Consider the following 72,089-nt stretch of genomic DNA (forward strand, 5'->3'; position numbering starts at 1 on the left):
TAGATGTTTTACTTGCAATAAATTTGATCATATGGAAAATCAATGCAGAAGTATGATGAATAATGGAATGAACAATGGTCCTACCTTTACCGGTCAATGTTTCATATGCAATAATTTTGGTCACAAGTCAAACATGTGCAGAGCGGTAATGAACAATTTTCAGAACAAGAGATCTTATGCTTGTGGGATGTTTGGACATATCTCTAACCAATGCAAGATGAGACCAAATAAGATGAATTTTAGACCTATGCAGAGAAATTTTGTTTGTCGTGCATGCACAAAATAGGTCACATTGCAAAATTCTGCAAAAGCAAGAATAATGATCTGGTAAACAAAGGCAAATTAGATGAGAGAGGCAAAGCAAAGGTAGAAAAGATATGGAACAAGCATGAGAAGATGTGGGTCAGAAAAGATGAATCCAAGGCAAACAGTGGATCTGCACCTGAATCCGATGCAGAATCTTCATTCGGTAACTAAGGCATTTGGCCTTAGGGGGTGGCCTCTTTATGCACATTCTTGTTGAACCCCTGTAAAGAGATCTATGATCGATAAAGGTTGATTGCAAATGCTCGGAGATGATTAACCAAAATTCTTCATGTCAATCTTAGAATCCGGTGGAATGGATTATACTGACAAGGACATCTAATTGAACTTTATAGTTACATTTATTTCAACTTAAAGTTAGGGTTTGCAAATTTAAAAAGGGCGAAATGTGAATCATTTCTCACATTGCAGAGCGAGGCGAACTAGTTTTCAAGGCGATTAGAAGGCTTGAGGTGATTCGACAAGAAGTTCTTGTGCATCCGATAGAAGAAAAAGGTATTTATCAAAGCGTGTTTATCCTTTGAAACCTAAATTTCTTGAAATGGTGTCTTTTTTTGTTGATACACCTTTGGTAGTAGAAGTTTATGAGCGAGAAATGCCACAATTCAAAAGAAATCCATTTAATTTTGTTGAGGACGATCCCAGTGGTGTTTTTTTTGTCTGTGTCATACGGAGTTTTGCATGTTGATGATGTGAGGGCATGCATTCACTACACAATTGAGGAAACCGGAAATAAGGATATATTAACCCTGTATATTGAGTGCATAATGGATGAAGTTGGAAAACCCAAACCGGAATATGCACAATTACAAAGGAAGGGTTTCACGCAATTTGTTCATTTTTCGACATTCGATGAAGATGAATGGGTAAGATACATTTTGAGTCATGTCCATGATGAATTCATATGGTTGGACAGACCCTACAAGATAACCAAGCAGGTCATTCATGCAATCAAATGTCTACATCAAACCGGTGGAAAACCTAATTTGAGGAAGGTAACAAATCCAACCATCACAAAACTAACTGGTGCTCAATTTGACAGCAAATCAATGACGATTGATGATATCTTAGAGAATGACATCATATTTGTATCAATGATCATTGGATACAAAGTTTATTAGTCTAGCAGATTGAATTTGGTCTCCGGTACTGTGATATATGCAGCCAATCAGATGGTGAAAGAGGATATGCAATATGATTTGTGCACAGTTCTTCTTGAAGAGCTCCTGAGCATTTCTCAAGAAGACGTTGATAGACTCATGGAGCTAGCCAATAAGAAAGAACTTTGAAGCAAAAACAGAGTAAACGGGCTTATGGTTGGCAGGGTTGAGGAAGTAAGAAAAGAAACTGAAGAAATATGAAAAATATTCTTAAAGAACAATTTTTTTCCAATCAATTATGATGAACCTCAAAAGGAAGATAATTCTCATCTAGAAGACCAGGCCCATATTACCCTTGATGCAAAAGACAGTCAAAATCCTTTCGTTGGCCACTCGGAGATGGTGGAAGCAAAAACTAAAGAGGCCAAGAGACACCTAAAGATGATATTGCACCAAGTGGTGACAAAGGCTGATGGTTGATGCAGTAATCCAGGCTCAAGCTAGTCAGGACTTGGTTAAATCAGAGACTGAGGACAAGAAGTTGATTGGGATATCTGTAGGTGTTTTAAAAAAGGGGGTACCGGAACTGCAATTATATCCAAATTCCAACCCCTCCGGCAAGCTGCTACAGTTAATCAATAATATTAGTACCAATTTTGAATCATTGGAATAGGAAACCACCATGAAAGTATTGGACAGATTCAAGGAGGTGCATATGCAAACTTTCTGGAAGATGATTGAAGATGAAAAAGTTAGATTGAACAAAAGACTGCAAACTATCTCTGAGGCATTGAGTGAAGGAGGAAAGATATACAAGTCATGCCTTATACTGCCAAAATTCACCCAGATATAGATAAGCAGATCAATGTTTGCCAGGAAAAGCTTGATAATTTATCTGAATCATTTGATTCCAATGTAGCCCTTTCCAACAGCATAGAAGGTCGGGTGATGGCTCTAACCGATCAAATCTAAAGCCTAAACGCATAAAAGGACAGGATACTAAGGCGGGTTGGTGAGCTTTGAAACCTTATTGCTCCCTAGATGGACACAATGCTAAGCAACAAAGTTGATTGCTTGAAGACAATGGCACAACCAGTTCCATCAGCATTGAAAGATGTGGAGATATATGCTTATGTTTTCAGTGATTTCATCACAGTTTTGAACAACTTGAAGAATGGGTGGGATACCCACTTAGGATTTTTGAAGACCATTTTTGCAGATATCTTCAAGTTTGTATAGAATATCCAGTATGTACCCTTGTATATAAGTTTTTTGAGCATCACCCCAACTTTGGCATTGTTGTCAAAGGGGGCGAGTAAAGTAAAAAATGTACAGAGAAGGATACAATTTTTTGGGTTGATACAGGCTTTTGAGCTTTTGGTCTAGGGGGAGCCTTAGAAATTTTGATCCGGTATACCGATTTCAACACTTAGTCATTTTTCACGAGTGTTTCCATCAATACCAAAGGGGGAGATTGTTGGCAATTGACACTCATCTGGTGGACTCTAGTGCATGGATAATCGATTAGGGTTGTCACTGATTGCAACTCTCCTTGGAAATCCTATCTGGTAGTTATGGATTTTGGTAACCGGTAGAGGAAATGGTTCGGTAATCTATCACCAGTATTTCAGGATAAGAAGAGCACTTTTGGTCTAGAATCTTTGCGGTGATTGTGTTCGTTAGATTCGTGCATGGGATGATAGGGCCGACATGTAGAAATCGTTTAGACATCATTTGATTGATCTGCATATGTTTTAGTGATCCGGTCTAAGCCGACACCTGGTTACACGTTACATTGTATATTATGCTTCGCTGACTTGATGAATGTTTTATATTATGATTGCGGATATATATGACCGATGTAGAAGATCTTTTTAGGTGATGATATGAACGAGTGGTGATCGAGAAACCTATTTGGTGTAGTTTCGTATCCGCATTCTTGATCTGGTAGCTGACTGAGAAGCAAAACAAGGCAAAGTTATAGAGGTGTTATAATCAGACTTTTTGCACTTAACCAAAACTTATTCAGGCATTGTTTGATGCTATTTTGGAATTCAATCATTGTAGTTATCATTGTAAATGATCTGTAAGTCAGTGAGACTTCTATATTATAATTGAACCTTTGGTTCTAGACAGTGTGCCTTGCAAGTGTGTTCCCCTTATGTAATATTTATGTACTCCTAATCACAGTATATGAATATTGTGGGTTCCAATCCCACCGTGTTTCTGCATTTTACTTTCTTGGATTTGCTTATGGTGGTCTAGGAAAAAGTTTAAAAAATTATTTACCAGTTGAACACCACCCCCCCCTCAATGTTCCTTGATTTCAACATTTTCAACATTTTCCTCAAAAGTAAAAAATTTACATTTCAATTCTATCTCACTGTTGATTCCAAAAATAGGGTTTGATCTAAGGCAAAACCCTATTCCCAACCATTTTCTCGTCTCTACTGTGTGCAAGAACAGATGCGAAGATGCAATTTTCAAGATTGACATTATTCACATAGACAAACAGAGTCCCCTTTGGATGGCAAAAAGTATGGAGGACCAGAGCAACGACCATTTGGTCTCGACAATCCAAGACGACCTTTTGGCAATAGATCCGAACACTCACATATTGCTCATATTCAGGTTTGTGGCTCTGTTTGACAATTGTAGCTCACTATTTATGCATAATTGCTTCAATTTCAGCACATTTACCCTAATTTCATCATTTTCACAATTCAACTTAAAAAGAGGGAATCAAATCGTCGCCAGTGAATCTAATCAGAATTCTTAGACCTATCCTTGTTGGATTCACCCCCCTTTAATGTAATCATCCCCAAGCAAAATATTAGTGGTTTTACTAGATAATTGGGTGAAACCCTAATATTTTCACCATCACAACCTTTTTTATGAAGTTTTGTTTGTCTTCACAAGGAATTAGAGTTTCATGTAGATAGTCTTCATAAAACATAGAACATGAATGTCATTTCCAATTGAATCTTGACTTTACTTCTGCTCTAATGTTTGAAAGAAGACTGAGTGCTTGCTCACTTGAATGCAAATCTCAATTTGCTTGATGATGAATTTGAATTATGAATGTGTTATATCAAAATGAGAGGGGTAGACCTCCTTTTATACATGCTAGTCAAAAAAAAAACGATACTAGCTAACGCAGGATCTAGGTTCCCACTCAAATCATGTTACGATTGTGAGGCCATGGTCCTGGAAATCAAGGTCCCAGGATCTTGCGGAGGAAATTGCAAGTGATGAAAATATTGAGTTTTATGCATGATGTGAGGAGAATTAAGGCTTCAATCAAGCCTTAGGGGATGGACGCCAAAGTGAGGGCCCAAGTGAGGATAAAATTCTAAGGGAATACAATTTAGGATGCTAAAAATGCATTTATGGAAAAGAAACTAACTACCCTAACTACTAGTCAATCCACTCCCAACAGCTAGGAGGATGGTTTTTATTGAAAGCATAGAATAAGGAAAGGACATTGTGTTTGAACATGAGAATTTTGACAACTTATCCTATATTTATTCTACCATCGAACATGAGAATTTTGAGGCAAGCAAATGTTGTAAGGGAGTCAAGTAGCATAACAACTTCCTACACTAACCTTGAGAGGAGAGTAATGCAAAAACTTTTACAGATCATCACAACAGTTACAGAAAACAGAAATAGATATAATAACATTCAAACCATAACACAATGATCTACGTGGGGAAAACCCTTTCGGGAGAAAAACCCCACACTCCAAAAGTCGTGCAATATATTATTCAGCAATCAAAACAGATTACAATATACTTGCAGAGAAAGCTCTTCAGGGAGTACAACTAATTAGAGATTCAGAGGTAACTCAATAGCCATAAGACTCTTACACCCAACCTCTATCTCGCGCACCTTATATATAGGAGATACAATACAAGAAACCCTCAAACGGTATTACAAAACTAATACAGTCAAGGTAGGGAGATCCAATTAAAGACATCCCATCCTTGCAACCTAACACAAACACCATGCAAGATGTACCGATAACTGGTAACACAACACCAGATAAAGCAGAAAGAACACCCGGTAACAAAACAGAATACTCAACCAGTATACAGTATAAACGACTCATAACAATTTGAAGAATTACATGTCACATGGCGGATCGCATTCCAAGATACAAACAATGATTACAACACAAATATAAGATCCGTAGATCATCTACACATCAAATTGGCCTTCGGTTACAGTATGCCAATTCAACCCTAATCCGGACCTCAACCCTTTTGTCTTCAATCCTATCGGACCAAAATCTCGTCGGTTCTACATCTTCACTCGATCTCGAACTTATGTCTTCTATCTTCTATCTCTTGTCCTCTCAAATGATTCACAAAACTTTTATTTATACTGTCCGCAAATAATAACTTGATCAAGTCGGCCCAAAGACAATCGGTTTATAATGAAACATGTAAATAATAACATGTCGGCTCAAATCACTAAGAACATCTCCAAAGTGCATAAAACATCACGCGGTCTTCCGGGAACATCAGACAATGCACAACAAACAAATTCAACGATCCGCAAGTCACAAAAATCAACCACTACCCAATCCAACTTCGCTCAACACTCTGCAAGACTAACCGATAAGAACATATCAACTGGGCCAATACCAGAATCGATATCTCACTGGAATCAAATCCAAATGCACAGAATCTCAAACACGATAAAGACAACGAACTCAAGGGAATAAATTCAAATCCACAATGCTAAACTCTCAAACACAAAGAAATGTCACGATCTCCAAGCAATTTCACTACTAACTGCTCAAACCGGTAATAACTACATCGGTGCTCCTGCATCAAAAACCATGGGCTAAAATCACCCAATAAGGTGTAGCCAACATTATCTCCCTTCTAGATGCCCTATGACGTGTCCCTCCCTTTTTACATCTCATTTATGTGTCCGATGTAATTTATATTTCCTCTTTCAGGAGTACAAACTTCTGGAGGCCATAACTTGAGAATCGTGTATCCTATTGACGAACTGTTTGAAGTGCCGGAAAGCTCAAGAAGTGCTCTATTGTCTCGTAAACTGCTACATCATTTACGCCCACTTTTCAGAGAATTTTGAGGCCTCTAAAGTCCTCAAAATTAAATTTAAACCTTTCATTGGACCCCTTCAAAATAGAAAATTTAATATCTTCAAAACTAGCTATGATCTTGCGACATAACTTTACCAGACTACTGATCCAACCAACCAGAAGCTTCAGGGACAATTTCGCACCATTTTGTGATCAAATGAAAACTTACTATAAATAGTAACCTCATGTAAATGCAAGGTTGAGACACCATTTTCCTAACAGATGTCTCCTACCAAAACTAGAAGTCATCCATGTTTTTAGCAACTGATTGACTCCTTTAAGAACCTGCTCCATAAAGTCTTGGTGTGATGGCACAAGCTCCTTTCTTTGGACTTGGACTTCTTCAAGAACCTACTTTATGTATGCTTGATGTGTTGGCATGAGCTCCTTCCTCTGGACTTGGACTTCTTCACTCTCAAATAAATATCTCCTATGTACAACAAAAAATTCCATCGTGTGTCATAGGGAATGGCATAGTTATGCAGGTACAATTCACAGATTAAATTTTTAACTTTAGGAGTGGATGATGTATAGGTGCAGAAGAAATCATGAGTCACAATAGAAGGATTTAAACCAGACAATTTCCTTGACAATTGAAAGGAAAAACACAACTCCATTAAATGTAATGCATAAACTTTAGAAGGAGGTTTGCACTAAAGAATATGTGGGACTAAAGTCACTGCATTCTCCACTTTGTTCTTCGACCCACATATTTCTACATCCTTCTTCTTGATTTCTTTTTGCAGTTGTTCCTTTTCTTTATGTAATGCTTCTTCATTCTCTTGCATGATCTTCTAGAGGTTCATTGCAATTCAAGGCCATGAAAATGAGGGAGGTCTGTGCAGGAATACCTTCATTTTTCTTTCCTTTGGTTGATCATGTGTTGTTTGCTCAACTACTATGGCAAGGTTTTCCAACCCACCAATATCTTGTCCCAAATCAATTTCTTCATCTACCTAATTCCCTTATTCTTGATTAACCTCTTCCCATGGATCTTCCCTTATCAATAAATAGTTGTTGTGTTTTGATAAATCTTCCATTCTCTCTAGTGAACTTAATTATCTTATCATCTGCATTTTGTTCTGAGGATGAAGAGAGTGATTCCACTCCAAGAGGCAATTGTGTACCAACCTTTCTTATTCACTAGGGGAAGTATGCTCAGATTCATCATCAACTAGGATAAAAGGTTTCCTTGGAAACAAGTTCGTCCTTTTTGGGGAGCATTCTTCAAACCCTATGGCTTTGTCTCCTAGGGGTTTTAATAGTAGATTGAGTTACTTTAGGCAATTTTCTTACCCTACTCAGTGGCCACAGGTTGCTCTACTTCGTTAGACATTCTTTTCCCAGGCTTAAGGCTTTCAGACTCGGGTTTCTAAATTTTGGACTTCTTTTGAATAGTTTCTTTACCCTTTCCTGCAACTACCCTCTTCCGGCTTCTAGTAACCGGAGGTGTGGACAACATAGGGTTTTCATCAAAATCAGAGCTAGAACTATCAATGTCACCATGAACATTCTCAGCAGAGCTTGACTTAGTTTCAGTAGGTTTTGGACTAGGGGATAAGTTAACAGGTGCTCTGGAAGACAAAGCATCTAGGGTAAAATGAGCAATCCATGTTGCTCCCCTAGCCTTATGTGTCAAAGGTCAACCCCTAGGTTCTATATTTCTGGATTTATACTTGATTTTTAAAGATTCATCCCATGACATTGTTGGAAATATTTCTTGCAACATTTTTTCAACCAACAATTGAATCAAACATTGATGAGGGAGACAATTGTCACTACTTTTTGGGTCTCCTTGGCCATCTTCTTCAATAGGTTGTATAGGAAGTTGGGAACAGTCATTTGTCTTACATGTTAGAGATGACTAATTAGCTTAAAATGCATTGAGTATAGAAAAAAATTGGCACCCCTCACAAGCCAGATACTTTATAATGTAGATAGCAATAGTAGCCCATTTTGGTATTAGAAACATTCTTCTAATCCCTTGATTACTTATACTTAGTGGAGGATCATCAAGTCTCATTAATTTAGCCCTAGTTGATCTGGCATCTCAGGTTTTAGGGTAGGTTTCATCGGGTGCAATTAATCCTATAAGCTCTACAATTCTTTCCTCAATAACCAAAACATTTAACCCTTTAACCATTGCTTCTCCATCCTTAAAAGTGCGACCAAATTCCAAAGCAATTTCATTGCTGAAATCCTGCAACTTTAGAAAGTAGTCAAGTCATCCACTGTTTCTAAATTCTAGCTCACATTTACTGTCTACAAGGATCAATTGATGGTTCACTAGTTCATAGTGCGTAGGAGGGCCACCCATGGTCAAATTTTAACTCTTCTCAAAACTCCATTTTTTGTTCACTTCATCTCTACCTAATATGCTCAAACCCTTTCCCTCTTTATGTTGCTCTACACTTTCTATTTTCGATTGAAAATTTTGTTGATGTCTTGCAGCCCTTTCTCTTTACACGTTCAAAGGTAATCATGACAGATATTGTCATCTAAAGGGATATCATTAAGAGAAGATAGTGGTTGCAAGTTATAAATTCAAAAAAAAATAGGAGGGCAGTACGGGAAATACAATGGAGAGAGAAAAATCTATTTGCTAACATGTACCATGTCATAACAAAAAGAAAAAGAAACATCATAAAAAACAATATCCACGTTGCACATTTAAAACAAGGTTTTCTCAAACAAGGAGTTGACACCTGGACACTGGTTTAAGAACTAGGTAAACAACCCCTCACCCCAACTGAAATTGAAGTGTGTGTCCACACATGCGAAAAGGTGAAGGATGGCGGGATAGGCTATCACTTTTGAAAATGTTATGTGAAAGATATATTAATAGTGCAAATTTGAAATAAATGCATTATGAAGTAATAAATAAACAAACAAGATAGTTGTACACGTACCTGAAGATGTGGAATCATAGAAATAACATATGCCATGTGTGAATGAAGAATGTCTAGTCATGATGTGACTGGAGACTTAGAAAGAGTACTGTGTGAAGTGATGGTGACAATAATTGTAGAGAGAGAGAGAGAGAGAGAGATGATATGGATGAGGTGGCATTATTTATGAGGAAATGGTCTTCACATTGAAGTGAAAACTTTATTATGAAAAAGTAGATTTACTTTTAGAAAGTTGGGGACAAGACATGAAGTCCATCCTCTTTGGCTATAGGAAGATTGGAGTTTTCATACTCTACAAACTACTATACAATTCTTGCTTGGTGAGTGGTTTGTGGTACAAGTGGAGGCGATTCCCATTCACTAGAACCTGAAAGGTATTGGATCAATGCTTGTCACCCAAACTGCAACATTGGGAAAGACACTTGTAATTTCATATGGACCCAACCATTGAGTTTATAGTTTGTGTTGGTTATCCTTGAATCTAGAATCATATAATAATGTCCAGTCACGAGGTTTAAATTGCTTGTCCTTGATATATTTGTCATGCCACTTAGTTCACTAGTGTTGGATTAACTCTATGTTTTGGAGGGTTGATTTCCTCATCTCATCTAGAGAATTAAGGTGCATGACGCATTTTGTTTGTTCTTCTAAGATATCCATACCAAGATCCAAGGTTGTTTTAAGAGTCTTATGTTCAAATTCAATAGGCGTCATTGTTGTTTTGCGATACAAGATCTCAAATGGTGTAAAATAGGTTGTAGTTTTCTAGGCTGTCCTATATGCCAACACAACTTCAAGCAACCAAGAGGCCCAATCTTTTTATGAATTGCCACAGTCTTTGTCAAGATTGCCTCTATTTCTCTATTTGTTACTTTTGATTGACAATTATCTTGGGGATGATAGGGTGTAGACTTTGTGTGCCTAATGTTATACTAATTCACTAATGTAGTGATTAAGGTTGAGGTAAATTAAGAACCTTCAGCTGTCACTATCTCTCTAGGAACCTTATACCTTGTAAAGATTTCTTCATATAGGAATTCAACGACTTTGTTGTCCCTAGTAAGCTTCATGGCTTTGACTTCAACTCATTTACTGAGATAATTAGTGCAGACAAGTATGTATAATTTACCATTGGATGGTGGGTCAATAGGACCTATAAAGTTCGTGCTCCACTTATCAAATGGAGTAACAACTACTTGAGGATTCAAGGGCATCTCATCAAATCTAGTTTTTCTTCCCATCTATTGGCACCTATCACATTTCTTGGTGTATCTTATTGCATCTTTGTGGATGGTAGGCCAACAATATCCTATGTTTAGGATCTTCATAGTTGTCCTTTTAGTAGCAAAATGGCCTCCACAAGGCTCATCATGATAGGCATGCAAGATGTCAAATGCCTCATCCTCTCGTACGCACCTCCTCATCACATGATTTGGTCCTATATAAAATAAGCATTCTGCAATCCATGAGAATTGAAAGGTCTTCTCAATGAGCACCCTTCTTTCCTTTGGGGAAAGATGTGGCGGTACCTTTTTTACAACTAGATAATTAGCTATGTTTGCACACCATGGTGTTTGAACACTAATAGAAAATAGATGTTCACGAAAAGAATCATCAATTACAGGTTCCTCAGTAGTTGATATTAATCTAGACAAGATATCTACTACAACATTTGCTTTGCCTAGTTTGTCAATGATTGTAATATCAAACTCTTGTATGAGAAGGAACCATCTTGCAAGTCTCCTTATGAAAAGTGGTTTGTTCATGAGATATCTTATGGCAGTGTGATTAATAAGAACAAATATTTGATAGCCTGTTATATAGTGTCTAAATTTGTTAAAAGGCATAGATGACAGCCAAAATTTCCTTTTCTGTCACAGTGTAGTTCAATTCTGCTCCTTGCAAGTTTTTGCTAACAAAATAGATTGCATGCTCAATAGCACCTTCCTTTTGGCCTAAGACAGCTCCTAGTGTGAAATCAAAGGCATTTGTATGTACATGAAAGGGAATAGCCCAATTGGGTCTCCCTCAAGGACAGGAGTCTATGTTAATATTGTCTTCAAATCACAAAAAAAAAATTGCACATGATGATCTCCATTAGAACTCAACATCTTTAGTCAACAAGTTGTACAATGGACTAGCTATTTTACTAAAGTCTTGAATGAAGCGCCTATAATAACCTGCATGGCCCAAGAAACTTCCAACATCTTTTTGCTTGACAAGAGTAAGGAGACTAATGATCACTTCCACTGTTGTAGGATCCACTTGAATTCCATTATGAAAGACATAGTGCCCAAGGACTATGTACCTTCCTGCATCATCATAAAACTGTTAGACAGCTCAGATAACTGATGAACAACTGAAACGAGGGGGTGAATCAGTTGTTAACAGATTATAGAACTTTAAGCATTAAAACCTTATTATCGGAATATCAGATATAACAGTTAAGCATAAATATAAACCAAAGAACATTTACCAACCATCCACAAAAGATAACACCAAGATTTGTACATGGAAAACCCAATAAAGGGAAAAACCACGATGGGAAGCCTACCCACAGTCAGATAATACTTCTATAATAGGTATGTGATTACAAAAAGAGGGGCCTGCACATGCAGGAAAGCCAATATACTAGAGCGCACTGCTCATCACAAAAGGAGCCTTACTGACTACAAAATAAATCCAGACTATAATCCGGAAAGAAGAGTGAACTACAAGAATAGCATCTCCTATGCTTGAATACAGTTCTGGTTAAGCTCAATACTGAAGGTCTTAAACCTCTTTCACCAACCCAATTCGATCGCCTATGATCCCAAAACCTCTGCATATGATTACAACCTTATTTGCACACAGATAATCCTATATCCCAAAAACCCATGAATATGCCCATGATCTACAAAGAGATCTTACATCATATTTATAACAACCCGAGACCTAAACAATTAGGTCAGCAACCTAAAAGATAATACAATAAATTCATAACATAAGCCCGCAATCCAATGATCAACCAAGTCGGCCTAAGACCGAAACAACATAATCCAATCAATAGATCCAACGGGAAACACATCGGGATCATCCACCAACACGTTACATAAAACCGGTCCATAACCTAGCAGAATAAGATAGTATTAGGTCTGAACCCCAATCCAACACCACCGATCAACAGGAACACGAACAAGATAACCAACAGCATCCCGAAGGCCATCTAGAAGCCACGCCAACACCACTTATCACGTGCATCAAAAGATCTTCGACAAAGCTTTGCCGATAAAACCCTTACCGGTGACCAAAAGGCTTACTAGAACAAATGATAGCTCCTGAGTCATCAAATCCTGAACCAACTGATCGTGATACACATCTAAATAGCATGAATGACAGATCCAAACCAATTCCACAAACCGAAGCATACCAAAGCAATATCATAATCCAACCGTTCTACTGGAACCTACCGGAAACCAGTAAACAACCAAAACAATTGGTGTTGCCATCAATGACAAAACATCAATGCAACGCATAATCAATTCCTCCAATTTGCCAACAATCTCCCCCTTTGGCATTGATGGCAACACTAGATGTAAAAAACATCCAAGTGCCAAGAAATGTCAAACAAGTCTCCCCCAAAGGAAGATAGCCAACAATCTCCCATAAGATGATATTACAATGAAGATAACAAACTCCCCATGTGAATGATATCCCTGTTAAGCTCTGATGTCACTTTGACTGATATTCTGTTAAGCTTTGTTTTTCACATAAATCTCTCCCCCTTTGACATCAATGCCAAAAATCTGACATAAACATCAAAAAAAAATCATAAATCCACTGAACCACACAGCTGACTACTCCCCATGAGTAGTAGCACCAACAAATCAACCTGGAATAAATAGTAGTTTTGTAAATGCATACAGGACTGATGCCAATCAGCATCACTCGGGTCTCTACCAAAGGGGCAGAAACCCGCAATCTCTCTCTGAAAAACTCAAATGATTCCTTAGGAAAAGGTTTAGTGAAGATATCTACAATCTGCTCTTTAGTGTTCACATAAGCCAGTCTGACTTCATTTGCTTCCACCTTCTCCTTCAAAAAGTTGTACTTGATAGATATGTGCTTTGTCTTAGAATGAAATATCAGATTCTTTGATATGTCAATAGCAGCAGAATTATCACAGTGAATAACTATCGGTTCATTACAATCCACCCTTATATCATTCAACATTTGCTTTATCCATAGAACTTGTGTACAGTTAGAAGCAGCAACAACATACTCAGCTTCAGCAGTAGATAAAGAGGCACATGAATACTTTTTGCTGGTCCATGAAACAAGTTTCTTTCCAAGAAAGAAAGTTCCACCAGATGTGAATTATCCACCCTGATCAGACCTTAAATATTTAATCTTCAATCTTGTCTCTATCTCAACTTTAGCTTTAAAGATTTTAAACTTTTTGAATGCTTCATATTTTTCCCTTAGAAAAGTAACCCACATCATTCTAGAATAGTCATCAATGATTGGCATAAAATATTTATCACCCTGAAAACTTTTGATTCTAGCATGAACACACAAATCAGTGTCAATAAGATCAAGAGCATCATTAAATTTGTCTTGTATACTCTTAAAAGAAGTTCTGACTTGCTTTCCCATTTGGCATTCCTTACATACTGGATTATGGGGCTTCACAATCTTAGGCAAATCTCTAACTGCCTTAGTAGAACTGATTTTTACAATGCAATCAAAATTCACATGACACAACCTCTTATGCCATAGCCAACTCTCATCAATTTGTACAATCAGACATGTCTTCTCACCGAAGTTCAAATGAAATATGTTACCTTTAGTCTGAGTATCGGTTGCAATCTCCAATCCAGATCTATTGATAATCTTGCATTTTTCATCCTTGAATTGTAACTGAAATCCCTTATCCACCAACTGTCCTACACTCAAAAGATTATGCCTAAACATTATCAATATCATGCTTACCATCTAATGATATAGTTCATCTTCCCTTGATCATGCATGCTTTGTCATCTCCAAATCTAACCAGATCGCCATCAAATTCTTGCAGATATAGAAACTTCCTCGCATCTCCAGGCATATGATGTGAACGTCCACTGTCTATCACCCATTCATCCTTGTCTTCAACTTTAGCAACAAGGGCATTTTCTTCAGGTATCGGATTATCTTCCTTGATAGCCAAGAATATCCATTCCTTTCCGTTGCCGGATCCACTAGCTGAATCTTGTGTCAGTTCATCATCAGAATCAGTCACACCTTCCTCATCCGCATAGTAGCATGATTTGTCTTCATTCCTCTTGTACTTATGCTTGTTCTAATAATCATGGTTAGGCCTAAAAGATCTTCCAGCTCTTTCCTCAAATCTTGAATTCCTTTCAGGACATCTAGATGCGAAATGACCTATCTTATTACATGTCAAACATTTAAAAGTTGATTTTCCTTCATACTTACTTCTAGTCGGACCTTTAGGTACTCTTCTAGCAAATAGGGCTTCAAGTTGCTCAAACTCTTCATCTTCTTTCCTCATTTTCTCCAGTTCCTTAGCATATAAGGTTTTCCAATCACTCTTGTCAGTAGACGATGTAGATGCATGAAAAGCAGGTTCAAATTTTGCAACTCCAGAAGAACCAAATTCCTCAAGCTCAAAAGCAAATAACTTCTCAACCAAGGTATCTCTATTAACAAAGGTGTTTGCCATTGTTCTCAACTAATTAATTGCAATAGCCTTCATCTTATAAGTCGGTGGCAAAGCTCTCAATACTTTAGAAACTATTTCATATTCGCTCAAAGACCCACCACGGCACTGAATTCTCAGAACAATTTCATTAACTATCTCCATAAAAGTAGTAATCCTTTCATCGTCTTCCATCTTTAGGTTCTCATATCTCACCCAGTAACTATCAAGTTTAGCAATTTTAACAATAGGGTCACCTTCATTCAGAATCTCCAATTTATCCCATATAGCCTTTGCAGTTGATTTGTCGGTTAGTCCCATAACTTGCTGATTAGAAAGTGCACACAAAAGGGCTTCTCTAGCTCTACAATCATTTTCAATGTCCTTATCCAAGCCTGTCGGAGGAGGATTGCCAGATGCCAGATTATGAGGTATATATCATTTCTCAGTGATCTGCCAAATCTCCTTACCAAGACATCTCAGATGAGTCTCAATCTGAATCTTCCATACTCTGTAATTTATTCCATCAAGTCTATGAATTTCTCTCCGGAAAATAGTTGCAGATAAAACTTGATGAACTTGAACTATTAGATGCCATAGGATCTTCCTCAAGCGGTTAAGCTTCTGCAGAGAGGACCAGGCTCTGTTACCAATTGTTAGATAGCTCAAATAATCGGTCAACAACTGAGAGGAGGGGTGAATCAGTTGTTAACAGATTATAGAACTTTAAGCATTAAAACCTTATTTCCGGAATAACAGATATAACAATTAAACACAAATATAAACCACAGAACATTTACCAACCATCCACAAAAGATAACACCAAGATTTGTATGTGGAAAACCTGGTAAAGGGAAAAACCACGGTGGTAAGCCTACCCACAGTCAGATAATACTTCTGCAGTAAATATGTGATTACAAAAAGAGGGGCCTACACATGCAAGAAGGCCAACAACCTAGAGTGCACTGCTCATCACAAAAGGAGTCTCATTGATTAAAAAAAAAATCCAGACTACAATTAAGAAAGAAGAGTGAACTGCAAGAATAGCATCTCCTATGCCTGAATATAGTTGTGGTTAAGCTTAGTACCAGAGGTCTTAAACATCTTTCACCAACCCAATTCGATCACCTATGATCGACCAAAACCTCTACATATGATTACAACCTTATTCGCACACAGATAATCTTGTATCCCAAAAACCCATGAATATTCCCATGATCTACAAAGAGATCTTACGTCATATTTATACCAACCCGGGACCTAAACAATTAGGTCAGCCACCTAAAAGATAATACAATAAATTTATAACATAAACCCGCAATCCAATGATCAACCAAGTCGATCTAAGACCGAAACAACATAATCCAATCAATAGATCCAACTGGAAACACATCGGGATCATCCACCAACACATTACATAAACTGGTCCATAACCTAGCAGAATAAGATAGCATTAGGTCCAGACCCAAATCCAACACCACCGATCAACAGGAACATGAACAAGATAACCAACAGCATCCCGAAGGCCATCTAGAAGTCGTGCCAACACCACTTATCACGTGCATCAAAAGATCTTCAACAAAGGTCTGTCGATAAAACCTTTACCAGTGACCAAAAGGCTTACTAGAACAAATGATAGCTCCTGAGTCATCAAATCCTGAACCAACTGATCGCGATACACATCTGAATAGCATGAATGACAGATCCAAACCAATTCCACAAACTGAAGCATACCGGAGCAATATCATATCCAATTGCTCTACCGGAACCTACCGGAAATCGATAAACAACCAAAATAGTCGGTGTTGCCATCAATGACAAAACATCAATGCAACACAATCAATTCCTCCAATTTGCCAACAAAAACACTTTTCACTATTCAAAGATAGATTATGGTCTTGAAACCTTTGCAATACCTTTTTCAAGTTATCCAATCCTTCTTCAAAATTATTGACATAGGTGGTGAAGTCATCCATGTATATCTTCATGCAATTAAGAGAGATGTCTAAGAATATATCGATTACTACCCTTTGGAAAGTTGTTGGTGCATTGCATAACCTAAATAGAAGCACTGCATATGCATAAGTCCCTCATGGGCAAGTAAAGGTGGTCTTCTCTTGGTCCTCCGGTGCAATCTAGATTTGATTATATCCACTAAAACCATCCAAGAAAGAAAAGTACTTTTTACCTAACACTTGATCAATGAATGGAAATCGAAAGTGATTTTTTTTTGTGGTTGCATTTCACTCCCTGTAATCAACACAGACTCTCCATTTGCCTCCTTTTTGAGGAACAATAACCAAGGGTGATACCCATTGGCTATCAAAGATGGGATAAATAAATGTTGCATCCAATAATTTATACAATTCTCCTTTTACTATTTCCCTTATTGCAGGGTTAACTCTCCTCTGAGGCTAGGTGTGGAGCTTGGGATCTAACCCCTTCATATCATGATAATCCCAGGCGACTGCATGTTGATGTACTTCAAATAATTCTCTTGGGGGGTTTTGTTGTTTTGAAGTGAGCTTATTGTTGATATTTAGGCATTTCCTTGGTGAGAGTTTCACTTGTGTAGTCAATTCAATCAACGAAGCTTGGGATTTAACCCCTTCATATCATGATAATCCCAAGCAAATGCATGTTGATTTACTTTCAATAATTCTATCTAGGAGATTTGTTGTATAGAAGTGAGCTTGTTGTTGATATTTAAGCATTTCCTTGTGAAAGTTCCACCTATGTAGTCAATTCAATCATATAAGTTTCATTAATGCATGGCACACTTACTTCATGTGGTAACAATGTGTGTAGCAAGTGTGTTGTTGTGCGGAATTTTAGTGCATCAGATGTTGGCATAAGCATTTGCAAGGGACATGAAGAACAAGCTAAGCAGTTTCCTGATTGTTGATCCACTTCATAATTGTTCTACATAATCTGAGACAATACTTCATCATCATGTTGGAGCTGCATAATGGAGCTCCTCTCTATCACCATGAGTGTCATCAATGAGTTTACTTCCATTGACTCATCTCCTACATCAAACCAAATGGGTTGTTCTAGCTCACCATGAGGTTGAGCAGGAGGATATAGAATAAATTTCTTGGTACTATCTCCATTGGAGATGGTCATATCTCCTGATCTACAACCTATGCAAGCATTTGTTGTGGCTAACCAATGTGGTCTCCCTAGGATAATAAGGTATCCTCCCAAAGTGGTCTTAGGAGACAAGACCATAAAATGGGCAGGGTACTCCCAAGAGTCCAAGGTGACTACAAGGTCTTCTATAATACCATCTGGTGTCATTGTAAAACTATTAGCTAACTACAAAATAGGAGTGGGTATGAGAGCAGTGATGTTTAGACGCTACATGGTGTCCTTGGTCATAACATTGATAGTTGCACCTAGGTTTATGAGAGCATTCTTTATTGATATTCCACTAATAGTCACTACTACCACTGGACTGCCCTAATTATTTAGGGGCAAAAACCTTTCTGAGTATTATGTCTACTAGTTATCCTACCACATGAACTTGTAGGTCTTTCCTTTTCCTGCCTAGCTTCTTCAGGCATAAATCCCTTATTGTTTTTTCATATATAGGAACATCTGTAATGGCCCGAAACAAAGGGATTTGACACACATGTACTTTAACTAATCTAAAAGATCAAAAGTTGGTTTTGGTTCATACTTTTTACTTTCCAGCCTTTGTGGGAATGAGGGCACTAGATCACCAGGTTGAGTTGGATCATGCTGACTTGACTAATTTGTTTGAGTAGATGGGTTATTTAGTTGCAAGTCGGCATTAGTAGTGTTTTCCTCATCAATTTGAAGCTCTATAATAATAGGAGTCGATGTTTGTAGGGTCTTACCTGACCATAGGTGTATGTCACTTATATCCATAGCATAGGTAGGATATTGAATGGCATCAGAAGAGTATGCATATTGTTGTGGTTTATTATTAGGATTGGGTCCAAGTTGTGTTGATAACTAAGTAGGTCTGGGTGCATTTGGATTTGAGTTTGCAAGTGGCATGAGGGCTAGCTAAGGAGGTGGTGGTTGTGGTTGCAGATAACCAGCAAGTTGGTTGGACCACTACTGACCCCCTCTCCATTAAGGTGATTTTTGCCAGCTCCTGGAGGTGGTTGTCATTAAGGTTGGGGATTAGGAGTTGGATAGTTTGGCCATGACCCTTGTTGGTTATTCCAAGGTGATGGCCCCCAATTTCCCCAATTCGCTGAGTATGGAGGTTGACATGGATTATTATTTGCATAAGAGTTTTCATAAGGAACATTAAAAGATAGGGGGTCCTAAGGCATGCCTTGTCTTGTGGCCATGGCCTTCTTAGAGCTAAATAGAAAATTCGACCTTCATCATCTTCAACTAGTCTAAACTCTAGTTGCAATGGCTTGGTATCCATAATGGCAATCTTCTTACATATGCAATCTTTCTTCTTGTGCCTACAATGTGGGTAGTATTTTGCCAACATAGCCTTAGCCCCATCATGCTTCTGCTTAGCTTGAAGAGTATCTGATTGTGTAGCCATATTATCAATGATGTCTAGCTTGAAGTCTTTCAAAAAATCACCCAATTCCATCCTTGAAACTCTTGAGCTGGATTTATTTGAGGAAAGCCTATGTCCTCTTGTCTTTTTCATAGCAACTCTAGAGTAATTTTGACAAATCTTTTGAATTTTTTCTCAAGTGGCTTGAGTAATATCTCCCCCTCCTATCAAATCTAAAGCCTCCATACATTCTTCATTGACCCCTCCTAGAAAAAACAGTTTCTGTGAATCTTCACTTAACTGATTATGTTTGAACTTTTTTAGATTAAAGAGGAATCTTTCAACATAATCTTCTAAGGAGTCATCTTCCTTCTATTGCATTTTAAAGATGTCATCTCCTCTCATATCACTTCCCCTACAATAATCCTTGTATTTGGTAAGAAATTTATCCTTCATGGTATCCCAATAAGTTATAAAATTCTCTCCTAAGGCCATAAAGCAACGATGAGATGAATCATTTAGAGTAGAGGGAAACAATTTGAGCTTATGTGCATCTATTGTATAATCATAGCTTTTGCACAACACACCAAACTCAAAGAGGAAGGTAGTTGGATCTTATGTTACAAAGCCATAAAAATGTGGAAGAGCTACTAGGGGAATATTTTTCAAATTAGCATTAGCTCTTTGAATAACTATAAGGAATTTGAATGGTAAGTCAAGTGGAGGTGAAGGATTTGCACCACCACCACCACCAACAACCATATTCCTTTGGTATACCACTAATGCAACATAAGGATTTTCTACTAATGGTTCAGCTGGCGGAGGAAAAAGATTCTCTAAGGGGTCATTGTTCAGTTCAACAAAAAGTCATGCAAAAGGATTTAATTCCTGCTCAATATACTGGTCTACAACTAGATGTTCCTTAGCATGGTCTTCATTTGGAAGGAATCTCCCAAGAGCATCTCTTCTCCTATGCATATAGATATATCTCAGTTATCATTAAACTTGCACAATTGGAAATGGGGAGGTATTGATATGATCTATACTAATCCTACAAGAGAGATACTCTAATCGCACTAAAAATGTTGGACTCCAATAATGATCTAATAACTGGGTATGCAACCTCAACTTAGGGATAGGATATCCTTACTAAGTAGCTATTACCCTCATCATCAAAGCTCATTTATATGTCAACCCAAGGACGTGTAACTTGAAAAGCACGATCTATGCACTAAGAGACACTTGGGTTTGCACTTTATCCACATTAATCTAAGGAAAGTGCTTTTCTTAAAGAAATTGTTGAAAAGAAAATGGATTCTCATAAACACCAAACATGTCCTAATAGCTGAAACACAATTGAAATAGTTATGAATGGAAGAGTTTCCAACAAGCATAGAGGAACTACTCTATTATGCCTTGGCTGCAGGAATAGTCATAGAATGGGATTTACATCGTTGCAGGAATAGTCCAATGTCAAAACTGTAACTACTAACCAAATGAAATTTATTTGTTAACGAGATAGACAAAATCCTCACCAAGTGGGCCCCCTTGGGTGAGTCTCCCAGTTACTTAATCAAACACAAAAAATCAATTTATTGTTTTATTCATCATTCATTTTCACAAGATAACAATATTGCAAAAGAGTAAACTTTATTCAAAAAACTATATAACTAAAGAACAATTGTTACATATATGTTGTTCCATCTTTTTTATAAGAGGAAGGACTGATGCATTTATGGAAAAGAAACTAACTACTTAGTCGATCCACTACCAACAACTAGGAGGGTGGCTTTTATTGAAAGCATAGAATAAGGAAAGGAAATTGTGTTTAAACAAAGAGACAGTCCATTTTTAGTGAATCTAGCACAACAACCTATCCTATATTTATTTTTCCATTGAACATGAGAGTTATGAGGTAGGCAGATGTCTCCTAACAAAACTAGAAGTCTTCCATGTTTTGAGCAACTGGTTGACTCCTTTAAGAACTTGCTCCATAAAAGCTTGGTGTGTTGGCACGAGCTCCTTCCTTTGGACTCAGACTTCTTCATTATGGTTGCATCCACAAGGTCAACGTGCACAAGACCTTGCATATTTATAACTACTCCAAAATAACATTCATTCACACCATAAAGCAAACATTAATATACATATCACATAGCATTTGTTGGCAAATTAAGGTATCTCAAGAAGGTTCAGAATTCACGGGTTTCAAGCAAGTTTAGGATTAAAACATATTTAAAAACATAATGACATGTCCTTAAACCATAACAAGAGTCTTAATAATGACAAAAGTTTATATAAAAAGAACTAATAATGGGGCTCATCAGGAGCCACATAGATCATTACTTTATTTCTTGCTATCAAATGTTTGAACTTCTTGAGAACTTTCACAATAGAAAACACTTGTTTCTCTACAAAGTTATATTTGATCCCATACCCTCTCACGGTCCTTGAATAGAAGGTAGTAGGATGTTCGCCCTTTCCTTCTTCCTTTTGTGTTAGCACTGATGCAATATTATGTTCACTCTCCATAGAGAAATTAGGATTTACTAACATTGGGGCTATGGAAATAGCTTATTTAATCTTCTCAAAAGTCGTTCTTCCTTTGAGAGACCATTTAAATGTCTAGTCCTTTAACATAAGGGTAATAGGCCTGACAAGCCTAGCAAACTCAGAGGTAAATGTGTTGACAAAATTGATCTTTCAAAAGAAAGATTGAACTCTCTTTTTGTTCATCGGCAAAGGCAATTCTTCAATAGCTTTTAACCTATTATAGAAAACTCTTCTTTAGACACTACATATCCAAGCAATTGCCCTTATGAAACTCCAAAAACACACTTTTTGAGGTTTAAGGATACCCCAAACACTTGGCATCTCTAGAAGATCTCTAGGTGATCGATGATCTTCTTTTGATTTTGAGAATATTGTAAGGTCATCCAAGTATATAAGGATAATTAAATTGAACAAATCCTTGAAAGTAGTATTCATCGCTCCCTAAAAGGTAGCTCTTGCATTTGAAAGGTTGAAATGCACCTTGGCATATGCAAATGTTCCCCCCTTTGTGGTGATCACAATCTTGTGTTGATCATCCTCTTTCACCTATACTTGATTATATCTAAAGAAGCCATCCAACAATGAAAACATCTTAGACCCCACAACTATCTGGAGAATTCGCTCCATGGAAGACAAGGGATAGTGGTCTTTTAAAGAGGCTTAGTTCAAGTCTTTGAATTCTACACATAGTCTAATAACACCATTCTTCTTTCGAACAGGAACCAAGTTAGATACTCGGGTGGAATGCTTGATCCAATATATGATCTTTGAGTCAATAAGTTTCCTCAACTCTTGATTCGTAAGAGATTCTATATTTGGGTTAATCAGCTTCTACTTTTGGCTGATTGGTTTAGCCCCTTCAATCAAGTCTATAATATGTTGGTTTTGCCCCTTCAATTATATCCATTTAGATCATCATAAGTCCACGCCATGATCATGTCATGCTTATTGCAAAAATATTTTAGTCTCTTTATCTTTTGGGGAAACATCTTTCCCAATTTTCAATTTCCTACCACTTCCAATCTCAATATCAAAGTAGTCACCTTTGTCTGCAACAAATTTTCTTTTGTCATTTATGGCACCATCAAAGTCAAACAGATTCTCCAAAGTGATTAGTCACTTTGGAAGTTTGTTGCTTTTAAGCTAAATTATTCGTTCTTCACAAGCTTCCTCAACTTTTAGTTGCAACTACTTTGTGAATTCATAAGACTGTTAAATGAACATGGTGATTTGAGCATCACTCTCAAGGACTTGTCAATTTTGATCATTGTCGGCAATAGCCAATTTCACAATCACCCATAATAAGTGCTTGTTTGACATTGAATCCATTACCGAATCAAAATTGAGAACCATTTGTTGCCATTATGTCTGCTTCAATATTTTGAACTCTAGGGATCACCTAGATGTAAAAGGCCTCAAATCCTTCAATCAAATCCCAAACTTTGTGGTGATAGGATCACATCCGGACATTTTTTTCCGACCAATGTTCCTCTTATTTTCTTTATCACTAACTCGAAATCTCTAAAGACTTTCAATTGTTTTATCCCAATATGTATTGCAAGGTTAACCCTTTGACTAAGCCTTCATATTCGGCCTCGTTGTTAGTGCAAGTGAATTGGAACTAGAAAGCTTGCAAGGTCTCTTCTCTGGTAGGAGATGTTAGACGAATGTCACCTCCAAAGCTAAATTGATTTTTTGAAATGTTTAATAAATAACTACAAATGAGATAATATGGTTTTAAAAGAAATTTCAAGCTCATATTGCTGGAACAAACATTTTAATGAACTAAACTAAGTTTAATAAAATTATTGTAGTGCATGTAGACCATATCTACCATGACTCTTTTGCAAAGAGATTTGTTTTCTTAGCTCCCTTTTCCAACCTTGTTTCCCTTAGTCTACAAGCCTTTTTGCGCTCAAGTTCAAGTTTTATGCGGGGCTTACATGTGTTGCTCTTGCACATGTTCCCCCAGCCCAAAAGCAAAGGCTCTTAGAATGTTGTGCTGAGATGCCACATGGCATCTTTGCCTGCCACCAAAGAGAAGTCAAGCAGGTTTTACCTTTTTCATGTGTTAGTGCTCTGTCTTGCCACATGCCCATGCTGCGCACTTCATTTTGAGCTCAGGGCCTAAGTTTGCAAGCATGTTGTGCCAAAGCACCATGTGGTGGCTTCACGTGACATTGGGAGAAAAGTGAAAGGCGTTTTTGTTTTATTGTGCACTTAGGCCCACAGAAGCCACATGTCAAGTGGGTGCAAGCCGAAGGAGCTTCAAACCTCGAAATGACTTAAACGCCTCGTGCAAAAGGAAAGTGGATGATGCCACATGTTGCTCCCATGCAAGTCTCAGGAGCAAAGCAAATAAGTAGCCTAGTTCATCTAACTGTTCTAATAGAAATAGTGGAATGACCAAATGGTGTTGCCACCGCTGAATAAGAAATCACTATGGTCACCTAGCTTAGCAATTGCAACATCCACCATCATGATGGTGCTTGTGAAAAGCATGAAGATGGAACCTTTTATGTTTTCCCTCCTTTTTTCTAGAAGCAAAGGGATTTTCTATAAAATTTATGAATTAGCTTTGTTTAAGGGTTCATCATTCTTTTTAAAAGACATTTAGAAAGAAGTTTGATCAGTAATTGTAATACTTCGACCTTAGCATTTTAATTCTGGAAATAGAGATCGCATGCAAGATATTATGCCCTATTTCCTTGTGCAATGTATGTTATCTTTGTTTTACTACTTGATTTGATCCTCGATGTCCTTGGAGGAATTATGATTTTTTTTTTTCAATAAAAGTGGATTATTCCACTAAACTTTTTTATTAATATTTTTTAATTTTTACACAGGATTCAAAGAGCATACCAGAGGAAAGAACCCTGGGAAGAAAACCTCCGGTCACAGCTCATAAAATAAACCTATAGTATCTAACGGATCAGTTTATACACCCCGCCCAAAACCACATACAAAATGCAGTTACAACACATATAATATCAATTTTGCATAGAGCCCATTTGACAATTTGTCAAAAAAACCCATCGGATAATTTTCAAATGTAGACTCCACATCTGCTATCAACGGAAGAAGACAAAAATTTCCAAAGCCCTGTGCCAAATCCCATGAGCCAAAAACCTTCCTGCCAAAAAAGAAAGTATCAAAAAAACTTTGGAAAAACACTATTGTATCAAATACCATGAGCTCGAACTCTCCTCCAGACAAGGAATTATGATTATTGGTTATTAATGTTTCAGCTTTATAATTTTAGTTATGTCATAGGTATACATACTTTTGAATCATGTTAAACACTCTTTCAAACTTCTGTAGTAATGTATGATATTAGAATTATATTATGCTAGCTAATGGACGATTTGTTACAATATTTTGGTGTATCACCTTAGTTTAGCATTTTTATGCTTTTATTTCCTTTTCCCACTGCGTCCCCCAAATGAAAAACGAAGTTGGCTCTAAAATCCTAGAGGTTGTTCTGTAAAGCGCAATATAATCTCACATTTGTAGAACTTCCCAAGGTTGTATCGCATAGGCATTAGCTTTAAAGATCAACACATTTTATGGCACGCTTGGTGGGATTGAATCACTTTAATCCTTGATTAGAAGAGGATTTATGAGCCAAAGGCCTATTACAAGGTCACAAACAGCACAAAATTTGGGCCTATTGTTGCCTCTATTGGTGACTATAACTCAAGTGAGAGCTCCTGGACCAAGTGCAGCACAAGTTCAAATGGCCATTCCTGGACCTTCAAGAAATTTTGTGGCATGGAATAGTTGTAGTCCGCTTATATTCCCTACCCCACTAGTTGTATGGGATCCTATCCTCGCCAATGCTCTAAAAGCGCTCCCAAGTTCACTGGGGAAGATTTCAGAACACCAGCAGAGCATCTTCAAGATGTGGCTGATGTGTGCACCGTCCATCATGTTATAGAGAAAAATGTGGCACTCAAACTGCTCATAACTTAGTTTCTTTGATTGTTTCATTGAGAAAGGAGACCAATCATCTTCGCTTCATCAATTGATAACCATTAAAGGGGTTCTTCAAGAGGTCACAGATTTTAATGCCCAGTTTCATAAGATTTGGCAAAGAATCCTGAGGTCAACCTGACCTCCAACAAATATGGCATTCGCTTTCTATCTAAAAGCATTCAACTCCGACATAGCAATTATGATTTAGTCACCGGGAAGCCCTACATTGTTAGATGCATATGATTAGGCAATAAGGGCTGAAAATAACCTAACAGATGCTAGAAAGCCCCCCTCCCCCCAACTGCCTATCCCCATATTCCCTAAAATATTGACTCCATCTCAAGAAGATGCCACTCCAAGTACTTCTTTTGTGTTGCCTTCCATGTATGTGTGTCCCAATGCTCAGCTAAGTGCACCTACTTCCTCTTCCTTAGCTGCGAAAATGAATGACATGAAAAGCATGTTGCAAAGCTTTCCTAATGAAATAATCAACCCTTAAGAGGCAACAAGTTATGCCTCCAAAGCCCCCTTATTAGAATTATCAAGGTGAAAGGCCTCCTTTTCAGCACAATCAATACCAAGGAAGAGCAAGAGCTAATAATCAACCTCAACCTTCAAATCAAATTGTGTCAGTCCCTACTCTACTCTAGACTATATCTCTAAATCAAAATAGAGAGATGGTTGCTACTACCCCTTTCTTCCTAACTCTCATTGTAGTAAATAAACTATTATATAATTATATGATTAACTCTAGTGCTAACACCACGATTATACCTAAACAAATGGTAGATGCATTAGAATTAGAATAGGAGTCTTTAGATAGAGGAGTCATTAAGTTAGACAAGAAGAAAGTCCAATTCATAGGGCTGATTAAAAACCTTTTGTTAACCCTGTATTCATGTCCCAACATTACAGTGCCTCAAGAGGTAGTTGCAATAAATATCCCTCCCATTTTTGGTTTAGGCATATCCGAGATTTTAATGGTGAGATAGGAAGATATTTGTCTCTTGATTGGTCCCATTTGATCTTAAGAAACAAATATGGCTCCAAGATGAAAGTGCTTTCAAAACCATTACATTGCAAATGATGCTATGATGAACTATTAGAGACACAAATAACAAGAGAGCATTACCATCATCTAGGCCTCCTCCCTTGTGATGTTTGACAAATTTGACATTGAAACCAATGGAGGAGTTAAGATTGCTATCAATGCATTTGCTGCAATGAAACTTGTAATAGCTGAGAGCATTTGGCAGAACTTCAATAGCAGAGCTTGTGGTTTCAGAGAGTAAATCTCTTATCTTGAATGAAGAGGAAAGGAGTTTTTTAATCTCAAACAAGCGAGAAGAATCGTTACGTATTTGTTTGGGTATTACAACATGCGTCCTAAACAAGCCATGTGGAAGATGTGCTTTTGAATCTCAAAAATTCTCGACACGCTAGCACATCGCATAGACATTTGTGCTTGACATTATAGTCCAAGAGAATTTTGCTAATATATGTAACTTTTTAAATGTTTTATTTGTAGATTTGAGGTGGGATTTGGTCCTAAAACAATAAATCTTTAAAGACCGGCAATTTCTATTTTGTCCTAATCCTCTCACTTTTAAGTGTGAGCCCAATTGAATCCTATTTGAGAGCATTCACACCAATAAGAGAAATAGATTGACAAAATAATGTAACTCAAAGACCTTGCCTTCTCCTAATACAACCTTCACCTTCAAGCTAGAAAAGGTGGGGAGGAAGGAGCCACATGATGACATCAACTTGGATTGGCATCAATCTATATTATAATTGGATTGTTGAAGACGTGTATGTTATGTTCACTAACGAAGATCTTGTTGAATTGGAGAGAAAAGCAAAAGTAGTGGAAGCATTAGAGGCAAACATACTTGAAGAATCATTCACCCCTCATGATGACTTCGATTTACCTTCTAATTTGAAAGCCGGATAGTACTTGTGCTAGGAAACAAAGAAGTAGATTGTAGTTGGCTGCTATACACTTCTGCAATGCTTGAAACTATGAACTTTGAGCATTTGAAGGTCATATGACATTTAATCTTTGAATTACAATAAATTGATAATCAAAATAGACTTAGATGTTTTCTAATTCATTATTTGTGCATCTCATGCATTAATTTAAGTTTAGTTTGTGTAATTATGTAGTTTTATGTTGTCATCATTTTGCCAAGTTCCAAGTCCAAATCAAAATTTTGGGCTGCCAAGTTCAAGTTTTCACATAATGGTTTGTTCAACCTCTTTTCTTTTGGGAATCAAGATGCAGTAATTTAATCATAGATCTGTACATAGTGTATCATTGAATACGGTCAGCTCCTTTCCACCATGTGCCAGCACTTGGAGTGAAGTGAGGATGAATCAGTCGCGTATTCTCAATCAGTCGCGTATTCTCAAATCTCAATTGATGTTTGTTGTATTTTTAAGGATTTTCAGCAAAATTGGCCCATGATCTGACACTGTTAAGAGTCAACTAATTCAGCAGTCACCTGAGTTTTAGCCATTTCTCAAAGATAATTATTCCATCAAGTTTTAGGCTATAGAACTTCTATTATCTCCTGTGGGACCAGGTGAACGTCCCTTGAGATAAGTTATGATCAATCTGATTTCTTTAACAATCAACCATGCCAAGACCTCGGCCATCATGTGATTCAATCTAGTGCCTTCTTTACTCTCCTCAGGTGTTATGATAGTACTGAAACTTCACATCAGGAAATTATTGGGGGTGATCCAAGCCAGTAGATGTATTATCGTTATTATGTTGCTTCCATCAGGATTATACATATAAATGTTCAACAACCTATAAGATCCTTGGAACTCAGAGGAAAAGAAGCTGATAATGAAAAGAAAGGACTGGTGAGACTGGTAAACATACAAGGTAAGGTCCCATTAAATCATGGCTCTAGTGAGCTGGCAGAAAATTCTGCATTTAATGCCCCAGATTCCAGCATAATAAATTGTCCTTGGAGAACCTTCCCTTATAATTTTTTGCAGAAGAATCATGTCCACTTCCTTTGCCTTCACTTTGTTTTTGAGAAAACAGTGTTACCAGATGTCAGTGCTTCTGATATCTGACATGATTCCTTCTAGGAAGTTTGTGTGGTTTCACAAGCATCCTCCTCAAGATTCATCTTCTTTTTCAAAACCTTACAATGCCCTTTCTGCTTCTGGGGATTCGAATTTATTGCTAAATTTGAAAACTCTTTAGGGCCTATAATGTTGATTGATATATCTATATGTTCTTTTTGGCTTCATTTGCTCCTTAATGCTACCAGATCTGCAGATTTTGTCAAATAGGGTCCTCTGGGAGCCTTGTCCTGTTTTTGATGTTTCTGACCCTGGAAGTAGATCTCGGCTATCAATGGAACTGCACAGGGTCATAGATCTTATTCCTTAGAATGAATTTCACAGGTTTCTGGGGGGTTACTTTTCAGGTTGACATTGACCTCTTGAATCCACCAGACATGCCCCATTTCATTTGTCGCTGTGCCCACAAGAACTTCACAGGGATTGTGATGGATGATTTGATTTAAGTTAAAGTTAAGTTGTAATCTATAGTTTAGTTCCTCTCTTCTATTAGCTATCTCATCTTCCTGATGAAACTCTATTCACAAGTTGTGTACAACCTCATGGATTCTGATCTATATTTTGGAGTATAAGTGGCATGCGAATGTATTTGTGTAAAAAACAATGGCACTTGGGCGATTTAATGAAGAGATTTAACTTTTTAAACAATCCGAACCACCCACTGTCCTCAACGATTATCACATTTTTTGATCATTCAAAAGGCCATCCATAAGGTGTATCAAGTTATTCATTAATAAAATAAGACATCTTAAAATGTCAAAATCTGAGAATTTAAATGTCCATACTTATACTAGGACTGCCATTAGTGGGCCCTAGACTGCTCTCTTAATCTCCTCATCTAGAACTTGATCAAAGGAACTAAATCCTTGTTATCTCACTGTTGTTCCTTTTAAGAAGACATATGAGGTGGTCCATGATGCCAAGTCTTCCACCACCTCCTTTGTTGTGATGAATGTAAGTGTAACAAAGATCGAAAGAGGATCAACCCTTATTCCATCACTCAATTGACAGAAGCACATCTATGTCTCCTGATGAAGGCTCAACCATGGGTCACCTTATGTTACATCCTTGCAGGAATTTCATGAAAAAGTCATAAATTAGGGCTGACCTGCTGTTGCAGCAGTAACAGAGCTGATCTGTTTTAATTAAACTTAAATATATGTTCGCGTATTTATATCATGTAATCTAGTCATTATTTTGCTCATCCAATTCACGGTGAACAGATAAAAGCAAGATAAGATACTGAGGAAGACTAACATCATTTTCAAATCCAAAGCAGCAGACCTCCTTAGCAGTAGCACTGAGTATGATAGACACATTAGAGTAGGGCAGAAATCAGTTTAATGGCAAAATAACACCAAATGCATGCCAACCAGAATGTTAAGTAGCAGGGGCAGACAGATCGCATCCCTGGAAAGTAGATGAAGGCAGAAAACCTGACATAAGTGACACTGTTCATCAATTCATGCATGGAGAATGATTGCATAGATAACAATCAAAGGTGTGACTGATGCAACTCAAGTCAACATAAGCCACTGAAAAGCGTGCAAGACATTTTATGGTGGCACAAGCATAAAGTTGCACGATTTATTTCTTCAAGACAGCAAAGGACTCAGTAGGCATGATTGGACACTTAAAAGGATGGCATTGATACCTACATCACTAGATCAGCATGTTCTTGTTTAGCACAAGCACTAAAAAGGTGAAATCAGGATTTAAAAAGTGGCAAATGGGCACAAATCTGAAAAATAGAAGTCTTCAAAAATTACACCCTGGTCACTTCAAGTCAGCTTTTACACTCTAATAGTATAATAAAAATCATGCCTGCAGCATTGAATAGAAAAGTAAAAATGGGATTTTCAGTCACCTGTAACAGCAGATCTTCGAAGAACAAGTAAAATTGTTTTACAGACTTCTCTATCTCCAACCATATATCACTGATTCTGAACTGTTTGCAAGACAGTTTGCAGGCATTTGGAGAACAAAGGTCAACATGATATCGTGGCATTGAATAGAAGAGTAAAAATGGGGTTTCAGTCACCTACAGCAGCAGATCTTTGAAGAACAAGAATAATTGCTCTACAGAATTCTCTATCTCCGACAATATATAACTGATTCTAAACTGTTTGCAAGACAGTTTGCAGTCATTTGGAGAACAAAAGTCAACATGATATCGCAGCTATGCTTATGACTAAACTTTTACTCATCTCCAACTGTTGTTGTCAGTATAACCAAGTTTGGAATCAAGGTTTTCAAGGGGGGATATCCAACTTCATCAAATATATTTTAAGTTACATAAATAGTCAATGTTTCAAAATTCTTCAGAGTTCGGAAGATAAGCCATGTTTCAAAGTGGGGACTAGTATCTGTTGATGTGTTTTTTATGCATTTCAGACACGGAATAAAATACCAAAGGTACTCTATCCTCTCTTAATCAAAATCTCCTCAGATGCTAAAGTATATGATCGACCGAGATGACTCCAAGGTTTCTATGGTCAGGTCTTGATATGTGGATAGCTTTAATGGTTTATGTGATAGCTGGTAATCCAAGGGGACTTGCATTTTACTTGAACTCTGCTGGAACGTGGAAACTAACTTGACTTGAAAAAAAAAGAATAAAAGATAAGGGTTTAGGAAAACTATGCTACTCCTAAGATCAATGATGACAATGAATGTTATTTAGATAGACAAACTCCTTTGAATCAAGTCTTGCTTCACCATGACGACAACAACTACACAAGACTGATGCAATCTTCTAAGAAAAATGGAGGATTTTCATATTGCAAATACATCACTCAAATACCCCATGCTGGCACAACTTGAACAAGTATCCACAATTGAACTTAGCACAATGACAAAGTTCAAGCTAACTTTACACTATGACTTACAATCAGCAAACCACAAAAAGTATGAACCAAGGAATTCAACACAATATCCTCATAAAGCATCCACCATAATCAATGAACTTATATTAAACTATGAGAAGTAGAGACCGTGCAACAAGTTGAAATAGCACACCAAATTTACCATAACTTATGAAGAAAGTATTTTATTACAACAAATCTTAGCAACAATCTCCTTTCCTCCTATTCTACTCGCCACCTAACTATTGTCTATGAGCTATTGATCCACTTCTAACTATTAACCTTTACAATGAGAGATTTGAGCCTTTTATAGTGCTCTCCATATAATTCAATGGCCCAAATTGATTCTCAAATCAATGGCCAAGATTATATAATGAAAACCCTAATTAGGTTTTGCTCTAACTAACTCTTTTCTTGACCAATGAGATCATTACAATGAATTCGACACATGTCCATTTTGATTTCTAACCAATGAGGAAATAGGTTAGGTACATTAAATAATATTCAATGTAGCACCATGTGTCACTTGTTGGTTCTTTGGATGAATCAAGTTCAATGTATTTGGACACACTAACTTGGAAAAACTCGATTGGTTGGTGATGAATAGGACGCCACGTCGGCTACATCATCACAAAGCGTTTAAGATTGAGCAATATCTCTTGATACTCAACATTATCCAACTTGCTCATCATGATGAAGGTAATGAGATATATTCCCAAATTGTATCAACTCAGCATGATTGAGCAAACTTTCTAACGTTGCTCAACTCTTCGAAAACTATCTAACTTGATCAAACTTGCACAATTTCACCTCCTAATTTGGGAATCCTCTTCCTTGTGATGTCGATGTTTGGAGTAGAACTCCCTTAATGTACTATGTAACTTTGGTTGATCTTCCTTTGTTCACAATGGGCTTGAACATGATCCCCTCCTTGTAGCTCTAACTTGAATACTTTGTATATTGGCAATGATTCTTGGATTTCGAAAGGAAATTCGAGATTGTCTTATATTTTTCCTCTTCACCCTTTCCTCTTGAAGGTCCTTGAACTTGTTCTTGAAGTCTTGATCTTCATCATGTCTTGGAATTTCCTTGATGTAGAGCTCTTTCCTTTGAATTGTTGAGTTACTTGGTGTAGTTCTTGATATTCATGAAAGTCTTGATGAAATGTAGATCTTGAACTCCTTCCTTTAGCACTATCATCTCTTATGCCTATCCTTCCATGATGTTGATCCTCATCTTCTTGAATTTTTTCTTTGATGATCTTCTTGTATTCCTTCTTTAAGTGTGTTGCTTTCCTTTCCTTGCATAGTTGCCTACCATCCACTTTCTTGATCCCTTTTCAACATGCTGATCTCTCTCACGCTGTGAAGTTCTTTGTATTGACTAGAGTTTGACCTCGATCTTTTTACAATGTTGATTCCTTGAACATCTTGATGTTGTCCTTCTTCACATCAAACCTGAAAAACAAAAACATTTTGAATCAAAACATGATCATAATATCTAACCCTTCATAATTCTAAAATCTCAAAATAAGACTTTAGATCTGGAAATGCGAATTGTTTCAGATCTGGTACAAATCACCTTGAATGTCTGGTAATGAAAAAGCCCCAAAACCTGACATAAACCCCCATAGGTAATTTGATTTCCAAACTTGGAGTGGAAAATTGAAACTCATAGGGACTTTTTGATCCCTATCAAATTCCTTACTTTTGACGTAATCCTCCATAGGTAATTTGATCTTTGTGGGGAGGGTGGAAAATTGACCCACATAAGGACAATCTGATCCTTATGGATTTCCTTCATTCAATTTGTTCAAATTCGCATTGCTTGTTCATCTCCAAGGTGGGAAATTCGATTTCCATAGGGACAAATTAGATTTTCATCATCATTCCTTACTCCAAATCTCAAGAGTGGAGATTTAATTTTCATAGGGACTTTTCACTTGTTCATCACAAAATTCACATTAGCTTGCAAACACTTGGACAACTTAGCATTCCAAATGACTCCCTTGCAGTTCAATAGGTTTTTGCATTCTTTGATAACTTTGACATTTTGACAACAATTTTGCATAACCTTGACCTTAACTCACCACAACTTTGACAAACTGAGCTAACTTCCTCTCATTAAAAAGGTTAAAGGCTGAGGACATCACTACTAAGATAAGGCAATCTAAGCAAAACATCTACCTAAGAAGCAAAAAAGTGAGGGTCCCTATTTGCAATGGGGCAATGTGTGAAAACATCACAACAGTATCAAAATAGCAAAGGCCGTTTGTGCATCGAATTGCTATTTTAAGTAATGGCTATATAGCAGTCATTACTCCCAATGGTCTATTTCTGGGCAGAGAATGAAAACCTATTTTTGGCGACTTTATTTTTATTTTTTTAAGAAGTAGCTTTGCTTTATCGTTGTTGTATTTCCTACTTTTTCACAGCTTTAAGCATTTACAAACTAAAACAATGAGTCTAGGGATAAATATTATTATTTTGAATCCCTAAAGAAGGGTATTTTGTAATCTCTAAATAAGTACTTCAACACAAGGCAAAAGGACAATGATGGATACTATGGTTATGCTGCTCAAGTTATAGTTGAAATTGTGTTTATATTATAAAGCCACTCATTGAATTGAAGATAGATTTTACGATCAAGCTTCATATTGAGGTTATTTGTCAACCTAGGCTGTGACTTTGTATACAGCTTAATAATTTGATTCTTGGAATCAAGTGTAATCTATGTGTTATTATTTCCAATTATCGTATGTTATTGGTCTTTTCTTTTTAGCTAGTAGGAAGGTGTTGATGATCTGTTTAGAGGAGATGTTTCATCCTTAAAGTCTATGAAATCTTACTTGCAAGGCATGACTACTATCAGTTTGGTGCTTGTAGCCAAGCCAAAAACATAAGCAAGTAGTCATTTCACTAATGCAAACCCTAGGAAGATTTTGTATATTGTTGACATCTATAAATATTGTCTATAGTTTGGTGTCTAGGTTCAATTTAGCCTAGTGTCTTAGGTCTAGTTTAGAGCTCAGGGAGCTTACTCTTTAAAGTCTTCAAAGGTTATAAATTTTGATGGGCCGTCTAAAGGTAATTCAGGCCCGTCAAGAGTAGGATACATTGCTCGAGATTGGATTGGTAGCATTGGAGCCTTTGGAGCAAAGAAGTTGATGGATGGAACAAATAATGAAGCCGAAACTCAAGCTGCTCTATTGGCAATTAAAATGGTGAGAAGACTTGCTATCCCGAGGCTACATTTAGAAGGAGACTCATTAGTAAGGAAGTTAAATAAATATATAAAAATGAAAAGAAATTATGTCATTATTTTCAGAATTCAACATCTCGCATACAAAGAAAGAGGAGAATGAAGTGGTGGACACTATAAAAGTGGTTGGCTGCATTTAATGAAAATCAGGCAAAAGAGATTTGGGAAGTTCTTAGAAGTATTCATATCAAGGAGAGGATGGTACCGGACACCAAAATACAATGATCATAATTAGAAATAAAGGAAACTTGCCCCTCATGAAATGGAAATCAGGCGAAGATGTATTAAGAAGCAGAAAATGTCATTTCACTCCTCATTTTGGCCGTCTTTTGGTGAGAAGAGTGATATATAGTGGTTGTCAAGCTGCAAGGAACCAGAACATGGAAGAAAACTTTACTTTGATCACAAGGAAGCAACAACTTGCTTTTTTGGTGAAAATCTTGAAAGAAGGTTGAAGAATGTCTTCAAATTTGAAGACCTAATGTTTCTGGAAATAGTTGACATGATGTTGCAGGAAGAGTACATGAAGTCAGAAAACTGGTATCGAACGAACATTGACATTGCATCCTTATTCTTGGTATGGTGTCCAGAGTTGGGTGAAAAAGAGGAAGTGCGTTGGGTCATGAAAGAATGTGTGAAGGATTAACGGACATACGGATTGGGTGCTTTTATCACAATGGCGATTGGCTCAATGTCGCTGAGTTTACGCTGCCATTGAGACCTTTCCTTCTGTGGAGAGCCTTGTGTGATAAAGAGGAGCGCCAAGTAGAAGCCAAAGTGGGCTGGAATTCAATCAAAGAATATCTTTGTGACAAGGAGCGAGAGGTAACGGAGAAGGGACCAGAGGCAGAGAAGCACATAAAAAAGCGTCTGAAATTCAAGAAGGAAGACTACTGGATGAGCAAGCCATCGCAGACCTAGAAGAAAAATTAAAATAGAATGAAGAATTTTGTTCTGATCAGTATTTTTGGTTACGAATCATTTATGCAGACTCTGTAATTTTTGTAAACTTTGTAAGTAATGGGTTCCAATCGTAGAAGTAGATAGAAATGACAAATTTTCAGTACTGTAATAATGTATGTTTGTGAGAATAGTATGTATATGGAGATGGGTAGAATGCAGTATAGAAAGTAGTTTTTGGTTCCTATGTGAATTCTCAAGCTAGATCAGTGGTTCAGACCACAAAAATATCTCTGTTTTCTACAATTTATGGATAATAAATATAATACATATCAATATTTCACCAATCAAAAAAAGAAAACAATCTCAGCCTTCCAAATGAAATTTTTTTTAGTCTTCGGACATGTAATGTCGCGGTTAAAACACTTCGTTAGTGAAGCAGCCACCAAGGTTCAAATCCCTGCTAGGCCACTGTGCTCGCATGCCTTGTGCTTTCGCTGGACTGTTGAGCTCACAGATATGATCAAGTGAAGTGTGGGGAAGAGGTCCCCCGTTTGTGGCCTCACCAGTTCATAACTCCAAGTCAAAAGCGTTTGACATGGAGCCAAAGGGCATGTCATGCCAACGTCACCGGTCACATTAAAAAGTTTACCAGGCATAGTTTTTTTTTAAAATGATTTTTTTCTTAGAATTTCTTGCAATAACTATCTCTTTACCAAATATGCTATCAACAGTAAAGCCCTTATCTTCTTTTCAGAGGCAGTCCTTCCTGTCAGCACTTTTTATTCTAGTTAAAGCCAAAGTAAACTTATATGTAAGCTAAATATTCTCAAAAACTTGTTTCCATTTTGGATTTAGATTTATAATATCTTGGAAATTTGCAGAAATAAGTTTCAATTCTCTCTCCACATTGAGAAGATGCTTAATGGCTAGTTTGAAAATTATGCCACCAAAAGAATATCTATGTACAACTAATTCATGCATTGGTGCGAGTAGTTCAAGAATTTTTTCTCAAGGGTATGGATTCTTGGGTCCCAATGCTGAAATTAGCAAAATGCAATGACTTTGTTAACAAAACAAGGTTTTCTAGTTGTTTGCTTAGATCAATGCTTCAAATCAAACACCTTCAAAGAAACATCTCTTATCAATGGGCTCATAGTTCACACACTCGTACTTGGAGAGTACTTAGCAAGCATTTCCAACTCGGAGAAAACTCAATTTTTGAAAAAGTAGTAATTTTTTTGCAAAATACAACTACAAAATGTATCAAATGATTTTGGTGGGAGTTTGAGGGCAGCAGGGTCAAGGGGCAGTGCCCACAGAGTCACAGACCTTCATGGCACACAACATTTTCATAGTATATTAAAAGGCAAGAAATGATGATTATAAAGCCATTAAAACAAAGTCAGGCCAAAAAATCGTTTTAGGGTTCTTTTCGAGCTCATTATGTTATCAATCTTTTATCTATTGTTTCCGCAATTAATCGAAAAGATTGAAACAATAGATAAATTAAAACTTTGCATCTTAATAGACCATTAATAAATGTAAATATAATAATATTTATTTTTAATTTATAATGTATATTATTTAATTTTTAATATATAATTTATATATATAAAATAATTTGTAAATTAAAATTATTATATATTCTATTAATGTGTCATTTATTAAACTATATAGAATAATTATATAATTTAATAAAATTGTAAATTAGAAATATAAATAATTTAAAAATTATAAATTATAAATTCGTATCTTTATAGACCATTAATAAATGTAAATATAATAATATTTATTTTAAATTTATAATGTATATTATATCATTTTTAATATATAATTAATATATATTTAATTTATACTATATTTAATTTTAAAAATATATTTATTTTTTATACTATATCCGATTTTTTGCCGATTTTTTCCCGATTAATTCCCGATTTTTTCAAAAAATCTTATACTTTTGTTTTGCCGATTAATTCCTCAAACGATTAATGCTTCTTTGGAATTAACCTTAGCCCTTGATCCACAATCAACTCGATCCAATGCTCCCCAATAAAACCCCAAAAAAGAGCCAATTGGCTCCTTGAAAACCCATGCCCCCTTGGCCTTTTTGTCACATGCTAATTAAAATCACTTGAAATACATGTAAAGGGAGACAACTTAAGTCTTTAGGCTAGAAGTCACTTAAGTTGCATAAAAATATGTGCCCACAACTTAAAATCACTTAAGTTCACTTAATTTGTATAAAAAGACATGCCCACAACTTAAGAATAGAATAGAATACAACTCAAAGACTCCATTCTTACCCAATAATGCTCTACGTCCTCTTCCTCTTGGGTAAAAGGACAGCCAATGCACAGTTAAGTCTCATGGTTTGAGTTGGGGACATCACATTATGTCGGCGGATATTAAGTTTATTTGTGTGTGTCATGAGAATAACGTACTTTATGTGGCCTGCCTAAGCATGCAAAATAAGGAATTGGAATCATTTCCCAGCAAATGCTGAAACTTATCGCCAAGACTTATGGGGCTATCATTTTGTTTAATGCAATTTTAGTTCCCATGTTTCTTCTTCAGCTCTTCTAGATGGGATACAAAAGGCCCCTACTAATTTCAACTTTTAGTGGCTCAGAATTCTCATCCTTTACAACACTCAAGCTAGAGAGAAAAAGGTGACGAGGCTCATAGTTCTGCCCTGTGAGGTGGACAGCTCATACAAGAGTATTTTACCAATATAAAAATATAGAAATAGAAATCATGCTTGGTTGTTTTGCACCCAAGGACTCATGGAAATCATTTATGTCTCATGTTCCAGGAGAACATAACAGGAAGGCCTATTCAGTTTGAGTAATCTGCTCTTAGCTCTTCTACAAACAAAATCAAAGTTGAGATGCAATATGAGCAATATGGTAGGACTGAAGATATAAAATATTTAAAAGGTAAGGAATGAATGGCATGAACTTCTTGTTTCAAGTCTTTTGACGAAATTATCCCAATGGTCTGTCAACCAAGCAAAAGGGAAACTGCAGGCTTGAAACCATTGACTACATTATTTTATAAAAGATAAAAGAAAAGAGAAGAGGGTCGAAGATTATGAAAAGTATTTGATAAATTATATACAACAAAGATAAACAAGTGAAACAGTGAAAATAAAGTACAATGTTAGATGCAGAGGACAGGTGTCAGGCCAAGGCATGCTATCCCTGATATTCAATCTCATGAATCTGCCTTTTATCCAATCCTATGTATTAGTATTTCTCTCTCGATATCACAACCAGGGGCTTGTGAGATCTTTTCTCAGCCCTAATGCTTGGGATTATGAATTTGGATGTGATGGCGTTGATGCAGAAGAATAAATAGGAGGCCTAGTACAAATTGAAATGTCTTGGTGCTAGGGGATTAAACAGTTCAATCAACAGGCAGAAAGGCATCATGTTCATATATTTTTGAAAAGCCACTGAATTAGAGACCAACCATAAAAATGGGCCATTGCAGAGATGAATTGAACATTAGCAGGGATAAATCCCAGAAAGATTAAAAAATGACTGTGGAAGTCCGTTTTACTTACCAAATTAAAAGATGATAAATTGATTCAGTTGGTTCCACATTGACAATACTTGATGATTTGAATGCACCAAAAGCTTTCCCAATAAGAAATGATAATAATTTTAAGACGAGTGGCTCATTATGAGGCATTACGTGCACCAAAAAGTTTGTCAACTGAGAAAGGATAAATGGTGAAAAACCCAAAGCAATGGATTTTCTCATAATCGTCTTTCAATTCCTGTGTTAACAAATGCTTAATGGTGCATGTATGCTTTGTGGTTCTCCTTCCTTGCAGCTGTTATCATAATACATGAAGTACTGACTATGACTTAAATACAATGCTCCAAGCCAAAAGAATTGGTGGTAGAAATGTTCCCACCCTATCCCCAAAATTTCATTTTTTTTGGAAATGTTCTGAATACAACATATTTTTTACAAGAAACAGCCAGGTACATTAGGGGATGGCTAGCCATCCTCTACAACCTAAGCAGTTTTATACTCACTTTTATTTTAAATCAAAATTTGTAGAAAAGGGGGACGGGGGGCCCACAAGGACCATCACACCCCTTTAAACCGACCCTAAACCAGAACCAGTCCCAATAACAATTAAAAACAAAAAACAAACTCATTTTTGACATTTTCCAATTTTTGAAGAAGACAAATAGATTAACAGGTAATGAAAAGAGAACAGAGCAGTAGTCGGAAGGAGGCAAGAGAGTGTTAAATCTACATCAATTGAGGTAATTTTACAATCCATAGTTGATTTGCTCAAATTCTTTGCATTCTTTTTAAATTTCCAAACTCTTGGGGAGGATTTTTTGTTTGTTTTGTGTTCCATGTTTGCACTTACAGCTACAATATGAATTTCAACCAAAAAAAAGAGCAGCAATGAGGGTAGTGAAGGTGAAGAGGTTCAAATTCAATAAAGAAGTCGCAAAACTCAAAAGAACTACTGGGGATTCTTCTGAAAGTGGAAGTGTTGTAGAGACAATTAATTCAAGTAGCTCATTCAAATGCCCTTCTGAACTCCTCAAAACCTATGCAAGATGCCCATTTGATCCAAATATATCTTTTTAATAATTTGCAACATGCATAGACGAAGACAAAAAAGAAATTTCAAGGGATAGTAGATTATGGCTATGTCATTTGTGCAACAAAGACTATAGGGGCAGCTACACAAGATTTTATTCTCATCTTTTGTGCATAAGGCAAAAGGCCCATTTAATCCAAAATTATCTCTTTTACAATGTGCAACATGTATAGACAAAAGGCAAAAAAGAAAATTTGGGGGATAATAGAGTATGTCTATGTCATTTGTGTAACAATGACTACAGGGAGCTACACGAGTTTACTCTCATCTTGTGTGCATAAGTGGACTAAGGGTAAAAGGTTGTGAGAAATTCACCCTAGTTGAGAAGACTGTGGTGACTAAGTTGCACATGTTGAGGAAGGCAAGAAATAAGAAATTCCGATAGAGACTATGCAACCTAGCGTGGCATTTCCTAGTGCTAAGAGTCAAAGGGGAGAGGGTTCTACTTTTACCATGGGAAATAAAAAGCTACTAATATTGCGAGGTTGTTCAATGCACAATCATAAGAGATGGCTAAATTTTTTCATTGCCAATTCTATACTATTTTATATGGCACATTCTCTTTATTTCAAATAAATGTTCAAAGATGTAATTGTTGTTGGTCCTTCATTTTCCCCCTCGGAGATGCCAAGAACTACCCTTCTTAATAGAGAATATTTTAAGATGAATGTGTTGATGGAGAAAGTGAGACAAAGTTGGATAAGAGATGTTTGCTCTATCATCATGAATGGGTGGACCAATATTAAACATTAGCCACTCACCAGTATCATTGTCACATGTTCAAAAGACTTATTTTTTTAGAGGTACCGATTGTTTAAGAAACAAGAAGAATGCAAACTTTCAATTTCAAATTTTGAAGGATGACATAGAACAGGTCAAGGCCTCTAATGTTGTACAAGCGGTGACTAATTCAGCCCATGTATGTAAATTAGCCAACTTGATGGTGGAGGGTGATCTCAAGCACATTTTATGGATTGTTCATGCATTGAACAATACAGTGAAAGACAACAAGAAGATAATTGGTGAAGGTAATCGTGATAAGAGCTAAACGCATACATATGTTCATTTGCAACCATCGCACCTCCCTTGCAATATTCAGAACTTTTTTAAGAAATGAATTCCTCAAGCCCATAGATACTAGATATATCAACTACTTCATTATATTAGAGAGAATGCTTGAGGTGCAGGAGTCTCTACAATTAATGGTGATTAATTCAAAGTGGGGTGGATGACCAAAGGCAAACACGAATAAAAGAAAAAGTGTGAAAATAAAGATCCTTGATGATGATTGGTAGTCCACATTGAGGTAAGAAATTGCTGATTTTAGTATTAAATTAATAAAAGGAAATTATTAATGTTTTTGCCTTGTAAATTATTTTCACTCTTTGTCATTTGAGTCTTAATCTTTTTTTAAATCTTAATTTTTGTAATTTGTTTGCACTTACAAATATGTTTGCTCTTTCATCTCACCTGTTGTGCAAATCATAAGATATGCAGATACAAACTCTTCTAGCCTTGGAGAGATTTATGAGACTTTGACAGCATGCTTGAATAAATGAAGCAAGCTATTCATAGTAGAGATCCTACTTGAGATTTTATGAAGAGCATATTAGACACATTGTGACATGGTGGTGAAACACTATGAGCACCATGCTTCATATGGCAGCCTATGCTGCCAAATGGTGTGTAGTTAGGCCCAAGAGAGTGTCTCTATCTCATGATGAAGAGGTGAAATAAAGACTCAATAGGCCATTCGAACAATGCATGCTAATGAGAAATCTACTATACTTTGCAGAGAGTGACTAAACCAAAGGAAAGAACAGATACAGCTACATTAGCTCAAACGAGCCCTATTAGATCGTGGATGTGGCATAGCAAAGATGCAAAAGAGTTGAGGATACTTGTCACTCGTCTTCTTTCACAAGTTGCCAATTCCTTTGCTATATAGAATAATTGGTCCACATACAACTTCATTTAGTTAGTCAAGAGGCACAACCTTACCTCTAGACAATTAGAGTAGTTGGTGGCCATGCATAGTATCTTGTGGCTATAGAATTGACAAACTATTAAGTATCATTAGACTCCAGCCGCACATCAAGATGTTGATCTTGAAGATGTCATACAGATTAATGAAGAGGAATAGGGGGAATTGATTGAGGTTCCATTGGATGAAGTAGCCCCTCATAGTGGAAATGCCTCAGACTCAAACTCCAATTTTGATGTAAAGTTACTAGAGTTGAGACGGTTGGATATTTTCTCTGTTTTTGTCACTTTGCACTGAAACTTGAAGCCTTTGGGCATTTTATTGTAATTTTTTTATGATATATATGCACATTGACAATAAAAGCAATTAAATTTTATTAATTTGTTAGAATCTCATGTGAAATTTCAACTCAATTGTAATGTTATGTATTAAGTTTCTATAATGTCTATGATGAATGTCTTCTCAATGTTAATGTCTTATCAATGTTATCCTATGAATATTTGAAATTTCTTTATATTTTAAAATTTTCCCCACTTTTTTAACAAATATCCCCTAAAAAATGGCCTAACAACAAACCAATCCTAGAAACACACACCCCCGTCCCTTCTCATCCCTATCCTGAAAAACTTGGGGGAACATTGCTTAAATATAAATGGGTCAAAGTTCCCTAATGATTAGATAACTGACCATTTTCCTTCTTTTGGAGTTGGATCAAATTCAGCAGTTCTACTTTTTAGGCATAGACACCATAATTCGGGCTTCTAATTTCATCACAAGTAAAGCAATACATCATCTTAACAATTAGGATCCAGAGCCTGCTACACTAATGATGGCAGAAGCATAGTGCATACTAACCACTTTCACATTCAGTGAAAAAAAAAAATTCTTAATGACAACAATGAGAAGATACTAAGAAGACAAGCAATAGATTGAAAACATCGAAAACATTATCTACTTAAATTTTGTAAAGATGGTCAGAAGTAGCAGAAGTGGATCCACCCTTCAGATTTATCCATCAAATTCTCTCCAAAAGGAAGAACATATAGGCTTGATTGCAAAAACCGAGGAACAATTAAAAAAATAAATAAAGGCAATTTTAAAGATATATCTCTCTAATGACACTCAATGACCCAAAGATGCTCTCTGTCTTCATCAAAACATTTGCAACAGCATTAAAAGAAGAAAAATAGTAAATAATAATTGTTGTCAAATGGATTGACCTTAAGTGGTAAATCATGGGGACAATAATAACCCTAAAAGCAATATTAAATTTACAACCACATCCAAATCTAGGTATGGCATGCCCCAACTGACAAGGCCAGGTATAATGAGTTGATAACACCTCTACAGTATATTCATTAACCCTAAAAATAGATAAATTATCTACAGAAGCGAGATCCCTAAACATCTAAATTGAGAAAGAAGTGCTCCATCAATCCAAAAAATACATTGTCATTAGCCAATGAACCCTTCTCCATATGTTCTCAAGCCCTACATCAGTGTACATAGTACATTGCCAATGAAACCTTTTGCATATGCTCTTAAACATATAATTTTTAAAAATATTAAAATAACCCTCCATCAATCTAAAACATGCATTGCCTATGCATACCTCTGCAAAACGCTGAAGAGGTATAAATATATTATAATCACGCTCTCAACTATAAAAGAAAATCATAAAAGACTAATTCCTAACATAATAAAAACGGGGTTTCAGAAGAGACTTAACATTCTATACACCTTTAAAGAAGATGTTATACAAAACCTCGTCCAAATGCTCGCAACTCTCATTGAACAGCTTAATCCTCGTCTCTAACGTCTTTTCAAAGTATGCTTTGATTGTGTATAAATGTTCACTCTGTTTTTGAGCGCTTATTTTTGTTTGAACTAATTCTTTTCGATATGCTTCGACCTGCTGTACTGAAATTCTACGCCCTTTGTAATATCCCCCATTCTCTGCTATTGCTTTCATGATTTCTTGTACCTTTTCCATAGAGTCTGCAGTAGTTTTAAGCCCTCTTTCAATATTCCTTTCACTCTCTGAAATTTGAATCGAAGCTTTCTTCAGCAGGAGGATATTTCTTTCAACGTAAAAACCAGCACGGAGAAATCTTTTCACCGGCCAATAAAGCTCCCTTAACCGTCTAATCTGCACCATTTTCACTGGTATGTAGATTGGAATCAAAATTTTATTGCATAGGAGGATGAAAACCTTCAAACAGTGTCTACTGGAGTTTAATTTTGAGTTCTTAAAAGCCAGAACCCGGTGAACAGTACTATTAAAACCATCTTTTAGTAAAGATACTATTAAATTGTCAATAATGTATAAAACTAATTTTATGGGTTTGATTATTGTGTTTTTATGTTTTTTTAAATTATTTTATTTAATGGTGGTGTATAGTAGGATTATTGTATTAGTGTCTCGGTGCATTAGGGGAAGTGTACCAGTAGTCATTATAGCTAACTTCACACATCCACAGATTTTAAACGATACATCAAATTTTAACGATTTTTTTTGTTATATGTTATGCACACAAGGGTCAAAAAGTGTACATTTCAAAGCGTCACCTAATACCTACTTAAAGATGCCCCAATAGCCATGCACTTAAAATCACCAATACTTACGCACAAATGCCCCAGTAGTCGTGCGCTATGGGTACCAATAAAGGTGCACAAATGGGCCAATTGTGGTCCAAGCAAGCTAAAAAATGAGTGGCTATTGGTACATGTGAAATTTATTAATGGACTTTTAGTTACTTATTTTTTGGTTTTTTAAAAGTTAGTAACTAGGGGGTGGGGTGTGCAAGGAGTGAACGGTTAGTGAAACATGAATGGTAACTGATGCTATTCAACTCAGTTTTTTTAGAAAAATTATCCTTCAAAAGACATACAAAAATCAAAGGGTTATGAGAAAACCAAAGAGTGAGTGAAAATTATGTCCATGTGGGAAATATTGCATTTCAATAAATATTTAAGTGCGTTTGTTTAGAAAAAATAAGTGTTTGGAGGAAAAAGGATGTTACAAAGAATGTTCAATCTAAAAATGTATTTAAACTTGCTTACGCTAGTAAGAAATAATGAACAACACTTGACACGTGGCAAGAACAAACTTGATAGAATTATATAGATTAGTTTAAAAAATGAAAAGAATGCATGTTGACAATAGCACAAATGCATAGTGGATTCATGATATCCATTATCTTATATGGGCATTTATTTTCATTAATTATTTAAGTTTATGAGAATACATTAAATTGCATTTGAGTTAGTGATAATACAACATATCTCATCAAATGTTAATGACTAGTTCAAATCATCTAAATAAACATCTGCATAACAAATATTTGTAGTGGCAAGATTACTGAATCAAGGAATTAGAATACGTGAATTGATTTGTGAGAATGGAAAAGTAAATTTTGTTTGGATAAACATAATGCATATAGTTTTCACCTATCGTGGGTGATACATACTATCTAGAAGAGTTTGATATCATCAAGTGTGTTCGTAATTTCCAACTGATTATCCAAAAACTCCTACGAATTAGCCATATTCTATCTATAGATTTCTAGGTTAATAAACAACGAACGGGATTCAGCTAAATGTTGAAATCCTCTACACTTTTGGCTCTACAAAATCGAGGTGGGTCTCCCTTTACAATGCCTAAAAACTTATTTCAAATCATGCATAGACATTGTAATTAATAACATAAATTTTCCAATGAAAATATACCAAGGAAAGTCTATCAAACTTTGAATCTAGCTATATTCTTTGTATTTTCAATATTCACTCAGCCATTGGGAACAAATTCTAAGTTAAACCTACTCCTACAAACATAAAATTAAAAGATGTGTTGATTTTGAGTGTTTCTGAACATGGAATTTATTTCTAAACATGATCGGTGCCTAAATCCATGGGAAATGGAGTCCAGATACATATTAGAAACATACCCACATAATAGCATTAACTCAAATCACTTGACCCTTTTGCATTTATGTATTACATAAATGTGTTTGCACTTTTAACTACAAAATTCTACTCACCAATCCTAATGCTCTCACAAAACCACAATAATGTGTCAACATAAATTAATTCTTACATTAAAATAAACCCATAAACACATTAAACAATGACAAAGAAATTGAAATGACAATTCAAGATATGCTTGATATATTGATTCATATGAGAAATTTGAGTACAATTTGGAGTCAATTTTGTAATATATCCATTTTTATTCAAAATGATTGAAACTATTACATAAGGACACTAATGTCTACAACTATTCTCCAAGATTTAGAGCTAAACACCAACTATGTCTACCCACTCAAATCAAAATTTCAAAATCCATGCAAATGACCTTGAATTCCTTATTATAGAAATAAGGGAGCAAAACAAGTTTCTAATCAATGCACACATGTCACATTTTCATTTGACAAACTTTTACAACTAAAGAATATGCCCAAAGGCATCTTTGATACTCATATAAGACAAAAAGAAGCACCACCTAAAGGAACCAAAGGAAGTTTAAAACCATATGGGAATCACAAATTTTGAGGTTGATTTTACATAATCATTAATTGAAATGGTTGGAGAGGAATCATCTTGAAGCCTTTAAGAACGCTTGATGATGATTCATCTCACTTTAACTGGTCAGATGGTGTGGAAAGTCTTTAAGTTGAAAACTTTCAAAAGAATAAAATAAGAAACAAATTGACAAGTGGCAGTGATTGGTTGAAAACTAAGACACTGAAATTTGATGACCGACTAATCTACACATCAAAATACATTCAGCTCCATTTAATAATTGTAAGGTACCCATGATCATATCTTGGATCTGGCAAGGTCCTTATGTAGATGACTGAGATGTAATTGAAATTGTAGTCACTCATTTCCTGCCATGAATTGCCTGCTCTAATCACGAATAACACAATACTCCTCCTACCGTTGTCATATGGAAAGATTTGATGGTCATTTGCATGTCTGTATTTGTTACACACGAGTTGGGATTTCTTTACATTTGTTATCTAATACAACCCTAGTATCCATTATAAATTTTTCATATCCAATATCAATTGCAATAATCTTGTCCAAGACAACATGGTATTTTGTCATCTATAATTTCTTTCCATCATCAAATGGTAGTAGAATTATAGGCACACATATATCAAATTCCTCTTTTCATTCCTCTAAGCTTTTCATTTCATTTTGCTTATTGAAAAGGTCAAGAATTGACCAATGATGCAGTGTGTAGAAAAAATCAATTCTTCCTTTGATTACCTGCTCCTTCCATTCTACAAATTGAACTTCATTAAATAACATCTTGATCATTTTACCTATAGATCTAATTGAAGGGGGAGCATTATTCAAGCATTGTGCAGCTAGAACCAATGTTTGGAAAGTATGAGCTTGTGGCTACCACTTATCATACATAGTTTTCAAAATAGGCAAGATGTCCTTGCATTGTTGGGGAGCCTGTAAGAAAGATTGATAGCAATTATAAACATCATCTATCTTGCTTGTAACCTTTTTTAGCAAGTTCTTAATAGTACAATGCATGACATCCAAAGTTGTATATTTGGCCATTACTCTAGCCCTAAGTAGTAATTCCTCTAAAGATTCTAGTCTACCTGCATAATCTTCAAATTTTGCCTTAAGCTTTGTTATCTCATCTATAGGGGAAGCATCTCTTGTGGCAATAGGGGTTTGATAGACAATCATTACATTAGAAGGAACAAGAGGGAACTATCATTCTCTTAGCATTTTGCAAATGCACATAGTCCATATATACTTTGTTGCATGCTTCATTCAATACAATTTAATCTTTCTTTAGTTTATCCAACTCTTTTTGTTGGTTCTCTGTTGTAGCTTTGGCAACCATTGTTGAATGCAAAGTGATGGTAATGGCCTCCAAAGATGATGTATATTTCAGTGTTTGGACAATTGTATTATCCTTTGTTTCTTCTACACCATGCAACGACTTAGGCTTATTTGTCCTTAGGGGCTCGGCCCATTGGGATAATAACTTAAGCCTATGGTGATACCTTGTTCCTCTAACACCTTGTTCATTGTCAAACTCTGCAACAAACATTGGATCATATTGTTTCCTCATCTAATCAAGTAAGAAATTTTCATCCAAATCCCAATTTGGGATCAATAGAATGACACTCTCTTGAACCATCCTCCTTGCCTCATTTGAGCTTATATCAATGTTATTCAGGTTCACCTCATTGAGAATAAAGGCAACCATCTCCTCATGTTCAGACTCTTTCATCTTCGTTCTTAACCAAAAGCCCTTAAACTCTAGACTTTTGATAAAATTATCCTCCTCCATGAATTGGCAGGTTATTATCATGCTTCCATCATCTGCTTGATCAATAGGGTTAGTTTTGTGCATATCCACTCATTCTTGTGTCACTTTGTGTAGTAACGTCCTCTCTATGAACTCAAAGTTGTTGTGGCCACTTATGACCAGTTGGTGATTACGGCGGAGGACCTCCTGAAGACTCTTTAACTGTGCAGTGCTTTCCTAGTTTCTGTTGTTTTGTTGTTTCTATCTTTTGTTGTCCTTTCTGTTTACTGGCCTTTCTACCAGTCGTTTTGTCAGTTTTTTATGGTCTGGATACTCTATGATGATACTTCTTAATCTCCTATATTGAAGGTTTCGGGTCCTGAAAACCTGTTTTTCTTATTAATCAGAACGTCCTCTCTATGAGGTGATGGCAGAGGTTGATCAACTTCTTCAAAACCCATCTCACACATTATATGTGCAACTTTCATTGTCTCCCACATGCTCTTCAGTTTCCTCATATGACATGAAGGGAGATGTCATGCCCCACCATCCGCAAGGTGGAAACATGACACAATCCACAATGCATCTAAATTTTTTTATTAAACATAACAAACATCTCAATTAATTAGTTTCGATTAATAGAATATAATAAATTATACAAATTTGAGTTATAAATTCTCTTTCAAAGCTTAGTTAATGTGGTCCAAAAGGTGAGACAAAGGTATATTAATTTAACAATAATTTAATGTGATATACTTACTCTATAAAATAATTATTATTACACTAATTAAACAATGTTGATATCCCCCATTTAATAAAAACTCTCCTTAAGTTCAATGCTCACCTTTTCTCTTGCTTAAATTATCCATAGCTAATGTTCGTTAATAAAAAACAACATATAGTTTAAATTTAAAATAGATAATCCAAAACTTCATCTGAATAAAACTTTAATTCATTTTATTTTGTTAAACTAATCACTTAAAATTAATTTAGCTAAACTCATAAAATTCTATTATAGAGCTCCCCTTTTCAAAGTTGTTGTTAAACCCCACTTAAAGTGAGGGTCCCTAGTCACATGGGACCCACCATGAATTAGTTCAAGTTAATTAAGTCAGATTAATTAAAAAACACATATATAAGTCTCCACTATTGGATTTGAAAAAGGGTTTTCTTTTCTCATTTCTCCATGTTGTTGTGTAGTTTGAAGAGGGAAGGCGATGGAGCCAATATTTTAGCAAGGGCATGGATATGAAATGGAGTAGGAAGAATTTCATATCTCAATTTTGATACATAGGTATTATTTCTTTTAGTTGCAAATTTCTTATATATATTTTTAAAAAGAAAAATCTTAGGTTCTTTTATTTATTTATTTGTTGTGCTCTCCATCATTTCATTTAGTTTGAATCTTTTTGATGACAAGTTTAGTAGTGATATTTCTGATTTGTATATCAATAGAAGCACACATCTATTATTATTATTACAAAGTTGTTGTTGTTGTTGTTGTTGTTGTTTTTAAACCTACTTATGCTAGTGTGCCCCCCATTTGAAGCCAACGCCCCCCTCTCTCCCCCCATAGGGAGATCACACCCCCATATGGGAGGTGTGATCCCCATATGGGGTCACACTTTTTCATATATATATATATATATATATATATATATATATATATATATACTTTAACTAAGATTTGCCTCCACAATCTAGCATAACATATTTATAAACATGTATATATATTTTAATTAATATATTTGTTAAATGTAACCAAACACAAAATGGAATTATATACAAATATATAAAACTATTTATGCATAGATACACTTACCTATATTTATATTTTCCCATATTGATTAGTGCTTGAAAATGATATTTTTAATTATAGTTTATACTTAAAACTCTGTGTATTTTATTAATTAATGTGCCTAGCGGCAGACTATATGCATGCATGTTTACCTCTTTTGCTCTTATACTTTGCTAGTTAGAAGATATATATTAAAAATAGTATTTTGTGCTAAATGTATTACTTGTGATTAATCAATGAAGAAAACAACTGATATTCAGGATTTTTGTTGTTATACCTTGTTCTATCTTTCCTAGATATGTTTTCAAATGTGTTGAAAGTCATTTAAAGACGTGGAGTTATAAACTTCTTGTCCAACAATGTGGAACACTTGATCACTCTTTTGATCGCTTCAATTGGATGACAAATCAATTCTCCCCAGGTCTACTTTCATCAATTGTTTATGAAACATTTAGTTTCATTTGAAGTAATAAACTCATTGTAATCAAAGACATCAAGTCTTTTGTAGTTTAAGTTAGTAGTTGTTGCTCATCTAGGCGAGTAACATTGAATTTGAATTTGAATAAGGATATGTGTATATATATCCCATAGTTTTCACTAGATATTTAGTTAGTCAGTAGATTAGTCGTCAGTTTAGAGTCTCACTTCTTTGTAATTTTTTGAAAACCTGTTTTACTCCCTTCTGTGAGCCAATTGCAATGCAAATTTGAAGTTGATTTGAAATCTTGGTGTTCCAGAATCCCACCAGAGGAAGAGCAAGGCCTTCTCAACCAAAGGGAGGTGATCCTAAGTTGGTTCTTTGTTTTTATTTAGTTATTGCATGTTTGTTTTACTTACATTCTTTTTTGTAAGTTCGTGTTAATTCCAAAAAGTTAAAAATCAGTTGCACTATGTAGCTTTCATTCACATTTATTCATAGATAATTCCAGTTTATAAATTTATTAAAGTAGATGACAATGGTGATTAAAGTAGTGATTAGACAGAAGCTTTGTTGAACTTGTTCATGGAATTTAGTTTACTTTAAATGTTCTTTAGAATAGAATTTTTATTTTCAGCAAATGAAAAATAAATTTAATTTCTCAGCAAGTAGAATAGAATTTGAATTTGTGTTGAAGTTTAAATATAGTCTTATTCTTAGCTAGATGATTCCATGAATTAGATTTAATAAAGTCATGTTTATATTGCACTAAAAGAACTAGAGTCTTTCTTAAAGTAGATTTAGTACCTTAAGTTTCAATTCTGCTAGGAAAGAGAAGTGTCATTAGCATATAATTTAGTTCTTAGAAAGTGACCCTGAGAGCTCCTGACGTAGAATGACCGAAGCATAACTCACCATTCTCAGTGCAAAAACCCCCCAACTTAAACACATCCTTATCACATATAGCTCTACGAAACACCCTGTTCGATAATGAGAAATTAAAGTATGCGAGTTGTGACATCAACAACCTTGCCCATCACATACCTAGATAAATGCAATGGTTTGGTTGTATCTATTTGCATGTAAAAGGATGCAATTAAATTATAGATAAATACATCATACAAGTTACATAATTCTATAATTTTAGTGCATGAAAATACATTAGGATGGTAGGAATAAAATCTCCTGAAAAATATAGATTTGAAACATATCCACCTTTAGAAGAAGATATTCTAAACATATTGACATTCAAGAAGGTAAGAACATACACATATAATGTTTCTTTCCTAGAATACACTTCAAGAAAATTAATATTCAAGTAAAAATACTCCTCACAACTAATTTACCTTAATAATGAAAATTTATTAAAGAATATTTCACATTAAATAGAAAAAAATATTGGATTACAACCCATTCAACATCACAACCATATCCAAGTCTCAATTTCTAAAGTAAAAGAAAATTTACTATTCCAAGCTCAAACTGATCTATCACTTTTAAAAATCATATGTTCTACATTATATAGGATTACATCATAAATTTAGTTACTTTTAATCTCTCTATTCCTTTAAGCAAGTAGATAGAAATTTCATTCACAAAGATTAAAATTTTCTTTTTGACAAGCATTATATCTAATGTGTCCAAAGTTTATTTTTACACAATTTAATCTACATTCTATATATGATTACAACATAAATATTCCATGTTCCAACACCAAGTACTACACAAAACTAGCATAACACTTTACTTTTGCAACCCCCAACCTGCAAATTAAAATAAAAGCTAAAGGAGCCAATGGGAAGCTCACCTCCCAACCATAGGGTTAAATGTTAGCCCACCCCTGACCTAGGGGTTGAGACTCTACTCCGGTTACACTCATGCCAACACAATCATCTCATTGCTTAAAAAAAATTTCCACAACATACTTATAGCCATGAACAACCATATAATAATCACATTAATCTTATATTTACACAAAATCACATTATAGATTTAACCCATCACACCCACATAAGGAGAATATAGCTCACACCCTCCAAATGGTGTAGGGGCACCTCCCAAGGTTATATATTTACAATTTCACATCAAACCTTCTTATATATCTCAATTCCCATCTCAATCTTAAGCATAAAACAAATTGAATTTGACATATTAACAAGGTGGTACTCATACCACATAAAATAATACCATGGGTACTCATACCTGTTGGCAACAATGCAACAAACTGAGAGGGGGGAGGGATGAATCAGTTTGCACAAAAACTTATAGCAACTTAAATCACAAAATAGAACTGATAATTAACAGTTAAAGCATGGAATAACACCACATAAATAACATGCATAACACCAAGATTTTTGACGTGGAAAACCTGGTTAAGTGAAAAACCACAGTGGGAACCTACCCACAATGAGATAATACCCCATTAGGAGTAAATGTGAATATTACAATGGGGAATACACATGCATTCAGGCACACTACCTAGAGCTCACTACTCAAAATAAGAAACCCAAAAAGGCTACAACCTTAAGAGAAGGCTCACTACCTTACAGGAAGTCTCACTGACTTACAAAAACATTCAAACTACAAACTAGATCACATGAACTATGAAAACAACATCTCCATATGCTTGAGTACAGTTCTGATTAAGTACACAGTCTGCTCTGCAACACTTATATTCTCCTTCGCACATACAACTTGATCATATACTCACAGATACAATGCAAACATTCGCAAACATACATCTTGTATGATTAGTACATTTATTTATATAAACCCTCAACCTCAATTTCAAGGTCAGCTAAACCCTCAATGCAAATAACAAAATAATATCCACACAGGCTACAACAATACATGCTGACCAAAATGATGTCGGCTAAAACATAGTATGGACCCAAATCAATACTGCAAACACTCAATACCTTCAACAATTACGCCTCGATCATACACAACACGCTACAACCACCAAGAATGTGGCATAACATGAAGAACATGCACAAGGAAAACATTCAATAGCACGTACAATAATCAATGCAAACCACCAATACACATAGAACATGATCTAGAGACATTCACAAGCAATGTGAATTGTATCACAACAACTGCAACAACTTGGATTACTAGAATCATCATCATCTCTCTACCGGAGCTCAAGAACATCAACATAACTGTCTATCAGCCTGAAAGACTTGCTTGTGGATTTCCAAATCATGAACCAATCAAATTGAGGACACATATCAACGTCCAGAACACATCCCACACATTTGAAACTAAAGATATAGCAATTTTGGAGAATTACGGAGCACAAACCAAAATACCGAATAACACAAATAACTGTATAATATCCCCAATACGAGATCTCATAACTCAATCATAACATCATGCAGACCTCTACACATGGGAATGAACCATCTATAGATAACATACCAAAAACCCTTTAAACCACATCATCTCAATTGCAACACCCAAGCTAAACCAACTCATCCAATCAAACTACAAGACTGGAATACATAAGAGAATACGTTAACAAAACTTTCCAACAATCCTCATCAACAATCTCCACATGTGTTGACATCAATGACAACATATCAACCAATATCCAACAATCTCCCCCTTTGGCATTGATGACAACATATGAATATGAAAAACAATGAATGCAATGAAAGAAATCAACTCTCAGCAATCTCCCTCAAAACCACAACGAGACAGCTCCCCCTTTGACAAACAATTCAAATCTCAAAATGCTCTAATATCTTATAGAGTTTTACGCATGCGTCTCTCCCCCTTTGACATCAATGACAAGGCTCAGGAATCACAATTTTCTCCCTTTGAATTAGCTTCATAAATCTAAACATCTGAACCACCAACACTGACTACTCCACCTAAGTAGCAGTCGCACTCATCAATCCAAAGCATAGGATATCTCTATGAAGTTCACTGGACCAATGCAAAACCATGCACCTTAGTTCTCATCAAGAGGGGAAATTACCCCTAACTTCTCTCTCAGGTACTCAAAAGTATCTTTAGGAAAAGGCTTCATAATGATATATGTTATTTGTTTCTTTGTAGATACATACTCCAATCTGACTTCTTTCTCATTCACCTTCTCTCTCAAGAAATGAAACTTGATTGATATATGCTTTGTTTTGGAATGCAACACCAAATTATTTGAGATATTGATACTACTTGAATTGTCACAGTATATAGCAATAGGCTCATCATAAATAACTCATATGTCCTTCAACATCCGCTTCATCCAAATTAGTTGAGTACAATTGCTAGCAACAACAATGTATTCAGCTTCTGCAGTAGATAAGGAAATAGCATTCTGCTTCTTACTTGCCCAAGAGACCAACTTATTTCCCCAAAAAAATGCACCACCTATAGTACTTTTTTGGTCATCAACATCACCTACCCAATCAGCATCTGTAAAAGCACTCAAAGTAAAGTCATCTTTCTTAGAATACCACAAACCAAAATCTATTGTTCCTTTCAAATATTTGAATATCCTTTTTATAGTAGTAACATGAGATTCCTTAGGATCAGCTTGAAATCTAGCAACATGGCATACAACATTCATTATATCAAGTCTAGTTTGAGTCAAATACAACAAACCACCAATCATAGATCTGTATCTAGTCTGATTAGCTTTCGAAGAGTCATCTTTTGTCACCTTACATTTGGTCACCATAGGTGTACCAACATGTTTAGAATCTTCAAGACCAAATTTCTTCAACAATTCCTTCACATATTTAGACTAAGATATGAAAATACCTTTGTCCAACTAATTAATTTGCAATCCTAGAAAGAATTTCATTTCACCATTCATAGACATCTCAAATTCATTCTGCATTTCTTCAGCAAATTTCTTACATAGACAATCATTTCCTCCAAAGATAATGTCATCAACAAAAACTTCAACAATCATCATGATATTATCCTTATCAATCTTGAAATAAAATTTAATGTCGGCAGTACCTTTATTGAATCCAACCTTCAACAAATACTTATCCAATATGGCATATCGGACTCTAGGGGCTTGCTTCAATCCATACAATGCTTTATTCAATCGACAAACCATGTCTTTTTCATCTGTCAACTGAAATTCATCTAGATGCTCAATGTAGACTTCTTCTTCTAATTCACCATTATGAAAGGCTAATTTGGCATCCATCTGATAAACCTTGAAATCTTTGTGAGAAGCATAGGCAAGCAATAATCTAATAGCTTTAATTATATCTACTGGAGCAAAAGTCTCCTCATAATCAATTCCTTCCATCTGTGAATAACCCTTACAAACAAGTCTAGCTTTATTTTGAACAACTTCACCCTATTCATTCAACTTATTCTGAAATATCCATTTAGTTCCAATTACATTTTTATCCTTAGGTCTAGGAACAATTATCCATGTATTATTTTTCTCAATCTGATTCAATTATTCTTCCATAGCTTTAATCCAATTTTTATCTTTGCATGCTTCATCAACATTTTTATGTTCAATCTTAGAAATCAAACAAATTTCTTCAGCAAGTCTTCTTCTAGTCATCACACCATTATTCTTATCACCAATAATCTGATTTTCTGAATGATTAACCTCACATACCTAGGGGTTTTAGGATTTTCTTTAATTTCAGGTTCTTCAATTATTCCTTCTACATAGCATCTGCACCTTCATTCTCAGACTTTTCTGGAGCAATCTAAACTTGACTTTGGGTCTATATTTTCATTACTTTATTTAACTGGCATCCTGATCATAAGAATCATATCCGTGAGATCTAATATGTCTCACATTACCTTCATCAACCTTTACATTAGCACTTTCAACCTTTTTTCTCAATCTTTTATTATAACACCGGTAGGCCTTACTTTTAGTAGAATAACCAAGAAAGATTCCTTCATCACATCTAGCATCAAACTTTCCAAGATCTTCATCTCTTTTGATATAGCATTTACTACCAAGGTTTTTTGAAATATCTAATAGTAGGAGCATGACCAAACCATAACTCATAAGGAGTCTTACCAGTATCACCTTTGACATTTACCCGGTTAAGAGTGTATACTGCAGTACTCACAACTTCTCTCCAAAATACATGCGGTACATTTCCTTCAATCATCATGGTTCTAGCAGCTTCTTAAATTGTTCTATTCTTTCTCTCCACAACACCATTTTGTTTTGGTGTCCTAGGAGTAGATAATTGTCTCTTAACTCCGTGCTCTTCACAGTATGCATTAAACTCACCGAAAGTGAAGTCTCCACCTCTATCAGATCTCAGACACTTCAACTTCAATCTAGTTTCAGTTTCAACTCTAGCCCTCAAAATCTTGAACTTCTCCAACGCTTAAGACTTCTCCCTTAAGAAGGTAACCCACATCATCCCTGAATAGTCATCAATCAACAACATGAAATACCAGTCACCTTGCAAGCTTCTCACTCTAGAAGGACCACACAGATCAATATGCACAACATCCAAGAATCCATTAGAATTATATTGTTTGCTCTTATAAGTAACTCTTGTTTGCTTCCCTAATTGGCATTCCTTACATACCGGATTAGAAAGCTTTATTAACTTCGGTAGATCTCTCACTGCCTAAGTAGAGCTTATATTAACCATACAATCAAAATTTACATGACATTTTTATGCCATAACCAATTTCCATCAATTTGAGCAATCAAACAACTTTTACCACCAACATTCAAGTGAAAGATATTACCTTTAGTCTTTGTCCCTGATGCAATCTTAGTTCCAGAGCTACTCAAGATCTCACATTTTCCATTCTCAAATTGCAAGTTATATCCCTTATCAACCATCTGACCAACACTCAAAAGATTATGCTTTAAACCTTCAACATGCAACACATCATCCATATTATGCTTACCATCAAGAGAAATAGAACCTCTACCACGGATCACACAAGCTTTGTTATCACCAAATCTTACTATACCACCATCATACATTTCCAAGTTTACAAATTTACTCTTATCACCTGTAATATGATGAGAGAAACCATTGTTAATTATCCATTCATCTTTCTCCTCAACTTTAGCAGCTAAAGATTTCTCTTCATTAGTCCATCTTGTAGAATATGTAGTTATAGGATCATCCTCCTTGATAGCAATGAACACAAATTCATCTCCTGGATTACCCTTATCTGACTCATCATCTGTCACACCTTCATCGACAACATAATAACACTTCTTCTTATGTTTAGTTTTATATGGCTTGAATGACTTCTTCAAATTTCTATCTCTTTTCAGACACCTTGATGCAAAATGTCATATCTTATTGCATGAAAAACATTTAAGAGGTAACTTCCCTTCATACTTATCGGCACCTTTAGGCAATCTTCTGGAAATAAGCACTTCAAGCTCCTTGCTTTCTTTCTTCATCTTCTAGCTCTTTCATCTTTTTCTCATATCTAGATACTCTTGTAGAACTTTCTCCCGGATCATATCTTTGCTTCCCATAAATAGTAGCTTTGAATGCAGATACAATCTAGGAAGAGAGTCTCCAAACTTACTCAACTCAAATGTAGCAAGTTTACCAATCAACATGTCTCTTATCACATTTTCCACAGTCTGGATCTCATCAATAGTAGCAACTTTATGTTTGTAAGCAGGAGGCAAGGATCTCAACACTTTAGCAACAATCTCAAATTCTTCTAAAATTCCGCCAGCACATCTAATTCCACACACAATCTCATTCACTTTCTGCATAAAAGAGGTAATGTTCTCATCTTCAGCTTCTCATATTTACCCTCCAAGCTCTACAACTTAGCAATCTTCACATGACTATCTCCTTCATGCAAGGTCTCCGAATTTCCCCAAATCTAATGAGTCATCTTAAAGTCCATCACATTAGTCATTTCAGAATCTAACAAGGCACTCAACAATGCTTCCTTGGCTCTAATATTGAATTTTTCTTCCTTTATCTCATCCGAAGTAGTACGACCATTCTGTGGAACATTATATACATTCTTAGTAATCTTCCACTACTCTTCTCCAATGTATCTCAAATGACATTGCATCTGGCTCTTCCAGAGAGTGTAGTTCGTTCCATCAAATCTCAGACTATCCTTCTTGAAAGAAAAGGTTGTCATCTCGGATCTCCTCAAGCGGTCAAGCTTCTTCTAGAGGATCTATCTCTAATACCAATTGTTGGCAACAATGCAACAAACTGAGAGGGGGGGGGGGGTGAATCAATTTGCACAAAAACTTATAGCAACTTAAATCACAAAATAGATCTATTAATTAACAATTAAATCATGAAACAACACCACATCAATAACACATAACACCAATATTTTTGATGTGGAAAATCCAGTTAAGGGAAAAACCACGGTGGGAACCTACCCACAAGTAGATAACACCATGTTAGGAGTAAATGTGAATATTACAATGGGGAATGCGCATGCATTCAGGCACACTGCCTAGAGCTCACTGCTCAAAATAAGAAACCCAGAAAGGCTACAATCTAAAGGGAAGGCTCGCTGACTTACAAAAATATTCAGACTACAATCCAGATCACATGAACTGTGAAAATAGTATCTTCATATGCTTGAGTACAGTTTCAGTTAAGGACACAATTTGCTCTGCGACACTTCTCTTCTCCTTCACACTTGTTCGCACACACAACTCAATCATACACTCGCAAATACAATGCAAACATTTACATACATACATCTTGCATGATTATTACATTTATTTATACAAACCCTCAACCTCAATTTCAAGGTCGACTAAAACATCAATACAAATAACAAAATAATATCCACACACGCTACAACAATACATGTGGACCAAAACGATATCAGCTAAGACATAGTTTGGACCCAAATCAATACTGCAAACACTCAATGCCTTTAACAATTACGCCTTGATCATCCGCAACACACTACAACCACCAAGAATGTCGCATACCATGAAGAACATCACCAAACAAGGAAAATATTCAATAACACGTACAATAATCAATGCAGACCACCAATATGCATAGAACACAATCTAGAGACATTCACAAGCAACATGAATTGCATCACAACAACTACAACAACTCAGATTACCAGAATCATCATCATCTCTCTACCGAAGCTCAAGAACATCAACATAAGTGTCTATCATCTTGAAAGATTTTCTTGTAGATTTCCAAATCATGAACCAATCGAACTGAGGACAAATATCAACGTCCAAAACACATCCCACACATCCACAACTAAAGATATAGCAATTTTGGAGCAATATGGAGCACAAACTAGAATACCAAATAACACAAACAACTGTATAAGATCCCCGATACGGGATCTCATAACTCAATCATAACATGATGCAGACCTTTGCAAATGGGAATGAACCATCTACAGACAACATACTAGAAACCCTTTAAACCACGTCAACTCAACTGCAACACACAGACTAAACGAATTCATCCAATCAAATTGCAATACTGGAATACACAGAAGAATACGTTAACAAAACTTTCCAACAATTTCCTCATCGACAATCTCCACATATGTTGACATCAATGACAACATATCAGCCAATATGCAACAATACCCCTTTAGTAAGTTTCACATAATAGAATGATGGTCATGGGTATTCATACTCTTAAAGTAACATTCACATAACATAATGGTGGTACTTGTACACACCTAAAAATGTCTCATCAATGATGCACTAATTATTCATCCTATTAGTTAAATAATTATTTAATTATTTAATTATTTAATTAACCTAATTTTATTCTTCCAATTAACATTTCATCTTTTTCTAATCATTCTATTTCCTTCTAATCATTTAATCCCCTTTCTTATAAGTAATTAAATATTTATTATTTAGTTAATTATGATTTAATACCTTTAATTAAATAATTTTTATTATATAATTAAAATTTATTTTTAATGATTAAATAATTTCTTTAAATTATTTAATTAACTAATTCATTATTTTCAAATTAAAAATTAAAAAATTCTTCTAATTCTAATTTCAATTAATTTCAATAAATGTGCATTTCAATTTCATGATTCGAAAATCAAAATTCATCTCAAATGCAAACAAAAATTGAATTTCAACCCAATTTCCTACAACATATGTTGAAATTATAACTCACACTAACCAACTCCTCAATCAATTCATTAATCTCTCCAGTTAACTCAGTTAACTTCCCAATCACCTTTTCTAACTCCAAATCAACTTTTTGGAACAAATCAATCAATTTAGTTGACAAATCAATCAATACAGTTCACTAATCAATCAATTTGGTTCACTAAGCAATCAATCCAGTTGACTCATCAATTAAATGAGTTCAACTCCCAATTAGTGTTGTCTCAAGCAATATCAATTGTTAATCAATTCTATTCCATAATGCATCTCAACCGCTCATCTCTCATCCAGAATTTATGAATTCATATTAATTCTCCTAATTTTCCTTAACCACTATCTTTCGAATTATTGTGTTTAACTTATGTAGGTACTCCAGCACAACACTAGGAGCCATGCCAACATGATGATGAAAGAGAGAAATGGAAGTTGTGATTCAAATTAGTAAAGGGAGTCTTAATTAGATTATTATTCATTCTATTGTTTTTGGTTATATTTCATTGTATTTATGGATTACTTAATTAGATTAGAGTATTAGTGGTTTACTCTCTTAAATCTAATTAAATATAGCTAATTTTCCCATAAAAACACTGGTGAACCCAACGTCAACAACAACATTCTGATTTATCTTTTGTTTTCTATGTTTCTGTATATACAACATACAGATTTCCGCAGAAATACTTAGAATTTCGCATTTGTGTCAAGATTTCTACATTTGGTCAACCAGTTACATATTCATGCCCAGATTTCCGCATTCATCATAACCATTTCGCATTCGTTATAACTATTTCTCATTCGTTAATTGAATTTCACATTTGACTGTTCAATTTTGCATCTATAAATTGAATTTTGCATTCATAAACATGCTAATTAGCATTCGTGAATTCTATTTTGCATTCATGCATTCAATTTCACATTCGACTGTGGAATTTTGCATGTGTAAATAGAATTTTGCATCTGTTTAGTTAAAATATTGCTTTTACGAAACCGGGCATAACATATCAGATTTTCAAACTTCAAAATGTGTTGGAATGCTAATTCAATGATCTATCATTTGGTATAATTCTCTTTTCCATATCTGTTATAAAAAAAATGGAAAATTTGTTTAAAGTCACACCTTGTTAAAACTTCATTTTCTCATATCTTTTCCATACAAGATGATCTTTTAGTAAGATTTTTTTTCAAATCTATGAGAAAATCATAAGAAATTCACTCAAAAAATGTCTTATATCATTTTTATATTAATAATTTTTGGTTATCGTTGGTGTGACTAACCTATCCTGTACAGTTTGTCCTTCATCTGATGTAGACCCTTCAGCTTAGTAACAATTTTCTTACAAGAAGAGGGGTGGAGTTGAAACTACTAACAATTTGTTTGCAGAGACGTTTTGACTAGTCGAAGATTTGAATGAAACTAATAACTCGTGTGATTGCAGGATGTGTTTGTTTTGTAAGAAATTCACACTTTGATTTGGTGCACTAAAAAAGATATTTGAATGCATTTATGAAAAATCACACTTCAATTTGGGCTTAATGAATGTGTTGGATATTGTTGAGAAGTATGTTCGAATATGTTGTTGTCATTGATGTCAACATATTCCTCTGTGTCTTTCAGTGTTGCGGTCAGATTAAGTAAGTTGGTTTGGCCAATGTATTGTAGATGAGTTGTTGCAGATTAAAGGGTTTTGTGATAAGTATCTCTAGTTGAGTCAGCTGAAGTTTTAGTGGTTCACATTGTGATTTTATCGAGTTATGAGGTCCGGTATTAAGGTTGGTTTTTTAGTTATTCAATGTTGATCAATGTTCTAGATTTTGCTTTGCATTGCTCTGTGTTGCAATATATTGGTTTGCAGATTTGGCAGAGTGTTTGGGATGTTTTGGTGTGTCCTCAATTCAAATGGTTCATGATTGTCTGCAAGTGTATCTTTCAGTTTGATAGTCAGTTCAGTTAGTGTTTTTGAGGTTTGGTATAATCGTGATGGAGATTCTAGTAAGTGGTGATGTTGTGGTTGGTTTTGTGGTAATTCATGATGCATGTGGATGTTTCTAGATCATGTTCTATTAGTGTTGGTGGTCTGCATTGATTGTTATGCATGTTATTGATGATTTTCCTTGATTTGGTGGTGTTCTTCATGTTCTTGGCCGACATGTTGATTGTAGCGTGTTGCGGATGTTAGAGGCATAATTCTTGGAGGTTTTTCATGTTCAAGGTGGTGATTTAGGTCCATACTATGTCTTAGCCGACATTGTTTTGGTCCACATGTAATGTTGTAGCATGTATGGTTATATTTTGTAATTTGTGTTGTGGGTTGAGATGACCTTGAAATATAGGTTGATGATTTGTATAAATTGATACAATATCATGTTGCAGATGTATCTGCGGTATCTGCGAGTGTGTGTAATGTGCGAGTAATGCTTTAATCTTTTGATAGTAGAGAAGTGTGAAAGAGCAATATATGAGCTTAACCGAAACTGTAACAAGGCATGACGAGATGTTATTCTATCAGTTCATGATCTTCTAGATGTAATCCAAATCTTTTTGTAAGACAACGAGTCTTCCCAAAGGTTGTAGCCCTCTTTGTTATTGTTTTTGAGCAGTGAGCTCTAGGAAGCGTTCCTGAATGCATGTGCATTCCCCATTGTAATTGTAGTCACATAAATCTATCCACTTAATTAAATTAATATTCACTATTTATTTAATTATTTAACCATCAATAATCAGTTAATTAAATTAATATTTAATTAATTTCATCCTCAACCTCTTATCCTAATTAATTAAATAAATTATTAAATTTATTTAAATTAATTCATTAAGCCACACTCTAAATCAATTAAATGAATAAAACATGTTTATTTAATTTAACCCCCTTTCCTCATTTAAATAAATAATTAAATATTTATTCAAAACCCTAAACTACCCTCCCCCACTTGCATTCTCCTACAAATGCAAGTTGCACCTATTTGGTTGAAATAAAGTAATTTGATTTCAATTTAAATCCTATTTTCTCTCACCCACCAAACCCACTAGACTCTTCTAACCCATTCTGGATTCTTCTAATACATTCTAATTTAGCCTAATCACCTTCCCTAATTATTGTCACATTCCTAAGCAACTTGAAGTCACTTCTCAAAGCCTCAAAGTCTTTGAAAAGCATTAAAGGCTTTTATGTCTTCAACAAGTTAACCACTAAAGTCTTCAAAACCATTAATGGTTCTTACATAACCATTTATGGCTCTTACATGACCATTAATGGTTAAACTCAACTCACCCACATGGTTAGAGACTTTCTCTCTAACTCAACCCTCATTTAACTCATGGGTCTCTTCAAGCATTTATTGCTTTGACCATGGTTATCCCCACTAAGTCTTGCACAAGAGTTTATCCATTGGATAAAGACATTATTCATTAGATAAAAGGTTTATTCATTTAACTCAACACTAACCTTACCTCCTAGGGTAACCTTCAAGTCATTTCAAGCATTTAATGCTTCTTCCCTCTCCTCTCAAGCCATCTCATGTTGACATTTGTCATCCTGGGATTGGGTTGAAATCCCTCACATGGATCATAAACCCACCAATCCTGACCCTTGTTGAGATTACTCGATCTCAACCATCCATTTCTCCATTTTTTCTATAAATAGAGCCCATTCCTTCTTCATTTAGATCCAGAAATCTTTATGCATCAAACTTATACCAATTTTAAGAGAGCATTTTAGGAGCATTTTTCTTTGATATTTTGGCTAAAATTAACATAGGATAATTAGGTGCTTTCTCTTATTAGCTTGTTTACACTTGCATAATTAGTCATTTTCATAATCTTGAATCTCCATAAGACATCCATAATAGTGCAAAAAGATGAGGGCTACATTCATGTGGAACTTGGAGAGGAGAGGGACAAGGGAGGAGCAACTATGAGCATGTTGGAGGGCATCTTGGAGGGTTTTGTTTCATTCCTCCGTTTTTGTATGCTTTTCATTATATGTTTTATATCTCTCTTGATTTGCATGCTTAGGATTATAGTTTTGTTTGTCTTTCATTTGTGTCACTAACATATTAACGTTTGAATCTTATGTTTCTTGCATCCTTTTTAGCGTGCATCATTTGGTGAACCCAACGTGAATTGAACACGCAACATTTTCATTCCAAAACTAACTTTTTTTGTGATTTTCTCATAAATTGCCACACAAAGGTTGCGCTTTAGCACTATTGACACACGTTTTACCATCTTTGATAGAATAAGATTTAGCGCTTTGGTCTGAGTTCTAGCGCTTTTGTTGGAGATTTAGCGTTGTTGTTATAGTTATAGCGCTATTGTTGGCTAAATAACGCTATTGTAAATCTTTTAGCGTGTTTGCGCTCTTTGTCTGACAACATTTTTCATTATGTTTAATAGTTTAAATTAGCGCGTTTGTCCATCTTTTAGCGCTTTTGGTGTTCTTTTAGCGCCTTTGTTAGTACTTCAACGTTTTTGTCTTAAAGTGGCACTTCTATGTTTACCCAAAGTAGCGCTTTTGTAACAGAGAGTTGAAAAAAAGATTTGTGTAACCAAAAAAATTAAAATTTTAGGCTTGTAGAAGCCCACCAAAAACCTTCATTTCACTAAGTGTTTTCTTTTTCTTGTGCAGGTTGCTAACTTCTTGTTTGCAAGATTCAAGGAGTTAGAAATTAGGAATTTTATTTCTTTTTCTTTCGAGATTTGCTTTTAAAGTTAGATTAAAAAGAATTCACTTTCCTTTTTGGTTTAAAACAAACTTTCTATTTCATTTTGGACTAAAATGAACAAAATTTTCAATTTGGGGCTTAAAAAGAATTTCATTTTCCAAAGTTAAAAAAACCACAAACTCAAACAAACAAACGTTGCTTTTCTTGCAATTTAGGGACAAACCTTTCATTTTGGGTTTAAAACAAACAAACAACTTTCATTTCTTGCAAAGGATAAAATTCACAATCAACCTTTTTTATTTGCAAGTTAAAATGTACAAACAACTTGTCCATTTTGTTTACAAAATCACTTTTACTTTGAGCAACGTGCTTTCAATTTTGTTTGTGGGATTAAAAAAAACACCATGGTTGTTGGAGCAACATCTCCAAATAGCCTATAGATCACATTGTGATAAAATAGTTAAAAAGAACAAGTGTTTTCCATGTTTGGCACGCTTGTGCGAAATCTGTAGAATGGTCCCATTTCTAACACACACTATCCTCTCCCTTGGCTCTCATGGTCCTAGGTGCAAGAGAAAAGTGTTAGTAACGCTCGAAATTTTTTATTTTTAAGAGAGGCATGCCAAGAGACACATCAGTCTTGGGAACGACCTTGCGCGGTAAATCCTTTGAGCCGCTATAGAAATCAGATGAGAGCAAAAGCTGTAGACTTGGGTGTTACAAGGCTCTTAAGTGAGTCACTGTAGAATGAACTTACGTCCAAAAACATCGAACATTACTAGACACCTTTTTTCTAGAAGCCCACCCATTCTATTGATTGAAGATATTTGTGAAAAGTTCAGTGCAAGAGCATAGATGGTTTTGCTCCCAAGATACTCACCATACATATTTCCTTGAGTAGAAACATGGATTTTTGAAAGGCTACTTGTAGCTTGATAAAAGTGGTGACTCCCCCATAATAGGGATCATCTATCTATTATGCTCGCGCAAGACTTAGTATATCACATCCTTACCTGCCACGGTGGGATTCATAATGTATGTAGTACCAAAGTCGAAGAAATATCAAGATGTGGGCTGAAAATATCGCAACTGGCCATTGACCTAAGGGATAAAAAGTGGTTGAGTTGTTTTCGTCTTGTGTCAGACCAGTAACAATTTGGGTCGACTTCAGGCTTTGGGAAACATAAAATATATTTGTAAAAGGGGTCAAAAGGTTCACGATTGGGTTGATTTAGACCCACACCAATTTTTGCCTTTTGTTGAAAATGGGCAAGGTTATTATGCTTGTTGTCTTTTCTTGTCAAAGAAATTCAAAACAATTTTAAACCAAGTATCCATCCAACAAATTTACATCCAATATTGATAAACAAAACAAACATCAACAAGTGAAACAAATATCAATTTTGTATGACCATCACTCATATCTTGAGAAAAAGGAGTCTTCATCAAAAGACCACATTGAAAAAGAGACCATTGGGTTCAAAATTTATAATAAAAAAAATGAAGTTTTTCTATATCAATAGACAAATTTTTCTCTCGCACAGAGCCTTATTGCGCCATATGCACTTGTATCTTCAAGGCAAATCCAACAAATTTGAGAAAGAGCCTTTGAAAAATAGAGCTTTTACTCAACATAGAGCCTTGGAGTATCACAAAAACAAAGGGGGCAAGATCAATCCTGCTTTCTTTCCAAAAAATTGTATCACATAAAATGAAGCTCGAGGGGAACCATTAACCCCTGTGAGAGAGGAAGAAGTAGAAACCCCCTTTGTAACAGAAAGTTTTTATTGAGGTACATATTCTATCCACTTTCACTTCCACACATCACAAATCCATTCAACTCTCAAAACACAAAAAGGTTCTTGTCCTTAGTTCTTTTAAGATATTGCTTAAAATCACACCACCAAATCACTTTTAGGGTGTCTCTACATCTAGGATCAATCATCCTAAGAGGCATTTCTACACAGGTTAAAACTAGTTTATGAGTGCATCCTCTGATTACTAGGTAGCTTGGTTTGTAACACATCTCAAACCTTGATATAACTCATCACATCAAAATTGTTGAAAAACACAAGAGCAATTCACAAAGAATTTTGTTAACATCCAACCTTTAGTGTTAGAGATCCATTTTCCAACAAACATTTCACAAAACTTGTCTTCCATCAAACATTTCATCACCACCTCATAAATCGCTTTCACCAACCTCAAACTTTCAAGAACATGGCTCAAACAAGATCAATGAGAAACCGATAACCAGAGATTGAAGAAGAGGAAGAAAACCTCAACGATTTTCATGAAGCAGTTGGAGGAGGCACAAATGATGAAGATCTCAGCACTCCAACTCCCGAAGATATAGAAATATCACAACATAATCGCAAATTCAATAGACTCTTTGACAACATCCTTAGAAACAATGCAGATGCTCAATTTTTGAGACTTGCTCAAGAGGGTGCCAAACTACCCTCTGACTTTTATATCGCACAGATACAACAAACATCTAAACTGCATAGCCGTCACGATGGTGGAAGAGGCAGAGATTACTTCCGCTATGACCTTAATCATCAAGGGAAACTTCCACCTCCTCCTCCTTCACAAATAGATATGTTGAGACAACAAGTAGAAAATCTCGCTCAAAAATTCAATATTGGTGTGAAGACTACTCGGTTTTCACTTAACAATATTTGTCCCTATCCTTTTGATAGGAACATGCTTATACCACCTTTTCTGCAAGGGATCAAAACACCCAAGTTTGAAAAGTACAAGGACAAAGGAGACCCTAGAGATCATGTACGATAATTTCACTCAGCTTGTTTAGAGGTGGCCTATGAGGACACATATCTAATGTGCCTCTTTCCTCAAAGTTTGGGAGGCACAACCACGCAATGGTTTTCCCAATTACCAGGTGGCATTAGAATATTTGAGGAACTAGTTCAAAAATTCATCTCTCATTATGCACATAACATAGAACATGATGTCACCATGGCAGATTTATGCAACACCAAACAAAAACTAGGGGAGTTGTTCTCAACTTTCCTACAACGGTGGAGGCAACTGTCTAGCAGACGTTCTCTTCATTTACCTGAGCAAGAACTAGTGGAAATATTCATTTCCAACTTGAATGATAAGATGGAATTCCATTTAGACATGAAGGGTACAAAATCCTTTGAAGAGATGATCACTCAAGGACTAAAATGTGAAAGAGACCTCATCAAAAAGGGACTTATCAAAATCTGCAATGAACGCAAAGATGGCCCTCATCCACATTATAATAGTGATGAACCAAATTTTTGGAACAAGAACAAGAACATTGTCAATGATGGGATAGTGGATGTACAAACAATAAAAATTGCACAACCCGTGGTCAAGTTTGCAGGACAAAATCCCCCTCCTAAAAACAACATCATCACTAATCCACAAAATCAAGGTTGCAATACGCCACAAGAGGAACCAAAACAAAGGCAGCAAAAACACAAACCAAAACGCATATACACACCCTTAGGAGAACCCATAGAAATAATAATACGTTAGTTGGTATCCTCTAATCTTGTGACCTTACTAAAAACATCCAACTATGAGCCTCAGGTCAAGCCTCGATGGTGGAGAGATAATGAACATTGTGAATTTGACCAAGGAAGAGGGCATAAAACGAGCAATTGCCATCGATTGAAAAATCTTGTTCAAGATCTTATTGATAGAGGAGAAATTGAAATAGAAGGAAATGACCTTAAAACATCCAATGATGATCATTTAATGTTCAAGAATTCACTTCCATCACATGATCAAAGGGGTCCTTCCACCTCGGGGCGAAACACAGAAACTACAACTAATTATACACAAGTTGCATATAATTATACTATGAATTACTTTTATGATGCTAATGAACAAGTTGCAACTCTTACCATCAAAGATCCAAATCTTGCATGCAACGTTGTTACATGTCGTAGCAAAATTACCATTCGAGCAACACTGCAAGGAACGATACCCCTCTCCAAGCAATATAATCTTGTGGAGCAATTGGATAAAACGCTTGCACTCATTTTCATATTAGAGCTTTTGTGCTTATCCCCTTCACATAAAACAATCTTGGATCAAGCTCTCCAAGAAGTGTCAATCCCCGCCAACCTCAACATAGATCAATTTCAAGCCATGGTTGGCAGTCTCAAGTCATCACCATGCCTCACCTTTTCTAAAAGTGACAACGCTTCCTTCCAACAACCACATAATGCATGGATTTGTAAACCAACATAGAATCAAGCGAGTCTTGATTGACAATGGAGCCATCTTGAATATATGCACCTTGCAGTTGGTCACAACACTGGGTTATGCAGTAGAATCGGTGGATGCCAGCAAAAAGATAACCATTAAAGCCTATGATGATGCAGAGCGTTCTTCCAGAGGAGTTGTTGTATTACCTATCAGGGTTGGGCTAGTGGTGAAGCATATAGTTTACCAAGTTCTAGACCTTCCTTTGCCATATAATCTTTTGTTAGGAAGACCTTGGATACATGTCATGTAAGCCATTCCATCCACCTATCATTAATGTATCAAGTTTCCACATAATGGTGTAGAAATCACAATCCTTGGCGATGCAAATCCATTTGCGTATTGTAATAATATTAACCATCAGCCAGAGATCATCATACTTATCAACAAAGAAGTTATCCCTTCCACATCATATTTTAATCCAACCTCTCTTTCCAGCTCAATTAACCCTATACCAAAGCAAGAGAAGTTGAAAATGAAAATGGCTTAGGAAGGTCCTGAGGAATATAATCTTAGCCAACTCTTTAGTGTTGGAAAATTACTCACATCTCCTATAACTCATGGCAAACCTCAAAAGTTGATTCAAACACCACTGGCTTAAAGAACTTGCACTTTGGCGCAATTCATCCCTGGTAAAAGTTAGGAGGAAACCATGGATGAGGACCTGGCAAAATGGATCTACAAAGACCCTATCAACAAAGAAAGCCCAAAGGCTAAGCTTCCCACTGACAAATATAGCAAAGGCCTCACTATCATGCAAAGAATGGGCTATGATGGCCAGAGTGCTTTGGGATATTGTAAACAAGGATGACACGAGCCCTTACAACCTGAGTTGAAACCCAAAGATAAAATTGGAGTAGGTTTTCAAAAGGAATCTCTTCCTAAGCTTAGATTCAAAGGAAAACCCAACAAACCCATGTATCAGCCAGTTACTCCAAGGAGGCCATCCTTGATTATATCTGCGGCACCAACAACACCAACTGCATCAACACAACCGATAATCCCATCAGTAGAATCTGTATCACCAACCGCACCCACAAAAATGATAATCCCATTAGTAGCATCATAGCCATCAGCAACATCAACAACACCAATAATCCCCCCATCAGTAGCATCAGTAGCACCAACTGTACCAAAAACACCAATACTCCCATCAACAACATCAACAACACCAATAATCCCATTAGTATCACCAACTGTACCAACAACACCGATACTCCCAACAACAACATCAATTAGACCAATAACCCTATCAACAACACCAACAATCCCATCTCCAAAAGTGCATAAACTCGTGACCAATACACTCTTCAACTCAAAAGACATCCCAACTTGGTATAGTAATCAGATGTTAGAGAGTGATTCAGAGACAAACTCACATGAGTGGGAATGGGATTTAGTGAATCTAAATACTTTAGATGAGGAAGACACATCCCCTCCACCACCTCGTAAAGATATCCCAGTTTATGGAGAGGCATGGATTAAAACCTTTCGGGTTCCTGAGCAAGAAGAAACTTCCATGGGCACTACGTCAAATCCTACACCAGAATCTGACAAGGAGAGTACCATCGATGAACTTCACTCACTCATCTTTATTAACCCTCACTGACGCCTCCTCTAAACTCAACTTAATTGATGAGGTAATTCCTATCATCCACCCCGAACTCATC

At 35.7% G+C, this 72,089-nt stretch overlaps 1 protein-coding gene across 4 annotated transcripts; it reads right to left on the bottom strand.

Moving 5' to 3' along the window:
• Positions 1–25,098: 25,098 nt before the first annotated feature.
• On the bottom strand, positions 25,099–45,189 carry LOC131044932 (uncharacterized). Of its 4 annotated transcripts, none has more exons than XM_057978410.2 (2): positions 44,643–45,189; positions 25,099–25,309 (listed from the first exon to the last, which is right to left on the bottom strand). In XM_057978410.2, exons 1-2 carry the CDS (start codon positions 45,058–45,060, stop codon positions 25,227–25,229), a joined length of 501 nt encoding a protein of 166 aa, XP_057834393.2. In that variant the 5' UTR covers positions 45,061–45,189; the 3' UTR covers positions 25,099–25,226. The 4 variants fall into 4 exon arrangements, with proteins under 4 accessions (XP_057834393.2, XP_057834394.1, XP_057834395.1 ...); XM_057978411.2 differs by having other exon boundaries at positions 25,099–25,313; XM_057978412.2 differs by lacking the exon at positions 25,099–25,309 and adding an exon at positions 44,151–44,393.
• Between the last annotated feature and the right edge of the window lie 26,900 nt (positions 45,190–72,089).

This window comes from Cryptomeria japonica, chromosome 1 (assembly GCF_030272615.1).
Source record: "Cryptomeria japonica chromosome 1, Sugi_1.0, whole genome shotgun sequence".
In the NCBI taxonomy this organism is placed as follows: Eukaryota; Viridiplantae; Streptophyta; class Pinopsida; order Cupressales; family Cupressaceae; genus Cryptomeria; species Cryptomeria japonica.

Coding starts and splice junctions, on each gene's coding strand:
- LOC131044932 (XM_057978410.2), bottom strand. CDS start 45,060: ATGGTGCAGATTAGACGGTTAAGGGAGCTTTATTGGCCGGTGAAAAGA. Junction 25,310..44,642: donor GTATAACATCTTCTTTAAAG/GTGTATAGAATG, acceptor TTTGGCAGGAAG/GTTTTTGGCTCATGGGATTT.